This window comes from Ixodes scapularis, unplaced genomic scaffold (assembly GCF_016920785.2).
Source record: "Ixodes scapularis isolate PalLabHiFi unplaced genomic scaffold, ASM1692078v2 PGA_scaffold8__174_contigs__length_109621045, whole genome shotgun sequence".
Taxonomy (NCBI): domain Eukaryota; kingdom Metazoa; phylum Arthropoda; class Arachnida; order Ixodida; family Ixodidae; genus Ixodes; species Ixodes scapularis.
The window spans coordinates 5890713-5962801 of record NW_024609883.1 but is presented as its reverse complement, the minus strand read 5'-3'; the positions used below and the strand labels follow the sequence as shown (position 1 = coordinate 5962801).

Sequence of the window (72089 nt, the reverse complement as noted above, 5' to 3'; positions counted from 1 at the left end):
GTAAAAAAGACTGTGTAAATTTTCTTTTGTGACACCTTGTAGAGAAAACCGGGGTAAGCAGTCTTGCATGCTGGCGCGTAGCCGTGCGCATACGTCTTCTTTTTCTTCGTTTTCATTGCTTCGCGACAAGATTCGAACCTATGTAATCACATTGCCAAGCACTTGACATTCACGAAAACAAATCGCAAAAACGACCATAGACTCCACGGAAACGATCTGAAAGCGTACGCGACGCCATATTCCATGTTACAGTAGCCATGTCCTCCAGACTTCGACAACAGCGCCATTAGCGGAAGTCTACACTTCTGGCTTCACATGGTCGATGGGGCTCCGCCGACGCCTTTTCTCAACTCTACTACGTCACGCCGTGGTGGTGGCGCGTCGGGCGCACCTCCTGTCTGGGGTGGTGGGCAGAAGTCACCGTGCGAGACATGCATTCCTGTGTTCTTTTTGAAAAAGCAGACAACAAACCTACCTTCTCGTCAAAATGCTGTGACGGCGGCTTTACCAAGAGAGTCTGGAAAGCTTTGAAGATCAGTTTTCATGTGTTACTGCACCCTCTGTTCGTCCGAGAACGTGGATAGTAGCCGTAAAAAGGGCAAACCAGACGCTGTCGAACTGCGACTGTTCGTGCGGGCAACACGTTGTGGTCGAAAGATGTATTTGTCTTGTTCCGACATGAACGAGAGAAAACCCCCAAGTTGTCAGGACCACCCACGGGTTCAGTGCGTCTTCAAATTCACACGGCTACCTGATCGTTCGAACTTTCATCTGCTCTTTCAAACTTGTCTGCTTTTTGTCGTTTGCTCGTTCAAACAAAAGGGGCCCGTAGACCAATCTTTGACCCGGTGATTGCAATAAAAAGTAATTGCCGGCCTCAAAAGGCTTAAGTAGGCTCGGTGCAAACAGTAGATACAAGATGTTGATCATTGGTACCAGTGGCCATCACCGACTTGTTACGCTTGGTCTGTTCCCGCTTCCGAATTTCGGTATCGGCGTCGATCATCCTTCTACACCTTTGCAGCACGAGCGACGTCGCGACCGAAAATATCTAGAAGAATCTCATCATGGTTTTGGCGTCCATTTTGTGGCGTTCATGCAAATAAATCGCCGCATGTGAAATTATTTACGCAAAGTTTGGCGGCGTAACGAGCCTCGATAATTTCGCTCAGGCGATTAAAGTGGTAAGACATTGCTATGAGGACGTAAAATCGACAATTCCAACGCGAACAAGAGTATGCAGACTCACACAGATGCCGACAACGTGACGTTCCAGTGGTTTGTTGACGCGGGACGCCGTGCTTCTTGTCCGCACTACATTGCGCATGCGTTCGAAATGTCGTCAGCTCTTTCGAACTTGTTTTTTTTTTTTGTTTTTTTTGTCGGCAGTTTGTTTAAACGACCGCGGCCCGTAAACCAAACGTTGCCGCGGTAATTGCGATAAGAAGTAAGTGCAGGCCTCAAAACACTTTTGAAGATTGGTTGAAGACAAGACCGGTTTTTAAGCCTCTTACGACGTCGTAGAAGGCTTAAAAACCGGTCTTGTTTCTCTCGGTCGTACTCGGTTGCAAAAGTGTGAACGTGCCTTAAACAGTAGATACAAGACAGGGTTGGGTAGAAATACTCAAGAATGTATTTGGAGATACAAATACTGGGATACATTAAAATAGTAGCTAAAATACTGATACTAAGATACATTTGTAAAAATGTATCGCGATACGTATCGGAAATACATTTTAAAAAAGGGGCAAAACGTATTTGGAAATACAAATACAGGAATACATTATAGGGAGGGCAGAAATACAAATACAGAAATACTGATAGTGCAATACATTTTCCAAATGTTTTGAGACGCCAACTGAGATGAAGCTTGAAGTTTGCAGTGAATGTTTTCGATCCCGAAATTACCTTCCTGTAGGCTTGGCACTTTGCCTTGAAGGCAGTGGTTTCGGACGACAAGGAGTCTTCAATGGGCCCAGAAAAACGTTCTATCAAGGGCTGACCGCGGTCCCTTCCATGACGTCCTGTCTGTCTGACGAGGGAATCCTGTCAACATTGATCACGTGATGTCACGGTGGAATGAACTAATATTCTTTATCTGTAGGTGTGGCCTTGAACATAAAACTTTACCACGCTGCTGTATGAAAGGACAATACGTACTTTCGTTGTAGGTTACCTAGCTGAAGATCGTGCAGGCAGTGTCATTTGGAATGTTTGAGAATAGTGGACCACCTGAAGTACTTGGAATACATGTCTCCTTCTGTTACGGTTGAAAAAACGATACGGTAGCATCCCTGTTCTGAAGGTCCTTACTGCCGACCCTCCGCCACCGACGCACGGATTTCAGTCCTTAAGGTTTGCCTAGCATTATCCAAACAGAGACCTCGTGGAGTGGGAGCTGATATTGCCGGCACAGGTGCGAGCTGTCCGAGAAACAGCGGTCTCGAGACGAGTCGCGGGAGTACGTAGTCTGGGATGGCACAGCGAGGCCACTTCTGGCCTCCTTCAGGGTTTCGGATCACCAGAGAAGCGGGTTACGTTCACGTCGGCTGATGACGTACCCTTGAGCCGTGCAATGTTACGGGCGCAGCCGCAGATGCATTCGAATAAGTGTTGAACTTCACAGCGTGAGTCTTCCTACTATTTTAAGTTAACCACCGCCAGGCTTGTGCTGCAACGGAATATGACTCAGATTTGCCGGCTGGGTGTACTCTGTACGCTAAGGCGAGAGAGACGGTTAACAGCGGGCGTTGGATGCCAGCAAACAATGGCTCAAGAAATCCCTACCTAAGGACCTGCGGCAGAAGATGCTCTGACTTCACTCCTGGCACGCCACCTGGTTCGAGTCCCCGACTACGCAACAATTCTCAGAAGAGAGAAGAGGACGCATAGAAAAATAGTTTGCAGAATCAAAAGGAACCTTGGTCAGCATAGTAACAATGCCCCAGCCACTCCTTGACTCTGGTGCCCTCAGAAGTAGAAAAAAATGCGTTCGGACTTGTTTCTTTTTTTTTTTCGGTGGGGGGGGGGGGGGGGGGGAGTATTTCTCAGGAAATGTAACGAAATACATTTCATCCTGATTGTATCGCGATACAAAAAAAAAACATTCCAAATGTATTTCGATACAGGAATACAGATACTAATGAAAAAATGTATCGCGATACAGAAATACAGATACGAAATGTATTTCTGAAATACTATCGCGATACAATTGTATCGCGATACTGCTCAACCCTGATACAAGAAGACGTTGCTACCAGTGGCCACCACCAACTTGTAATGCCCAATTTTACTTGCGGTTTTCAGTATCGACGTCCACCATCTCAGCTACGGTCCACGCTTTTTCCAACCCGAGCGACGTCGCGACTGAAAATGACGAGCAGAATCTCATCGATGGAGTCAGGCTTTAGCGTACATACTCCGGCGTCCACGTGAAATGAATCAGCATAGAGGTTTTTTTGCGCTTGTCCGTGTCTACTCGCTTTTGCGCTTGTCCGTGTCTACTCGCTTTTGCGCTTGTCCGTGTCTACGCGGTTGTAATTGTCCCGTGTCGCGCAAAAAAACCTCTTATAGTGCATAATGAACCAACTAGGCCAACAACAAGTTTTGAGTGAAATGAATCGCCGCACGTCAAATTATTCACGCGAAGTTTTGCGGTGTAACGAGCTCGTTAATTTTGCTGAAGCCGCTTAAGTAGTCAGACACTGTTTGGAGGACGTAGAACCAGTAACTACAATGCAGATAAGAGCATGGGGACTCACGCCGACGCCGACAACAACGCAATTCAATGGTTTGTTTTATAATGGGCAACGGCGAGGCTATTGCCCACCGTCCACCGCGCATGCGCGGTGCCGGTAGTGTCCGCAAGGGGCGCTCCGGTTTGTTTGGTATGGTGGATGCTATGGTGGATGCTATGACCGCAGCACGTGAGGGGGTGTGGGATAACCGGGAGGGAAGGAACCTAGTAATAGTTCATGCGGGGCTTAATGATGTGCTGAAGGGTGGGAGCCAGAACCTTGGAAAGCAGCTAAACGTGGGAATGCGTAAGCTGAGGGACGTGTCTGAGAATGTGCACGTGGTTGTGTGCACCATTCCAGAAGTTTGGGAGCAGTCCGGGGAAACGGAGAGGAGGGTTGTCGAAGCCAACAGAGTAATTAAGGGTATGAGTCGAGAGCTTCGGTACGACGTAATGGAAGTAAACAGGGAAGTGTACGAGGATGGCTCCCGCCCTTTTGCAGATGGCATTCACTACAGTGAGGCCACGGGTTATAGGTTGGGGGATAGGATGGGCCTCACGGTGATTGCTTTTTGGGGGGGACCGAGGGCCCTGGGGGCACTGAAGTAACTGAAAACCCAACAAAGTCAGGAGAGGCACCCAGGGTTAAAAAGAGGAGAAAACGTAAGAACAGGTATAAACAAACAGCACAATCAGACATTGGATATATTAACATGCAGGGTGGTAGAAATAGGTTAAAATGGGAAGAGGTAGAGGAGCAACTAAGAAAGGACGATTTAATGGTGTATGGGTTTGTGGAAACAGATCTCAGAGACATGGAGCAGCCCCCTTGCAACCCTGACTATGTGTGGGAAGAATGCAACAGAATGGAGGGAACGAGGAAGGGAGGTGGAATTGGAGCATTTATTAAGAAGAATATGAACTTTCAAAGGATCAGAAAGGAGTGCGCCGAACATTTGTGGCTGAAAGGAAAAGTCGCTGGGGAATCAACAGTCCTTGGAGTTGTTTACTTATGGACAGGGACAGGTGCTAAAGAGGAAAACAGAAAAATGACTCATTGCATATCAAGATACATTAGTGAACTAGGGGAAGGCTCCGAAATAATTATTATGGGAGACATGAATGCCCATATAGAGGGTCTGGATGGGTATACGGACTCAACTAGAAGCATATTACTAGAACTGGTGGAGAAACATGACTTAGTTTTATGTAATACCAGTCAGAAGTGTGACGGGCACATAACTTGGGAAACTGGCAATCTACATTCAACTATAGATTACGTACTCATGTCACACAAAATATATGGTAAGTAATGAAAATAGATGAAGAAGGTTCCAAAAGTCTTGGGAGTGATCACAAACGTATTAAGCTGAATTTTGCCAGAGAAGTAAATGCTGAAACTAGACAACATAATTCAAAGCTAACTTTCTGCAGCGAAAAAGAGTTGGAAATAGTTGTTGAAAGAATAGAGGCAGCAGTTTCAGGGCAACGGTATACAGATTTGACCTATGAGAGCCTAACTAGACTTTTTGCTCTGGAACTAGACAAAGTTCAGAGTAAACGAAAAGAGAGACAAGGACATAGACCAAAAAGCTGGTGGGACAAAGAAGTGAAGCAAGCGATACAAAAACGTCAGGAAGCCTCTAGAGAGCACAGGTATTCCAAGCGTAGTGGGGAGTCCGAAACGGAAGTAAAAAGAAAATGCGACAATTTCATCACATGTCGCCGAGAGGCATTCAGTTTGATCAATGCGAAAATTCAGAGAAAGGGTGAGGAATGGATGAGTAATGTAAGTAAGAAAGATAAAAACGCTGCCAAGAAGTTTTGGGAGCACTTGAACTCACTCGGTGAAACGACGCAAGCTAGACAGAGGTTCCTACTATCACATCAGGGAGATGCTATTAAAGGTAGATGATGCGATACGATATATAGGAGCAGTGATGGAGGAACAATTTCGGGAACGGGTACATGTGGAAGATAGGGGAACCAAAGGAAGTAGCAGTCCAGTTTGTGACATCGCGGATTTTGGACAAAGAGAATGGGAAAAGGCGGAACGAAGAGTCCCTAGTGGCACGTCGACAGGCACAGATGATATCCCTATCAAGCTGGTGAAGAATTTGGGTCCTAAATCTAAGGCAAAACTAAGGGAGGTAGTGGGTACCATGATAACAAAAGGAAATGTTCCAGATGAATGGAGGCTTAGTAGGATGAGTATTATATATAAGGAAAAGGGAGATAAGTCTGATATTAGGAATTATCGTCCCATAACCGTGACACCGGTTATTTACAGGTTGGTAATGCAGATTATAAAGAACAGACTGGAGGGAATGGGTAGATTGCGAGGGCATACTGGGCGAGTTACAGAACGGGTTTCGGAAACAAAGAAGGTTGGAGGACAATTTATTTTCTCTAACACAGTGTATAGAAATAGCGCAAAAAGAAAACAGACAGCTCTGGCTTGCATTTCTGGATATCAAAGGTGCCTATGACAACGTGAACCAAAGGAACCTTTGGGACATAATGGAGAGCTTAAACCTAGATGAAGGACTAACAGCACTATTAAGGAACATTTGCAAAGATAACAAGGTGATTATAACATGGGAAGGAAAGGCGACAGGGAAAATAGAGATAAGACGAGGCCATAGGCAGGGGCGCCCGTTATCGCCTTTGCTGTTTATGTTGTATCTGAGAGGATTGGAGGATAGACTAGAGAAGAGTGGGCTTGGATTCAACCTTTCTTACAGTAAGCTAGGCCAAAAAATTCAGCAATCCTTACCGGGATTGATGTATGCGGATGATATCGTACTAATGGCTAACAACAGGACAGACTTGCAGGAATTAATGAGCATCTGTGGTAGGGAAGGAGAGGAATTAGGTTTAATATTCAGTAGCGAAAAATCAGCAGTCATGATTTTTAACGAGGATGAAGTTGAGAGGCTGAAGATACAGAATATTGCAGTTGAGAGAGCTAGTAAATACAAGTATCTAGGAATATGGATAGGTGATGGTGCAGAATATCTCAGTGAGCATGAAAAGTATATAATAGGTAAGGGCAACAGAAATGCAGCTGTAATGAAAAATAGAGCACTTTGGAATTACAACAGGTATGAGGTGGTGAAAGAGATTTGGAAAGGGGTCATGGTGCCTGGCTTGACTTTTGGAAACGCAGTGCTATGTATGAAATCTGAAGTGCATGCGAGACTAGAAATAAAACAGCGCGGAGTAGGTAGACTGGCTTTGGGGGCACATTGCAAAACGCCAAACCAGGGAGTACAAGGAGACATAGGATGGGCGTCATTTGAAAGCAGGGAAGCGGTCAGCAAGATACAATTTGAGGATAGGTTGATGCAAATGGATGGGGAGCAATGGGCACGAAAAGTTTTCAGCTATTTATACATGAGGAGTGTATAACACAAAGTGGAGACAGCGCACTAGGAAATTAAGAGTAAAGTTTTCGGGCTATGGCGAGGATACGGAAGAGCAAGTCTCAGTTAAGAAGAAAGTTAAGACCACAGAAAGAGATCGGTTGCTAGAGGAATGCAGGCAAAGACGGCTCTGGAAAGCTATAGATTAAACAAAACAGTTATTGCCAAAGAAAGCATTTATGACAATTCTAGGGGAAGCCTATTGTTGTTTGAGGCGAGGACGGGTGTTCTGCGAACCAGAACATACAGAGTGAAGTACCAGGAAATGGATACAGTTTGCACTGCTTGTGGAAAGGACTACGAGACGGCTGAGCACTTGATACTCTACTGTAAAGGGCTTCACCCTATGCCTACCGAAGACAACATACATTTAATAAAGTCATTGGGTTTTAGAGACAGCGAAGGGAGAGTGGATTTCAAGACTGTAGACATTACCAAGCAAAGATTAAGTGAATGGTGGCAGAAATCGAGAGAAAACTAGGTACTTTCTTATTCACTGATGGCAAGGGGGTTTCATAGCCTCACTTTCTTTGCACTGCGGAGTGAATATAGATTTCACATTTAAATATTCTAAGCTTAAATGGTAAAACAAAATGGCTAGGTGGCGTAAGCTACCGCCCGATCCAAAGGGCTTAGCCGTGTTCATCTATCCATCCATCCAAACATGAGTTTTTGTAGAGAGCTTTCCAGCGCTTATCACAAAGACGAAAAATGCTGAGTCACTGCGCTGTGGGCGCATGCGCGGCGTCCCATATTTCGTGGAAGATAGCTAATGCGCACGCTCAGAACGCGTTTCACTGCCCAGTAGGCAAGGATGGAAGCCCCTAAAAGGTGGTTATTGGAAAAGTCTATATTTTAGTTCATTGTAAAGGCCCGTTCAGACATCTGCGTTCGGAGCGACCACTATGCTTACGAACAAATGCAACCGCTGCGACTTCAACGACAACGGTATGCGACGTGTACACACTCATGCAACCGCATGCGACCACGCGAATCAACAGCCAATGAGAAGCGAGCTTCAGCTCTTGCTCCTAGCCAATAGTAAGCAGCTGAGGCAACCCAGCTACGCTTACAAACATGGCGGACGGTTTTCTGCCCGACGCGAGGTCCACCGTCCTCACCGGAGCAGCCGGAGTTTTCGGCTATGGCGTACAGTACGGTCAAGAAGATCTGCTGTGCGCCTACAACAGCCGTGTAAAGGCTCGTTCAGACATCTGAAACGAACCCGTTCTCTACGACTGCGTCCGTTGTGACTGGAACGACCGCACCGCGCCGCGCGTACACTCCTGCAACAAGCGCAGTGCGTCGGCAGCACGGCAACCGCCTCTCCGCCGCCGTCAGCTGTTTCAGCAGTGCCCTTAAAAAGAAGGTAACGCGCTGCCGTTCACTTGCGTAACAGAAAATAGACAGACCGTCTTCTATGACCACAAACTTTATATTTTATTTTTCAGGATACGCTTGCAGATTAGTGCATTAAAAAAAAGAAAAAAAAAAAAAAAAGATGCAGTACGCCGTCTTGCATGATCACGACTTTAATACACGACTTTGCCAACAGTACAAATCTCGCCATGCGCCTTCTCTACGATTATAAAAGACGATGTAATCTTAGCAGCGATATAGCAAAGTAGAAATTTAATTCCATGTTCAGAAAGACGTTGCGAGCGAGACGTTGCGAGCGTTCAGGATTGCTAACACTAATCGCCTTTCTCGGGTAATGAAAACGCGTGCAAATTCGCATCCTTTATACGGTACGCACCAGTAATACATTGAACTTGAGCAAAAGCATGGAACGCGCCAAAAAAGAAATCCGGGCGATGTTCGAGGACACAAATGCTAGTCGAAGTAAACAAACACGACGGCACGGGCATTTCTGCTGTGTTGAGAGTGCCGCCACGAGATCGCCGCACCGAGAAGGTGGATCTTCCCTTCTAGTACGTGTTTGGTTATCATAACGACACACGACGAAAATTCACAACCAAGGATAGCGCTTTTACGCGGAACGATGAGCTTCCTCCACACCGTCCACATCGACGATCACCACCGACGCCAAGTTTGCAGATAGAAGGAGCGCGGCACGACCGGCATCCAACGCGCGCGACCGAGCTCTCCTCGACCTGTGATTGGTCTGTCGCTGCGGTCGTTCCCGAAGGTAACGAAAACGTTCATCCCGGCTCAACTCCTTGCGTTGCGAACGAACACGAACAAAACGACCGTTTGGCGCTTCGTTGCTATGGTAACTCGTCGTTCCAGCCGGTTGCATTCGTTCGTAAACGTAGTGGTCGCTTCGAACGCAACTGTGTGAACGGGCCTTAACTGAGCTTGATTTCGGACGTCATGTTCTTCCCAGAAGTGCGGCACGTGCCTCGAGCATTTCTACAATAATGAATTGCGCCACTTTTTCCAGAATGAGGCTTTAATTCCGCTCGGGTTTAGACGCCACGTGTCTCAGATTCTTGTCCATCGAACTCCTTGCTGACAGACTAGGCAGAAGATCAGCGAATTGGGGAGCGGTAGGTGCTGATGATTAGATTAACCTTGGCTGCGGGCGCAGTGAGATGGCTTCGTTCAGAGACAATATGCAGAGTATGGTGCAAGCTCGGTGCACCGACGGGTTTCTTCCTCTTCTAATTAAACAAGTTACTCAAACAAAAAGAGTTCACGAAAATCACGAGCAATAGAGAACTGAATAAAAGGTTGAAAAGTGCGAACAAACAGAAACAATAAAGAAACACGGACGACGGGACAGGTGCTTCACTCTGAACTGTTTTTTATTATCACCATCGTCACCTATATACCGGGGTTTTTCTCTTATTCTTTCAGATTTGTTTTAAAAAACCCGTGAAAGCTAGACTTATGCGGTTTGTGGAGGTGGGTTATACGGCCAGATGGACATTATGCGAGTGGCTAATAACTTAAAATGCGTTAACTGACTCTTTAATTAGTGAAAATAGACATATGATTCCTATTAGAGATTCATAGAGCATCATCGAAAACCATTAATCAACTATTCTTAGAAGGATATGACACCGCGGCAACATTTTACGGCGTTCTGTAAAAACGCTACATTTGGACGCGTTTCTAGACGTCGGTTTCTTATCAGAGCGCATCTACTAGGGTGACTAGAGAGCCACCCTAGTAGATGTGCTCTGATACGCTGCACAAAGTCGTAGCGCGATAGGTTAAGAAACTGAATTTTCCGGTCGATTTAAAGAGCCTGGCCTCTCCTTGAATCACCCTGTAGAAAAGCGTCCAAATGGAGCGTTTTTACAGAACGCCGTAAAATGATGCCCCGGCGTTTTATCCTTCTAAGAATAGTTGATTTAGTGGTTTTCGATGGTACTCTACAAGTTTTTAATTTGAACCGCATGTCTATTTTGAATAATTGAAAAGTTAATTAACGAGTTTTAATTAATTAGCCCACTTATCGCAAGACTTCGCCGCCTGCATAATGTCCGCCTCGACTTATAACCCAACTGCACAAACCGCATAAGTGTAGCTTTCACGGCTTTTTTTAAACAAATCTGAAAAAATAAAGTGGTGGTGGTGGTGTCTTGTTTGGTTTTATGTCCCCTAGGTTAGCCTAGCACAGAGCCTTTTATACTGGGAGAGTTCGGCGGTCTATTGATCCAGCCGCCAGTCTGGCAGCACTGATCGAACAGTCTGGCAACTGTGCGCATCGCATTCCGAGTCCCGTCGTCCGCCATGATGTGCCTTGTCGTCTCGAGCCGGCAGCCCTCTGACTAGGGTGGAGCGAGAGACGACAGCGAAAATTATCGTTCTGCGCTCCGCGAGACGTTAGAAGAAAACGTAATGGGGTGCTGTAGTGCCGTTGGGTGCTCGAACAGCGCGAAAAAAGGGTACAGGATGTACCGGTTCCCGCAAGGAAAAGAAAACCGTGCAAGGCGCAAGATCCGGGAGGCCAAAACAAGGAGGGCTAAGTGGAAGCCGACTTCGTGTTCTCGATGGTGCGAGGTAATATTATAATTTATTTATTTTGTAAGTTAAACGCGTTTTATTTTGACTGAAACTGTGCAGCGACTTGACGCGGCAGCGTCAGGTGAGAGTGTCCGTTGATCATGAGGCCGTTTCCTGCCGCGCAAGACTTGATACTTGCAAGCGGCCTAGCTTGCCAAATTTGAACTGAGCATATTGTATGCCGATCGCTGCAAGCGCGTGCACGTCGCGCTGAACGACGCGTGCACTGTACGAGCGCACGCGCTCCGTCGGCACGTTCAAAGCATTCATCTCGCTCTCGTAGCTTTCTTTACGCTCGAGTTTTTAGAAGCGGCTTCGTAGCTCCGCTTCGCCGTCTCGCTAGCGCTTTTGTTTCGCTAGCGATATCTTTTTTTTTTATATATATATATATATACGCGTAGTAAATACTTACTTGTCATGCCTTTTGTTTTAGGTGCACTTCGCAGACAGTGAATTCGAAAGTGGTTGTCGATCCCGAAAAGCTCAGGCACAACGCGATGCCGACGCTGCTTCTTCATAGCAAACCAAACAATGTCAGAAAAAAAAAAAAAAAAAAAAGACCGGCAGGTGAAGAAGCACGACGGAAAATCACGATCGGTCCGCCGTATTCCGCACAATGGTGCACAAACCTTGTGGTGTTGTAAACAGTCGGGAGCGATCCACACAATCGAACTTACCCACTGAAAAATGCGCACAAGACCGATGAGCTGTGTCGGACTTTGGGCGATTTTGAGCGATTCCCAATTTACAAATGAGTGCCGTTCGGAAATGGGTGGTTTGTTTGCTAATTTTTACATGAATAAAGCACCGAATCACAAAATGGTTGTTTTCTGACTTTTTCCTCACGGCAACAAAAGCGCGAACGGAAAAACCTACACGCGTACACATCGCACGTCAATGGGGACCCACTTGCCGGGAGGCACATCATGGCGGGAGCGGAACCTGCTGAATCCGCTAAACCTAGCGAGCCGTGAGCCCCTCCCCATCCGCCGAACTCTCCCAGTATAAAAGGCTCTGGCCTAGCAAGTTGTGCTGGCGTTGGCAGAGGACGAGCCCTAAACAGGGCTATTTGTAGATCATCTCTCTGGAGCTGTTTGTCTCCAGGGTAGCTAAACTCGTCGACACAACTTTGTGTCCGAAAGTTGCGGAACGCGCTAATTGGACTCTCGCGACGCTGACGTCAAGCCGAGCGAAGTGTCAATCATCCAAGCTCTCTCGGTGCTCAAATTCCAGCGAGAAAGTAAAACACAAAGTCGTAGCGAGCTCCATCGAAGCGCGTGCGAGCAACACCGTGGTGCCAGACGATTGAACGGCTGCACTGATGACGTCTCGCCCGAGTGTCCCTACATCCCTACGCCGCGTTAGAGTCAATGATGCGTAGATTGTACCTAGGCGGCCGGTAAATACTCTGAACTTTCTCGTCGCAAGATCGTCGTTTGTGAAAGTTATTGGTGACGACGAAGTGACGTTTCACAACTTTGGGAAGGAGTCATTTGAGGCCAAAATCTTCGCTTCGGAATCGAGGCGAAGATTGAACTTTGTGATGCTGTGGAGCCGTGCGCGGTGTACGCGGGCGGCTTTATAGAGCTCATCTTCCGCCACTGTCGACAACGCCACCGGGGTCACCCACATTCGGTTTGTGTAGAGACGTCGGTAATGTCTGAGAGATGAAAGAAAAAGGGAAATAACAAAAAAAGAAAAGAAAAAAAAAAGCCGAAGGAAGAGAAATAAAAAAAATCAAAGACGTTTACAAATCTTTGTGATGCGAAATTAGAGCTCAACTCTTGAGGAGGAATAAGGGAGGGTACGGAGAGGAGGGTATGCCCCTCCTCCTCTCCTCCCCTCCTCCTCCCATTCAGTTTCTCCGCTAAATTTAGCCGGGAAAAGGACATCACATGACAATCTAGCGGAGAAGTGAATTGGCGTTGAAGTCACGTAGCTGGGAATTGAATTGGTGTTGAGGTCATGTGACGTCAATTTCGCGCTAAATTTAGCGGGCCGGTTACGCCGAGGGTGACGCCCACGCCGGGAAACCCGGAAACGGGCGCCGAAGAGCTGCGCTCTGAAGAAAGAATTAAGGTACGACCAACACACACACACACACACACACACACACACACACACACACACACACACACACACACACACACACACACACACACACACACACACACACACACACACACACGCACACACACACGCACGCACACGCACACACGCACACGCACACACACACATACGCACACGCACGCACACACACACACACACACACGCACACACACACACGCACACACACACACGCACACACACACACACGCACGCACACGCACACACGCACGCACGCACGCACACACACACACACGCACACACGCACACACACACACACACAAACACACACGCACACACACACACACACACACACGCACGCACGCACGCACGCACACACACACACACACAAACAAACAAACAAATAGGAGTCTCAAGGGCCGTAGAAATTGTTCGGGAGAGAGAGAGAGAGAGAGGAGGGGGGGTGGTGGTGAAGAAGGGGGATATACCTTTCCCCTAATATTTTATTATAACTCTCTGAAATGCTATGGTGGTTCGGGGCTGGGGCGATGCCCCCCCCCCTCCTTCTACCCTTATGCCCCTCGCCCCTTTTTTGACGCAACTGGGGGAGGGGGGGGGCTAAATCCCGCCCCCTCCCCATCCTCCTGTTTCGACGTCCCTGCTTAGAGGTATTCCAATGAGCAATGACGAGGAACGGCACAGCCTGCAATTTTCGAAATAACGGTTCAAGAGATTCTGGAATTAAAAAGGCTCGCGTTCCATGAACTCAAGAGTGGCCATGACAGACTTTCAAGCGAAAGACTCGTGCCAGGGCACGTATATAGTGTGCGGGCGCGTTCAGTGACGTCATTTTATAGTTGATACCTTTGACGATGGAGTCATGATTATCAGTTGTGAACGACAAATTTGATGGTGCGTGTTCAACTCGACGATGGCAAGTTTAGTGTCCTTGCGTTCTTGAAGCATCACCGCCAATGTTGACAACCTGACATTACTTTTATTTCCTTATTTCCGTTTATATTCATACTTAATCCCAAACTGACTGATCTTCGAATGTCTACCATAAAATGATTTAATCCCTTGGGACACCTGCCCGGAGGCGAAATTCGCCCGAAAATGGACAACGGTAGTCGGCTGGTTGTGACCTAGCCACGTCGGGCTACACTTTGGCCAGATTCGAAAGGCCGAGATAAATAAAAAAGAACGGCAGGGACGCTTTTTAGTAAATTCTGCTTTATCGGCGGAAATAAGAACGATACCAGACTATCAACTTCGACGGTGTTGATTTTAAAATGCAATTCCCAAGCATCCATCGTGCTTTTTAGAGACAATCAAACATGACGGTCGCAGCTGATAATCTTTGTCGTGACGTCACACGTATGAGCCACGGTCGTCTCCGCGCGCTCTCTAGTGCTGCTCTTTTTCGGTGCCTTGGGAGGCGTAGGGATTTTTCGTCCCCTCAACGAAAAACGTCACGAAGACAGACGGATCTGCGGGTTTGTGAGAAAAGAAAACTTCGCAGCAATCTTTCGGCTCCTCCCCCCACTATGTCACAACACAAAGAATATTTTTGTTGACGAGTTTAGAGACATAGGTCTGTTCATCTTGCTCCTGTCTAGAGTCTAGCCGCGAGTCCCGTACTGCGGAGAAACTGTAGGAGCACCTTAAAAACCTTCCGGCATCCTCTTTTTGCACCTTCTGGAAACGGCAGCTCTTCCGTCGTTCGTTTGCTTCCGATGGCCAGTCTGCCATACATTATTTCGCGGCTTCTGGCATATGCGGGGCACTCTGTTATGACGTGCTGGACTGTTTCCACGACTGGGCAGTTATGGCACTCCGAGCTGCACCGTCCTCCCATCTTCGGCAGGTAGTTGTTTGTGAAGGCCGTTCTCGTACTCAGGCGACGCAGCAGGGTAGTTTCTGTCCGAGTCAGTCCTGTAAGTTGTTACATCGCAGCCTAAGTAACGCCGGGTTAGAGACACAATCCAAAGAACACTTTATGAAAGGAACATAATGGCTTTTTACAGATGGCTGCTCGAGCGAGCACCGCGAGATCCCGCCCGAGTTTGTTGATGATGATTATATGGCCTCGCGGATATATACAGCATTTCTCCCCCCTAAGATCTAAACGCTCAGGAGGTCGTCGTTGTCTGGTCGATCTTCTGAGAATCGGCACCGGTGAAGTGGTCCCTTGGTCATCCACTGCACTCGAACGTGTAGCAGGTGAGGTGGTCCCTTGGTCGTCCACTGCACTCGAACGTGTAGCAGGTGTAAGGCCTGTCGCAGGCTGGCCCGTTGGCGAGGGAACTCGTGTCCGGAGCTGATCAGCATGCCGCCGCTGCTCCCCTTGCGAAGTATCCACTGTTGCCATCCGGGCACCCTCGGACGACCGGATGACTCCAGGAACCCAGCGATGTCCTACGCCAAAATTGCGTGACCACACGGTCCTGCCAGCGAATAAAGGACGGCTGCTGCTTTTGGACGGGCGTGAGTGCGAGTGGTCTGGAAGACAGCAGTCAATCCGGGACCAAATGCGGTAGCCGAGTAACCGCTCGGATGGACACTTCCCATCCTTTGTGGGGGTCCTCCGGTAGCGGAAGAGAAATCTCGCAAGCCTTGTTCTAAGATTGCCAGGCAATACTTTGTGTATGCCCTCGTTAACTGGGCGCACCGCACGCTCGGCTAGTCCGTTTGACTGCGGATGATATGGAGCCGTAGTCAGGTGCTGTACGCGGTTGTCTTGCAAAAACTGTTTGAAAACAGCGCTGGTAAACTATGGTCCATTATCTGACACCAACGTTCTTGGCGGCCCGAACCGCGCAAAAATAACGCGGAGTGCTTCCACTGTGGTCTCGGCCGATGCCGTCTTCATCGGTACCGCTTCTATCCACCTGGTGCTTGAGTCAACTACAATTAGTATCATCTGACCCTCCAGCGGACCAGCATAGTCTACATGAAGGCGTGACCACGGCTGGTTGGTGTCTGGCCAATTGGTGGAAACTTCAGCTGGGGGCATTGGAGAGGCCTGGATGCAAGTTTCGCATCTTCTTACAAGATCTTCGATGTCTCGATCAACTGCAGGGTACCAGAAGACGGTTCGAGCCATATTTTTCATGGCCGACATTCCTGGATGGGTGTCATGGAGGGCCGATAGCATCCTGGAGCATGCGGCTTGGGGCAGAACCACTCGATGTCCCCAGTAGACCAGGTTGTGACTGACAGTCAGTTCATTTCTCTTGCTGAAAAAGGGCTGAAACCTCTTCTCTGTCTCAGCAAGGTGCCCTGGCCACCCCTGCTGAATCCAGATCTTCACTTGACGGAGCGACTGGTCTTGCTCTGTCATGTCTGCTAGCTGCCTAGCCGTTAAGACACCAACATCCAGGCTCTGGGTGTACAACACGTATTCCGCGGGCTCGCCATCGCTGCGACATGGCGTCTCGTCAGAAACTGGCAGCCGACTAAGGACATCGGCATTGGCATTGTCCTTCGCCTGGCGGTACAGCAGATCGTACTGGAAGGATCCGAGGAGCAAGGCCCAGCGCTGGATTCTTGCCGCAGCCATTTGTGGTGTTGCCTTGTCTGGGTGAAACAAACCTGTCTGAGGTTTGTGGTCTGTGACGAGTGTGAACTTCTGTCCATACAAATAATCTCGGAACCGTGACACTCCAAAAACTAAAGCAAGGGCCTTTTTCTCAAGCTGTGAATAGTTCTGTTCGGCCGGCGTTAGTGCCCTCGAGCGAAAACTAATTGGATAATCTGTGCCATTGCTGCAATGTGACAACACTGCCCCTACCCCTTTTGGAGAGGCATCGCACTCCAACTTCAAGGGCTTGTTTGGGTCAAATTGCACTAGGAACCGCGCGGTCTCCAACGCTTTCTTTGTCCCAGTGAACGATTTCTCCTGTTCTCTTCCCCACTGCCATTTTGCACTTTTAGCTAGCAGCTGGTACAGAGACGCCAACTTCGTGGACATGTTAGGCAAAAATTTACTGCAATAATTTATGAGGCCAAGGAATGATCTTAGCTCGGTCACAGAAGTTGGTCCTGGCGCCTGGGACACTGCTGACAAGTTGTCTCCTGTGGGGTGCAGACCCCTGGCGTCAATGCGATGGCCTAAAAATGTCACCTCCTCTTGTCGAAACTTGCACTTCTCTCGGTTGACTTTCAGTCCACTCTCTCGCAATCGCTGAAGCACTCGGCGGAGGGCAGTGTCATCATTTTTCTTTTCTGCGACAATGATATTGTCTAGGTACACTTGTACTCCAGGTAGGTCATTCAACAGGGATTCAATGCGACGCTGAAATATAGCAGGCGCTGACGCAATCCCAAATGGGAGCCTGTTGAAGCGAAACATCCCTTTGTGGGTGTTGAGCACCGTCATCATACGAGATTCTTCGTCCAAGACCAACTGGTTGTAGGCATTCCTAAGGTCGAGGGTGCTGAAAACTTCCCCGCCGTTCAACGCAGCAAAAATATCTTCCACCCTGGGCAGGGGATACTGTTTCGTCTTCGTAGCGGCGTTGACTGTTAGTTTGAAGTCTCCACAGAGCCTGATGTCCCCGTTCTTTTTCATCACCGGCACGACGGGTGTAGCCCAGTCGGAAACTGTCACCGCTGAGTGACAGTACACCCTCCTTGACCAGTCGGTCGACTTCGTTAGACCCTTTCTCACGAAGGGCATAGGGCACTGTACGTGCCTTGAAAAAACGCGGAGTGGCTCCATCTTTTCTGCTCAGGTGAACTGGAGGTCTCTTGCAAGGACCTAGAGTTGGCTCAAACACGTCAGCAAAGTTGTCCAGCAGGATCCTCAATGTGTCCGGTTTGGGCTCAGCAGGCTTGGCTACATGCAAGTTTGCCAGTGTGTTTCCCGAGGAAAGCACCGGCACGCTCAACTGGTTAAATGCTTTGATCGTGTCTCTGCCACAAAGAATAGGCCCCGTGCAATTCACCACCGTTAGCGACCCTGCCACTGCTTGTCCTCCGAACTTCACTGTCATCTCTATCTTTCCCGCGATAGAAATAAGTCCCAGGTAACACGAAAGTCTGAGCTCTGTTTTCTTCAAAGTGGGCCACTCGGACTTGTGCTTCTCGTACACGTCTCGCGGTATAACGCTTACCGGGGATCCAGAGTCAATTAGCATCACGAGTGGTACGTTGTTCCAGGTCATTGTTCTATAAATGGGTCTCACTGTACTGGTGCTTGATGACTTGTGCGCCACCAGCGTAACCAGCGTATCCGGCTCCTCCGATTCGGAAGCGTAATCCTCGTCCAGTGCGTTAGTCTTGTGCATGTAGCGAGGTTCCTTCTTGGCACCCCGGCAGGCCCTGGCGAGATGTCCGCGGTTTCCACACTTGAAGCAAGTAGCCCGCCGGTATGAGCAGTCTTCTGACAGGTGGAACTCATTACCGCACTATCCCCGGTTTTGTTCCCAGGTTTCGGCCTGTTTTTCGGGTAGCGTCCCGACTGAACAAGGTGAGCGCCTTTTTCTACGCTAGCCTCCTGCTTCTTAATGCGCCGTGAGCTTTCTGCAGCCTTCTCGGATGCAATGGCAAAATCTTCAGCCTCTTCAAGGGTGAGTGTCCGTCTGGTGAGCAGATACCCAAGCAGCACCAGAAAGTTAATTTCGATCGGCCGACGGTTGGCCAGTGTCTGGACAGCTTGGCTACTTTAAGTGCTTGGCTACCGGAGACATAAACAAGGCCGGCAAGGGTCCGGCCACAAACTAGCTGTTTTTAGCTTGTCCACCGGAGACATAAACACTGCCGGCAAGCGCCTGGCCACAAGTGCTCATTTTCAGCTTGGACGCCGGAGACATAAACACGGCTTTCAAGTGTTCGGCCAGCAGTGGTGATTTTCAGCTTGGCCGCCGGGGACATAAACACGGTCGGCAAGTGTTTGGCCAGCAGTGGTGATTTTGAGCTTGGCCGCCGGGGACATAAACACGCCCGGCAAGTGTTTGGCCACAAGTGCTGATTTTCAGCTTGGCCGCCGGAGACATAAACACGGCCGGCAAGTGTTTGGCCAGTAGTGCTGATTTTCAGCTTGGCCGACGGAAACATAAACACGGCCGGCGAGTGTTTGGCCAGCAGTGCTAATTTTCAGCTTGGCCGCCGGAGACATAAACACGGCCGGCAAGTGTTTGGCCAGCGGTGCTGATTTCCACCTTGGCCGCCGGAAACATAAACACGGCCGGCGAGTGTTTGGCCAGAAGGGCTGATTCTCAGCTTGGCCGCCGTGGACATAAACATGGCCGACAAGTGTTCTGCCAAAGGTGCTGATTTTCAGTTTCGCCGCAGGGACACCCATAATCTAAACTTTCATCGCGTTGACGAAACTTTGGCATAACGACGGGCAGCGAGAGAAGCATCACGAGCGAGTGGTTGGCAGAATATTAGTGCGTGCATCGCGCGAACACTGTTAGCGCAAGCAAACGATCACCGTTTTATTCAGTTTTTTTTTCGTTAGACTTGAAAGGCTATTGTCTTAACTAGCACTGTCGTGTGATATGTTCATTTGGAACATTATACTAGAAGTGGGAAAATATTGTGCCCGTCGTTGTTCTATGAAAATAAAATACGAAAGCACCGCCGACGTCATCTTCGCGTTAACTATACCGCTCTGTCGCCGCGCGGCACTCTTAGCGCGAATGCCACATCCGCGATTTTTCGGTTACTGTTCCACATATTTACTTCCCAACTGCACTCGAAGAAAAAAAAGTTGTAGTCGGGTGCATCGGGCGCAGATGCTCCCCTTTCCTGGAAGACGCACCCACCGTTACCCAGCCAGTGTACCTGTATACCGACCATAAGCCCCCTTCTCTACCTTAAAAACCTATAGGTGTATCAATGCACTCAGCTTAGTAAACTGCCACGCTAGCCATGCACCCCGATCAGCTTGTGCTTGAATCGGATAAGATTGGATATTTCAGACTTTGTGTGTTGGAAGAGCCTAAACAAGACGTCTCTCATATATTGATTAAACTTAAGCTAATCTCAGTAATGTTTTAATTAGGTGCTAGAACACTGATTTCCTGAGCCAAGGAAAGCTAACAGCTTCGGTTAAAACCGCAACGGAAACGTTCAAAATCGAGCCACACGTAAAAGAAAAGGAAAATGAACATCTCGACCTAGATGTGCAGTACGCTGGTTTTGTTGTTTGCCTTTTTTAAAAAAAGGCAAACAACCTTTTTAACACCCTAAAACTAGGAATACAACCTCATAATTTTACCGAAAAAGGTGCTGTTTCTTGTTACACCCTACATTTACTGAAGAATGTGAGAAGGGTGTAGAAGAGGGTGCTAAATAAATAATGTGAAATGGTTTCGGAAAGCTTATATATGGCCCTGTACATAATGTACAGGTAAGATTTCTGCTTGAAAAGCAACAGTTGTTAGCAATCTAGTTTCTTATATTGTCAGTTGTAATTCATGCAAATAGCTGATAATTAAGTGCCTCTCTTGCATACAATTTTTATGTTTGAAAACACAACTTTATATATGAGTTCATATTTAATTTTCTTACAAATCACTCCATGCTCAAGAAATCGGAAAGTCGGGTGAAATGCTCTATACTAGCATTTTTTACAAATATTGATTGAATGAAGTGTACAGTAAGAAAATCAGTTAGTCTCGAGTTTATATCTGGCAACATGAAATCAAAAGATTGTGAAAATGTTTGACAAATAATCATGACATGCTGCTAGAACCTGTCTCATGACCATGTCAACCCGAGTAAAATATTCATTTGAGAATATAGTGACATGCACAAAAACTCACACACATAAAGAGGCAAATCCCATAATAAACCAGTCCGAGACATCCCATAAAAAATGGCCTATGGTCGTCTATGGGAAATTCAATGGGAGGCTATCACCCCCTGTAGCTTTGCATGGTCGGCCTTAAAAATTTATAGATACAGCTACAACCAGCTATAGAAAAGTTTAGGGCCCTGTGTCTAAAGTCTCAGGGCTATGTTTCAATAACAACAACAATAATAATAATAATAATAATAACAAACAATAAGTTAGTGTTTTAACAGTGTCCAGGGACATCCAATTGTTCTTCTTGCGGGCGCAGTGCAATAGAACGAACAAACAGACGCTTGCGCGCTCGCAGTCGCACACATACACGCGCGCACGCACGTACACACGCATGCACACGCGCAAACCCACGCCCGCGCGCAGGCGCACACGCACGCACAACCAGAAACGCACACGCGCATGCACGCGGACGCATCCACACGCGTGCGCACAAACACACGCACGCGCATGCACACACGCACACGCAAACAATTACGACGAAGGAAACGTTGCTTGAGTTAGTTTCGGATTCGGTTTACACAAAAAAGAAACAACCTAAAGTTTAAATAAAACCTAAGATTTACTCACTTTTTCTAATGTTTTACATTATTATTTTAGTGAAATTCTTATTGTTACTAATACAATTTATTTTGCTTAGTATAGTTCTAAAAAAATAACAATAAATAAAAAGGAAAAGAGACTCTTGAAGACTGCGCAAGACCATCGCTCTCGCAATCAGCTTCCGTTGGGCTCGTTTGAATGGTCGTTCAAGTTCCAGAAGCTTCGGAAATCTCCTTTTTTTACGTTTTAGCCGTTTTAGTGGATATTTTAAATATATACGAATACCGTGTTCAAGAATAACAATCGATGACTGAGAGCTGGGAGACGCTGCGTCTTGGCAACGCCCGTAAGTTCAGAACCGCCCATGCACGACTCGTGCAAACGCCGGTTAGCAACTTTCTTTTGTTTCTGCGAGTTGGGCTGCTGTTTCAAACTTTGTCGTGTACCGTGTGCTTGCTAAGCAATGCTTGATTCTAACTATGCTTCTGCCCTGTGTTATTTCGTTATTTGAAAAGAGAGTATCTTCTTCAAAACCTGTGGCTTGCTCCGCAGTGTGAAAAAGATTCCCGCGTGGCGGAACCTTGGGCATGTTCTTTGCGCCGTTGTGCGGCGCTCGTCCGACGACGCTTGTGCGGAGCGTTCAAGTGCCGTCTGACGGCAGTTCAAGCATTCAGTCGCCGTCCCAAAGTGTTAATCACATGTCATGCTAGTTCTGACATCTTGTCCTAACAGCCGCTCGCCACCGATTTGTTTCATAAAGCGGGAGCGAGAAAAACGTTAGAAGAGCGAGCATGCAGCATGATTTTTTGCATAAGCTAATGCCTGTGCGTAGAGACGCGCGGTCTCTTCGTCATATTTCCGAGGGTAAAAGCGCTAAAACAACGGACAAACAACGCCCTGTGTTTGTTTCCTTTACTTGTCCGTTGTTTTTAGAGGTTTCACCCTCGGAAATTAGGTCTCTTCGCGTTTACCGAACCGGCACACTTTTTAAGTTTACGATTGTGTGATGCAAAAAATAAAAGAAGTTTAGATGTCACGTTTTTTAGTAGTGGTGAAAGCCCCTACAAAAATCAGAGCAGCTAGAAAAAACAAGAACATGAAAAAAGGCGGAAAAAATTAAAGGGGCCCTCTGGAGCTTTCTGCGATCGTGTGTTTATGTTGTTATATTGCATAGTAGGTGCAAGTTAATATGTATACAAAGTTTTAGATTACAAAACCGTTTATTAAGCAGATGGCAGAAGAAATATATCGGGACTATTTTCTCTTGGAAGACGATCCCCCATTCCCTGCCCATCGCTAAAACTTGACCAATGGAAATGCTGCATCTCGCGGTGAATGGGAACGTTATTATTGCAACACTTTTTAAGCTTGTTGTAAATTAGAGTTTGAGAAAAACGTAAACTGATTGTGGTGCGGGAAACATAGTCCGCAATTATCGCTCCAATACCAGCGAACTATGTTTTCTCCCCGCAAGCTTGTTGCTAGTGGGCGATGCGTCGGCGCGTCGGCTCGTCTGCTTCCCGGGGCGTCTGCAGGCGTGCGTTTGCGAAACACATGTTCCTCCTTCCCGTGGATCCCGACTCCGAAGCCAGTTTTGCGATCCTTCCACGCCAACGAGTCAAAATTTTCCTTGCCATCTGTGGAATGCGACTGCGTATTGCAGTAGCAGCGCGACGGTGCGGTGCGACGAACGACGACTGCCGAGCACAAAGTCCGGGTTCCTTGACGACGGTCCGCGCGTGTTCAAGAGATTCCTCCGCGGGTCGGCGGTTGGCCGCTTTGGTGACGCGCAGTGACGCCGGAATCCTTCGCTTGCTATTGGCTGACGCGTAAAGAGATGCCCCTCCCTTTTTCCAGGCTCATCTCAGAAAGGGGGGCGTGCCGGGGACTTTGATAGCAATTTTAGTAGGGAAACCCGCCGCGCATGGCCGGAATTTTATGATTTTTAGGATCCTTAGGGCCTGTAGATTGAGTTACCGCCATAAATAGATCATCGCAGAACGATCCGAAGGGCCCCCTTAACTAATGTCAAACCTGAATTTTTGATGGAGTTCAAAGACTACCACCGTACCAACTCGCCCGGTTATTCTTTCTGTCAAAGAATAATAGCCAATAGTAATAAACAAATAAATGCCAACTATTAATTGGTTACAAAGACGTAATTGGTGCAGTGCAGCCCTACGCTACTCTACTCTTTTAATGATATCAGGTAATGTGTAAATGTATAGGGCAGTTCATAGCAACCATTTATGTCCGACCCATTATATTGAGTTTTTTCTTTATATAAAAGTTATATGAAAAAAAGTGCTCTTCCTAAATTAAGCCGCACCACTGAATGTACAATAGCGTGTAACGTTTATGTATGTTCTCAGCAAAAGAAAAGGATGCATTAAAAAAAGGCCAATTATTTTGTTTCCTCTCTGTTAGAGCTTCTTTCACGTACACGCAAAATGTGGGTGTCTACGTCTAAAAGAGTGGAATTGACATTTCCTGCAGGGCTGGAAGGCGTGACTCAGTTTGGCTAGCAGCTTGAAACCTATGGGAACCTGGGGAACTGAACCACAAGAGTGAGAGTGACACCCGCCTTGCACTTCCTGAACGATGGCACCATGAGGAAGGGGGAGCTGCCCTAAAGTGAATGCAATAGCAGATGGGTCGTTCCAGTTACAGATGATACCAAGCAGAAAATTATTAATAAATGTGTTATTAAAAACGTGGAATGTGAATGGCACGGACAAGAAGGAGGAGATCAACACAGCGCTGTGTTGTGTTCATATCCTCTGTTCCCATATTCTTCATGATTTCTTTTCAATAATTGGCTACTAACTAGTCCAATCATCACCACTAGTCAATAAAAGTATGCTGCTATTTATTAGTATGCACTAACACCGTGCTTGCAGTTGAATCCTACAGTCATTTATTAATGGTCAAAAACAAAAAGGAGGGTGCAAGCTAGCTAAACAGGCTAAACACATAATTTATTAAAGACGGGTTCTCTGAAGGATGACACAAACGCAGAGAAGTATCAAACACATCTGAGTATTAATGGGAAAAAATGAATAGGCGACCCAAAAAAGAAAACGCAGGAGAAGACATGAAGTCAGTCTTTACAATTCCTCTTCTGCTTGCCACCACTTTACAAAGGGAATTCCTTCCTGGGCCTTACAGCGTTTTACTGTTCACAACCCCTGACATACCCAAGGACAGCAAACATAAGAAAGCAACCTACTAACATTTGGGTAAATGTGGTTGAACAAACAACAGAGAATGCCTTGAGCTTTCAACCTAGGAAATAAAAAATATGCACAACATCAAGATTTAAAAAAAAAACAGACGGACGCATCACACCTGTTTCTAACAAATATATAGGCCAAGAAACTTCTTCCACTCAATGGCAAAACACAGGGAACGCACTAATAGATTTTTAGGTTTCATCATTGTTAGTGATTCTTTCAGTACACCCTTGTGGTCACTCTCTTTAGTCAAAATTGTTTCATCATCATCATTCATTAAATCATCATCACAGTTGTGTTCTTTAAAGGGGTACGGAAACAAAAATTGAAATATTCAAGTTTCGTTCGGAAGTGAATCAAGTATGAGGGATAATAACCGTAAATGATAATCGCACGTTTGTATTTTGAACGACTGGCTATATTTTGCGTTCCAAACGGTGCACTCGAGCAAGCGCTCGAAGAGAAGCGAACGGAGAGCGCGATGCGTCAGCGGATATCCGGCGCAAACAAAAGCAGAAAGAAAAGATTCCCCGCGTTCGTGGAGTAGCAAGGGAGGCGTGGTTATCAGCTTTGCCCTTGGTGGCGCTGGCAGCGTTGTGGTGATGTCAATACACGTTTGCAAGTACGGCTTCAGGGCGCTGCCATCTTACTTGGCTGGGGTACGCTTGGACGAGCCCAGAGCCTCTGGACAAGCCATAACCGGATTACGAAGCCTTGCTAAGGCGTCGTAATCGGATTATGGCTGCGCCCAAGAGCGCACCCCACGGAGAAAGATGGCGGCGCCCTGAGACCGGACTTGCAAACGTGTATAGACCCTTTCAGGCAACATTTCATGGGCGCCGCCATCTTGGCGTCACGTGACCCTGCCGCCATAGCCGCCCTTCAGTTTGAAGTTTCGCACCGTTCCTCCGCGTTGTGTGCTGCACCGGACACTACCGAAGCTTTGTTTCGCGTTCTTTTACGTGTGTTTTCTTTTGGTCTTTTCGATATTTCGGGCTTTCATTCAATCATTTGATATCTATAATTCAACATAGTTCTTGTATTTTCTTATTTATGAAATGGAATCGGACAGCGAATGGATCGACGATACAAGATTATGGCTTCAGAGACCATGCAAGTTCATCCCATTCTAACGTTTTTCTCGCTAATAAAGGGCAGTCAACACCATTGCGACTTATGGAAATTTTTACTGACGCAGTGAGGCTATCCAGTCGTGCTTCTCGCTGTATGTGCGCGCTCGTTTCCGTAAAGCCGACCCGCATGTAAGCGATTTAGCGTGCGACGAGACGAGCGATGGCGACGACGACGAGAGTCAGCGACGAAGATTTCTCACTGTCGCCTGTTGCATCGCTCGGTTTTTTGGGGGGTTTCTAGAAAACGTCGCTCATCGTCTTGGTCGCTTGTTCCCGTCGCTTCCGTACGGTTTGCCTCATCGCCCGACTGCCCGAGCGACAGCGAAGCTGGTCACCGTCGCTTGTCTCGTTGCTCGCCGAATCGCTTACACGCGGTTTTTACTTAATATCGAGGCGCCAATGGTTCAATGGTGTTTGCATGGAAATTAATTGAGTATAAACCGCATGGAAGCTATTTGGCGAGCGACCAGATAAGCGACGGCGACCCGCTTCGCTGTCCCTCAGTCAGTAGCGCGACGAGGCAAACCGCATGGAAGCGACGGAGCAAAGCGACCAAGACGGTGAGCGACGTTTTCTAGAAATTTTAAAACCAAGCGATGCGACGGGCGACAGTGAGAAATCTCCGTCGCTTGTCTGTCGCACGCTAAATCGCTTACATGGCGGGTCGGCTTTACGGAAACGAGCGCGCTCATGCAGTGAGAAGTACGACTGTGATAACCTTAATTGCAATTTACATATGTCGCAATAGTGTTGACTGCCCTCTATTAGCAACAAAAACGTAAGAATGGGATGAACTTACATGGTCGTTGAAGCCTCGTAATCTTGTATCGTCGACCCATTCGCTGTCCGATTCCATTCCATAAATAAGAAAATGCAAGAGCTATGTCGAAATATAGATATCAAATGATTAAATAAAAGTCCTAAATATCGAAAAGACCTAAAGAAAATCCAAGATTTTAACGCGCAACGTAAAAGAACACGAAAACGAAGCTCCGGTAGTGGCCTGCAGCACACAACGCGGAGCAACGGCGAGAAACTGAAGGTCGGCTATGGCGGCCCGGAAAGCGCGCGAAGGGCGCGCCGACCGGTGGCAGCTCGAGTAACTGACTCGCTGAAAGCGTCTATAGCGTCAGCGCGTTACAACCGAGCCGTTCGAAGTACCCGCGGCGTGACAAGCGTGTGGCTGGCCCACGTGGGCTGGCCCAAGGAGCACGTAGCTTCCACAACACTGCCAGCTTAGGGCTGAACGGGGTGGGGAAAGCAACTTTTGTTCGAGTTTTGAGCGACGGGCTAATCTTCTAGGGGGAGAATGGGCTGTTTCCGGTTGCACGAACGAGGGTCCGAGAATGAGGGGAGTCCTTCCTTTCCGTCTTCTTGGACCGTTTGGTACAATGCGCGATTTGTGAGTTGAGCCAGATGCGCGTAGGAGACAAGTGATAAGCGAAACGTGGGTTGCCTGAAAGCAATCCCCTGAGACAAACAAAACATGTCACTTGATCTACAAACAGGAAAGCTTTATATGCTTCGTTTGTGGCAGACCACGATGTTCACAATGGTTCAGCCGTGCAGTGCGATGCTTGGGGCCACGGCTTGCTCACTTAGAGTTCGAGAAAGGGGGGTGCCGTAGCACTTCCCGATTGCCCACGGGGTTATGATGTGGCTTGCAAGGAGCTCTTGTGTATTACTTCTTCATGAAGTGAGTTGTGTTTAGTGTGACTCATTGTTTCTTTATCACATGCCTCGTATGTGGTGATGTGGCAATCCCTCTAAGTGAAAGAGTGTAAATGTGTTCAGTAAACATGATAAGCTGTAAAGCATGTAATAATAATATGAGAATATGCAATACCATATATGATTTTTGTACAATTTACAAGTTCTGATATGTGTATTGGACAGATTCCAATGAAATGTTCACTGGGGACTATACTTCATTTCACCCTTGGTCCGAGTGCGGCGGACGCTACCAGCCAATCCAGCGTCGAGAGAGCGTCATGTGACCTTGTACTCCACATAACCAAAACGTCGCATGATACTCTCCCGGCGCCAGATTGGCTGGGGTGGCCCAGCATCCACTGGGCCACCCCAGCAGGTGCCCATTTCATGCCAAGCACCCTTTACCAAGGGTGTTAGCAAGCACCCTTTATGAAGGGTGCTTGCCTGAACGCCATAAGGGTGTTAGCCCAGGGACAAACTGATTTACACCCTGAAGTGTGCAAAAACTTTTACTGTGTACTCAAGGCTTCTCTTTCCCATTAGTGCCAGTAAGCTTGCGTAAACTTAAAAATATTGTAACTGAAGAGTAGAGAGTTTTAATAGATCGCTCCCATGACTCCGATAACGATACCCGATACTCCGCCACCGCCTCCCTTGCGCATGCAAAGTATCGTTATCGGGGCTATCGGAGGTATCGGAACGATCTACTAAAACTCTCTATTGTTGCAGTTACTTCTTTTTATTTATTTATTTACTGCTGCACTACCGGGGGATCTTAATGGTGGGACAACATACCATCCCTGAACCCACGACGACTGGAATGGTGGTCGCAACCAGCGTCGTAAGACTTCGTACTCAAAAAGGTCCAATAAATATTGAGCAGACTTGCAGCAGCTTCGCGTGTTATTACTATGTAAAAGTTTCTGGGGTTGAGTTCTCAAACCTGACCTCCCGAAACTCTTGACACTCTTCTGAGGAACACCCACATTTTCTGGCAGTCTGTGATAAATTATGTATTAAGTGTATAACTACAGCCACTTTCGGCCAGTGACTGGCCGGAAGTCAATGGCTAGCGGCTGGCCAAACGTGAATGGCCAGTGGCTGGCCGAAAGTGACTGGCCAAAGCTGACTGGCCATTCTCTGGCCTAAGGTGAATGGCTAGCCACTGGACAAAGGTGAATCGCCAGTCACTGGCCTATAGTGAATGGCCAGTCACTGGCCTAAAGTGAATGGCCAGCGACTGGCATAAAGTGAATGGCAAGTCACCAGACGAGGACGAAAATACTGCTATTGCCGAGCACTTTGGCCAAGCTTGGGCCATCGAAAATCTGGTTGGCCATAGTACACTTGCCAGCGATGGCCCATTCACAACGTGCTGCTTGGGATGTCTGCGTACGTTGTCATCACGAAGCCCACAAACCAGACGATCTCGTGTCATGCGGTGCAGCATTTCGCCAAAATTGCAGTCTTCGGCCAGTCTACGCGCCTCCGTTACGAATGCTTGTACGGATTCTCCGTCCTCTTGGTTTCGCATGAAAAAATTTTAACTTGCTGCGATCTCGTTTACTTGCGGGGCATAGTACTCTTCCAGATGCTTTACGACGTCTTCGTAGCTTAGCTCATAACCTTCTTGGGGTGACAACGGCCTAGAAGCACCTTCACCACGTTGTCGCTGAGGGCAGCCACCAATAATGCCCGCCGTATCGGTTCCTCGGTGCTGTGGCCTTCGAAGTAGGCCTCCAGTCGTACCTTGTAAGTGTTCCATGAACCCGTTGTCTCGTCAAACTGCGGTGGACGGGCTGTCATGGCTAGAACTGCGACAAATTGCGGGGTTGCTTCACCGTCTCGTCGCCAACTGTTACATCGCAGCCTAAGTAACGCCGGGTTAGAGACACAATCTAAAGAACACTTTATGAAAGGAACATAATGGCTTTTTACAGATGGCTGCTCGAGCGAACACCGCGAGATCCCGCCCGAGTTTGTTGATGATCATTGTGTGGCCTCGAGGATATATGTTTCTGAAGGCCGTTCTCGTACCCAGGCGACGCAGCAGGGTAGTTTCTGTCCGAGTCAGTCCTGTAAATGCCCCTTCTGGTAGCGCCAGTTCCTCTTCCTCTTCCAAAAAGTGCAATCGTATGCACTGTGCTGCCTGTCCCGGATCCGGTGGCGTTGAAATGGTTGGAGCCTCCCCATTAACCGCCGTTGCTAGTTCGTCAGCCTTTTCATTTCCTGATATTCCCACGTGACCTGGAATCCATAGCAACCATGTCTCAGTTCCATGTTTTTCAGGTCCCCAAGGGCTGTCCTTGTTGCTGTGGTGGCTGGTTCTCCTTGTGCTATGTTCATTATCCTCTGCAGCGCCCCTTTAGAGTCTGTGGTGACTACCATTTGCTATGGCGGCAACTTCAAGGCGATACGTAATTCTCTTTCAATTGCAAACATCTCCGTCGTAGTGGACGATGCTGGTGCCGAGAGCCTTCCGTTCCATTCTAGCCTAATATTCGGTATGTCTTGGGTAAAACCAGCTGAACAAAGGAAGGAAAGTGACAAGGAGAAAAGATTGGCGAACCGACCGCTGGACTACCAACTGTTTTTTATTAAATCTTCCTCTTCTTCTATTAATTCATCTCCGATCATCCTTTTTCTTTTTCTTTCTCATTGCTCAGCTTTTACCCTTAGTAATTCGGTATATACACGGCTACTGCACTTGATGTTCCTGCCCTGTTGACGCTGCCGTCTGTGTACACCTACAGCTTATCTGAGTGGTTTTCTTCCAAGTGATTCTCAACCATGTCCCTAACCTGGTGTATCGTCCCGTCTTTTTTCACCTCAAGTACTTGATATTCGTGTCGCAGTCCACTCTGACAATGTCCCGCGGTGCTACGCTTGCATGCCTTGTCACCTGGGGTAGTGGCCACGTTAAATCTGTAAATTCTTCTGTTGTGCTGTTCCACGAGGTCTTCTTTCGATTCTAGATCCGTTCTAGAAACCACCTCCCTGAGGTCGTGGTTGTTAATCTCGCCAGCTGGAGTAGTCGTCTTCTGCAGGCCTGTTTCATAAGAGGCATCGCCGCTAGCTCCCTAAGGACCGCTTCGTTCCCCGCGCTTCCTGGGACTCCCAGTGCCGTCCGCAGTACCCTCCTGTCCATAGCTTCCAGCTTTTGGACGTCCGACTGCGATGGTGTCATGTAGGGCAGCCTATATAGCGCTCTTCATGACACCGCTGTGTTCACCGTGAGGATGGTTTTCTTCGAGCTTCCCCAGGACGTTCAGCCTGCAGATTGCATTTGCTGCGGGCCGACAAGCCTTAAGCCCCCCTTTTGTGGCTTTGGTCACTGCAGCCGGTTCTGAATAATAATTCCCAGGAACCGTTGCTTTGAGACTCGCTTGATGCGCCTGCCCGCCAGCATTACGTCCCCCGGGTGGAATCTCCTTCCATTTCCACGTACTGCCATCGACACTGCTTTTTCCGTGGATGCAGAGAGATCGGACTCCACCAGATAGTCGTCCACCGCGTCGATTGCTTCGTGCATGCTGCGGATGATCTGGCTTGTGTAGATTCCGGCTATCCACAGGCACAGGTTGTCTGCATAAATCGATACCTGCACCGGCAGTGTTGTTCTGGGAATTGCCTCTGGGAGCCGAGCCATTAGAAAGTTGAACAGCACGGGGCTAAGTACACTCTTTTGTGTTAGTCCTTTATGTAGGGTCCTTGGGGTAGACGTGGTGTTGCCAGCCTTTACTTGAATGACTCGGCCCGAGAGAAAGCTGTCCAGGAAACCCTGAATCCTGCTTCTGAGTCCGATTTCTGTAAGCCTCTTCAGAACGACCGATCTCTGGACACATTCGTACAGATTTTCCACGTTTAACAACGTCCCCATCGTGTTCCGCCTCCTGTCATTTTTCTCTTCGAGGTCGCTGGTTAGGTCGAAGAAGGTGTCCTATGCTGTTAGTCTATTCCTGAATCCTGTCATACACGTTGTGAGGACGTGATGGTCCTCCAGATACCAGCTCAGTCTCGCCTGGACCAGTCTTTCAAAGAGCTTGCCTACACATGATGTAAGTGCTACTGGCCGATATGACGTAGTCTTTGTTGGGAGTTTTCCTGCCTTTAGGATCGGTACGATGTTTGCGGTCTTCCAAGTTTCCGGAACCTCCCCCTGTTCCCAGACGCTGTTGAACCAGTTCACCAGTGGTTTCAGTGAGTCCTTTCCTATGTTCATCAGGGCCTGATATGTTATCCCGTCGGGCCCCAAAGCACTCTTTCTACTGCATTTTCTTTGAGCACTTTGCAGCTCCGCCACACTAAAAGCCGCATCCAGGGGTCCCTTGGTCATATTTAGTACTCCCTGTCGTTCGGGAACTCCTGCCGGCGCAAATAGTCTACACAAATCGTCGGCGACTTCTTTCGTTGTCTTTTTTAACGCCAACGCCATTGTGTGGAGAGGGTGTCTCAACCTTGCTTTCCCCGTCATCGAGTTTAATGCCTGCCAGATCTTCGCCAAAGAGATGTGCTCGTTAGAGTTCTGACACATGAAAGACCAATATTGCCTTACGAGCGCCTATGCATGCCTTCTCATCACCGCAGACAACCTGTTAAAGGTGGTCTTATCTTCTGTTTGCCCTGTTCGTCGGTACTTCCGCTGAGCTCTGTTCCTTGCTGCTTCCATTCTTAGCAGCTTCAGGTCTAGCGTCGGGAAGGATTCTGGTAGCGTGTTCCATGTCGTCGCCTCTTCCAAGGCTTGCTTGATCGCCTCCTCTATGTTTTCTTCTGTCAAGCTAAGAGCGTGGCGGAAGTTGTCCCAGTTTGTACATGGCCTCTTGACTTTCTTTGATCTTTGGCAACCCTTGATGGTGATGTTAATCGGAAGGTGGTCGCTTCTTCTGGTGCTGGCGGCCGTTTCCCACCTTAGTGGTAAGGACGGCGTGTGTGCCGTGACATCAATGGCACTGCAGCTGTTTGGGGGCCTTATAAACCTAGGGCCTCCATCGTTAGCTATTGCTAGCTCAATCTCCTCAAAAACTGTCATGAGCGCTTCCCCTCTCCTGTCTGTTTTGGTACCTCCCCATACCGTGCTATGGGAGTTAAAATCTCCGCAGCTGATCAACTCATCTTTATACTCCTCTTCCCAGTCTCGAATTTCATCTGCCGGCATTGGCGTGCCGTTCGCCCGTACATACCCCAGAAGTATGACAAGCGTCTGACCCCCGACCCGTATACTCGCCTCGCCACAAACTTTGCTGAAAGGGTGCACAGTCCGCTCGTTTCTAGCTGCACATGAGGCTAATCTTGGCGTATAAAAAGCGCCGCACTGCCATGTGGGAAGCTTGGGATGGACTGTGTAGTTAGTTTGATGTACCCCGGAAGCGACCGTTTCCCTGGAAGGCCCGCTTCTGTCAACGCCAGTACCGGATATGGATTGCTCCTCAACTGAATGATGACTTCGGCGTGTTTTGCGGACAGTCCCCGACAATTCCATTGCAGCACCGTTGTTCAGGTCCCTCCCGTTGCCAACTCTCTGTTGTTGCCGCTGGCTCTCTACACACCTCTGTTGCGCAGTCATCCTGCTTGCCTATGGCTTTTCTAGCGGCGGTTAAGAAAATGCAAATAGGCGGATCACTTCTTCAGCCTTGTCTATGACGTACACAATCTGTTTGGCCCATTTCTGCAACAGTCGATTTAGAAACTCTCTGACTCCTTTCACTGCCATTAAAATGAGATCCGGTACCGATGGTGCTTGTGAGCTTGGTGCTTCTTGCCGCGACTCCCATCGTCCCTGCGTTGCTTTGCTGTACTCTAAGCCCGGTCCCACTTAGTAAGAGGGACATTTATTCGATTTTTTCCCTTTTAACTTTAAGGGGGGCGACAGACCTCTTAATTTTACATGGGGATGCTCCCTCTTAATTAAGTGAGACACCACCCCTCTTAAAGTAAGCAATGAGGCGTCTCCCTTAAATTCGAGGTCAGTCTCACTTAGTAAGAGGGACATTTTTGAGATAGTTTCCCCCTTAAATTTGGAGGGACGGTGGCCCGCTTAAAATGCAGGGGTATATAGTCTCCTTAACCGCTCATTCACACTGGAAGCGGATCCGCGTTCGCAAAGCGGTTGCGAACGCGGTTGTATAAAGGTCCAGTGCAATTGCACGCGCACTCGATGACATCAAGTTCGCGTCCAATTGTACTGGATCTTTATACAACCGCGTTCGCAACCGCTTTGCGAACGCGGATCCGCTTCCAGTGTGAATGAGCGGTAAGTTGGGGTCGCATTGCTTTTACATCATACAAAATACCCTGCGCATACATGTTCCAAAACGAGTCACCACGACATCCGTGCCTCGTACGCCACGAGGCAACCATTTTTTTTTATTTTTTTTTATTTGCTATTTTGGTTCATCGAGCGACAGAGATGTTAGCTAGGGCTTATTTGCCCCCGCTTGCTACTCTGTTTCTGTTATAGGTGGCGACCTTCTTGAGCGTCCTTCTGCGTCTACAGTGTTTGCAGCAAACCAGTTGATTCTAAGTAATCCATCAGTATTTTAAACGCCCGTGCTTGGTTTCGAGTGTTGGTGCAGGGTCCTAGCACCTTTCGCGTGGTCATTGGTTGGTCATCCAGAAGATTCAGTTCCTTAGTGAGGATCACACGCTCTTTCTCGTATCGTTTGCAGTTAACGAGTACATGTTCGATTGTGTTCTCGGTATGGCAAGTCGCGCAGTTTGGGGAATCTCGCTGCTTGTACTTGCAGCGTTGGCGGCCAGTCCGGGCGACCCCAAGGCGAAGTTTGAAATAAACTGAAAGTTGGTTTCGAGGTGTGCTCCAAGGGATTCTTCTTTGAAGCTTGGGGTCCAAGTTGTACAGGTGATAAGGGTGGCCCTCAGGTTGCTCCCAGATTTTTACCGTTATCTGGTTTGCGACACCAGAGAGAAAGCTCTTCACATCAGCTTTCGCAACGGGAATGGCCTCTGTTCTTTCGTTTTTGTGAGCCCGAGCTGCTGTCATATCGGCTATCTCGTTGCCAGTGACGCCAACATGTCCTGGGACCCATTGATATGTAATGGCATACCCCTTTTTGTGCAGGGCGTCGTTCTTATCGAGTATAGCCTGTTGCAGGCCCGGGTATGCGCACTTTTTGGCTGTGGTTGATAGGGATGCCAACGCCGATTTTGAGTCCGTGCACACCACATAGCTCTTCGGAGAAGTTGCCTCTATGTGGTGTAACGCTTGCAAGATGCCGTGGAGCTCGGATGCCGTGGACGATGTACGGTGGGAGAGTTTGTACCCTTCCGAAATGCTCGCATCCGGCACGTAGATTGCAGAGGACGAGCTCATCGCAGTGCTTGATCCATCTGTGTATATCTGGATGGCGTTCTTGTAGTTCTCTTCAATGTAATATTGAGTGAGGAGCCGCTTCACAAAACCGAAGGCTGTGCCTTTGCCTACGTCCGGTATTGAGAGGTGGACCGTTGGGGTCAGCCAAGGTGCTCGCTGGGGGTGACGATACGGTGCAGCGTTCGCCGGAAAGGCTTTGACGTGGTTTCTTACCACCTCTGCAAAACTCGACGCTGGACGTGAGATGTGCAGGCCCGCCAGATGATGCGCTTCGTGCTGGGTTGAAAAACGACTGTAGTGCCGGAGGGTCTCTTGAACACGGAGCGCCTCTATACGTTGTTCGTGCGCTTCTGCTATAACTCCTGCAGAAGGCGACGCTCGGGGCACTCCCAGCACAACGCGGAGGCTTCTTGCCTGCTGTGCCAAGAGTCCCCGTTGGGTTGTTGAACTGACCCGGTGCAGTAAAGGCAGACTGTAGCGCAGACTTCCTAGTACCATTGATTTGTGTAGCTGCATGAGGGCGGCTGAATTTCCCCATGTCGAGCCAGAAAGGCACCGCATGATGTTCACGTACGAGTTGACCTTGCATCGAAGTCTGTTCATTTCAGGTGCCCAGGTGAGCCGCCTGTCGATAACTATTCCAAGAAAGGTGTGCTTGTTGACGTAGGGGATAATTTGCTCTCCTATGTGTATGGGAAAGCGCTTGCAACTTCGCCTGGTGAAAGCCATAGCGACGCATTTGCTGGGCGACGGGTGTAGGCCTCTGCAGTTCAGGTATCTTTCGATTCTGCTGAGTGCTTTCTGGAGCCTTCCACAGATTACTGCGCGGTTCGGGCCCGAAGACCAGATACACAGATCATCGGCATACATCGACATCTTTACATGCTCTGAAAGTTCCTGCGGCAGGTGGGCCAGGACGTCGTTAAAGAGTGTGGGGCTCAAGACGCCCCCCTGTGGAACGCCGGCAGTTACGGAGAAACAGTCACTTTTTCCTTCTGTCGTGGTTAGGTAAATTGTGCGTCCTTGAAGGTAATCCAAGATCCAGTTGTAGATTCGACCACGTACGCGAAGTTTAATGAGGGACGTGAGTATTGCTGAGTGTTCCACGCTGTCGAAAGCAGCCTTTATGTCCGGAAACACAGCTACCGTAGAGACGACGGCTCCGATGCTGTTCAACATCTGAGACTAAGTCCAGGACGCCGTCAATGGCAGAACGGCGACGACGAAACCCCGAAGTGCACTCGGGGAAGACCCCTGTCTTTTCGAGGTACCAGAGCAGACGGTTTAGGATCATACGCTCCATCAACTTCCCAATGCAGCTGGAGAGCGCAATAGGGCGGTATGACTCAAGCGACAGAGGCGATTTTCCTGCTTTCAGGATGGGAACGAGGCGAGACTTCTTCCATGACTCTGGGAGCTGTCCTGTGTTCCAACTGACGTTGTATTGTTGCAGGAGGGCACCGAGGGCGAGGGGTGCCAGATTTGCTAGTGCCTTGTATGTAACACCATCCGGGCCTGGAGAGGTGTGTTGGGAACACTCCTGTAGAGCACTTTTGAGTTCCCTCATGGTAAAAGCCTCGTCTAGCTCCGGTAGCACGGCGGCTTCTGTGGTTTTCTCGTGTGACAAACCGCTCGCAGGGCGCCGCTGCTGGAGCTGGCAGAACGCATTGGCTGCAGCATGCTCAGTGATTCCTTTTGAAAGTGCCAAGGCTCGGAAGGGAAACTTCTGCCTGGGTGTTTTCTTGAGCCCTCGGGTCACGTTCCATAGTCTCGTTGACGGCTTGTGAGGGTCCATTGAACCGCAGGTACCTCTCCAACGTCGCATAGAGAGTCGAATTAAGTGTCGTCGTACGACCGCCAGGGTTCGTCGTGCTTCCGCCCAGTCCGCGGCTTTACCAGTTCGCCTGGCACGTCGTTCAGCACGACGTCGAACCGCTCGCAACTTCTCATAATCTGCGTCGATCGCAAGGTATTTGGCGGGGAGTTTCACCATTTTCGTGCTGGATGTCAATGATGATGTTATGCGGGCAGTGATGTCTGTATCTCCTGCACCATTTTTATATGCTGACTCTGTTTCGTTTCTGAAACGACTCCAGTCTGTATATGGAATTGTCCGGTTGTGCCTTCTTCCTCCAAAGCCGTCGAGGGAGACGAGTAGAGGCAGGGGATCGCTGCTCCTGGTGTCAAGATCTGTCATCCATCGGACGGGAAGACGGAAGTCCTCAGAAACCGCAGTAATATCAATGGCGCTCCTGAGCTCTCCCCGAAGAAAAGTGTATGTTCCATCATTAAGGACCCCCATGTTCCAATAGCTGAAAATGTCTTCTAGGAGTCTTCCTCTCGCATCAAGTTTATCTCCGCCCCACAGCGGGTTGTGTGCGTTGTCATCGCCACAAAGAAGAAAAGGTCCATCAATTTCCTGCAGCACGGTCTGAATTTCCTCGCCAGAGAAATGCACTCTTGGCGGAATGTAGATCGCGATGATTGTGAAGGATATGTTTTTGTACTGAAGCTTGAGACACACGTAATCGGCTGTAGTGTGAAGGGAGACTTCTTTCCTGGCAACTGAAATGTCTGTGCGCACACACACGGTGATACGACTTTTTTCCCGATCAGGAACGGAATGATGGCACTCGTATCCGGAGATGCTAAGCGTTGAAGATGCATTTGATTCGATAAAGATTGCAATGGGCGTTTCATACTTTCGTACAAAGTCGCGTATATCAGGCAGTTTGTTTCGTAGGCCGCGCACGTTCCACTGGAGCACAGTGCATTCGCGGTATATTTGATGCATAAAAAGTTCTACAGAGTCTAGACGTCGTTCACTAGCGTGCTCTTGAAGTACGATACCTGTGGTGCTCGTTGCGTGTGCTCATTTGTGGAAGTTTGATGCCTAGCAAGCTCCATCGCAGAGTCATTGCTGAACCAGTGTGATTATTTGGAGAATCGCTCGCACCACAGGAGAGTCAAACGGCTTCAGAAGTTCCGTGACCACTGGCATTACAGTTCGTGCAAGGGTTCCCAGTGAGGATATCAGGCTGGGCTGTTCGTTGCCGGTCGCGCTTCGGGAGGTTTTACGGTTGCTGGTTGGCTGTGATTGTGCTTGAGCAGAGGCAGTGCGGAGCGCATGACTGTATGAATTCCGCTGTGCTGTGCGCTGCGATGAATGTTGGGATGTGCCTTGCTCTCTAATGCTATTTGGAGGCTCCACGCGCTGTTCTCTCGATGCACCTTGTTCCCGAGAGACTGATTCAGGGTTTGATGATGTACGCCGTGCAGGGTGCGAACTCCGTGTTTCACTCTGTGATGCGTTGCTCTGCTCGGGGGGGAGGTCCTGCGTCTCATCATAAAGGTCACTGAAACGGTTCTGAAGAACGATCAAGTTGTCGTGTTCGATGTTGCGCTGGCCGCGGCTTCGGACGGCAGCTCGGGCAGTTTTGAAGTCTACTTTGTTAATTGTTTTGTACTTGTTTACGGCTCGTTCTTGTTGCCCGATCACACAGTCTTTCGAGGTTGCCTCATGTGCGCCCTTGCAGTTCACGCACTTGGCCCTTTCGGCTTCGCATCTTTCGCTCGCGTGGGAGCCAGAGCATCTGGTGCACACCTCGGGGCGAGTGCAAACTGCCTTGACGTGTCCAAACTTGCCACACTTCCTGCACTGCGCTGGTCGATCAACGTATAGTTCGACCTTATGTCGTACTCTGCCCAGAAATACGTGTTCCGGTAGGGTCGCAGAAGCGAAAGTGACGCGAACCGTTTCCGTGTCAGGAAAACGACGCATCTGCGTGATTTTCGTCATGTTCGCGCTTAGGTTCCGAAGCAACACTTTCTCCGAGATGCTTGCGTCAACGTCCCGAATAATGCCCACAGCAGTGTTCGGATTCCGAGGCTCGTATGCCCGCACTGCAATGCCGACGAGCTTCCTGATTCGTAGCAAGGACGCTGTGGATTCTTGATTTCGTGTGTCCACCGCGAGTATGTTCAATCTCTTGTTGCAGCGAATTTCACCAACTTCGGTAGGGGCGTGACTATTTAGAGCCTCCGTGAGCTTCAGGCCGTTGAGCTTGTTCAGAAGTATCGTCGGGTCTTGCGGTGCGAAGATGACCGTCAGACCGAGTGAAACGATGGCTTTCTTTCTGCTTTCCTCATCACTGGCGCTCTCAATCTTGCGCTTCCGTTTGCGTCCTGTCTTCACAGAAATGAAGTCCTCGTCATCCTGGTCCTCTGGGCCTGATGTAGTCATGTCAGAGTCAGAAGTGTCGTAGGAAGTTGAGTTGTCATGATTTCCTTTGCTGCCGTCCACGAGCTTGCCACTTGTCCCTGCTTCCGCAGGTTGTTGACCGTTGTCGAGATGACCGGCTGCCGTTGTGTTCGCACTGGTGTCGTTTTCCGCAATCACGATTGGGGGCGTAGCCATGGCGACGGCAGCCCGAAATTGCGACGCCGGTGAGAGCATGAGTATGGGAGGCCGCAGGATACCCTCCGTCCTCCCAGGGGCTGAACGTGGGAGCAGTCGCTGTTCCGTTGGTCGTCTTGTGGTGTCGGCGAGGGATGTCTACTTCCCAGGCTTGTGTTTGCGAGCAGTTGATCTGGGCGCACAACGACGGTCAGGGAGCCACCCGAAAAATTATCAAGAGAGCGGCGGTGCGAAGGCGGGATGCCGTGAAAGGCGATCTCGATCCGAACTAGCGCAAAGCTTGCCGGCGATGTCTTCTTTTTCGTCGTCCTCCTCCCGAGGCAACCAATTCAAGAGGTAGCTTTGTTACATGACATTCGAAGCACGGATGTCGCGGTGACTCATTACGGAACATGTCTGCGCAGGGTATTTTGCATGATGTATAAGCAGTGTGACCCCGGCTTAGGTTATATTTTTTATTTTATAGTAGAATTTCTGCTCCTTCGCGTTTTGACTGTCAGCTGACATGCTGCAGTACAGTGATGCAATTCGCGCACTTTCGCTGATTTTGTTTAGCCCAAGTTATTCTATGCTGCGTAGCCGAATTGAAAATTGATCGGTATATTATGTTCGATAAACGAAATCAATATGAAAAATAAAACAGTAGCAATCTTTAAAAGTAAACACGTGTTTTATTTGGCATAACACAATACAATTGATATAAAAATAGTAATTTTATAACGGTTTTTTAGTAGCTTACACAGATAAAAAAGACGTTAGAACTAAGCCGGAAATTGGCGTTTCTTAGGAGTTATCACACAAACAATTTCGTGCTGCAAAGTGACCCCTCTTGGCTATCATAAGCAGTAACATTGCGGCCGTGCTGAAATTGCCTTTCTTCAGCGGATATCGCCAAAAATAACACTTCACTCTAAAGAAAAGCCCGTGCGTCTACTTTCCCGTACAACACTTGGAAAGCCAATCACATTAACGCACGGAGGCAGTTTAGTGAATGTCAATGCTGAAAAATATGATTATACAAAAAAAATGCAGTCTGAGTTGTGATCCTAAGCAATGCAAGCGTGACTTTTTCTATTGCTTAATGTCAGAACTCGGACTGCGTTTTTGGTCTAATCATATGTTTCGGCAACGTGATTCGCTGAGCTGCCTCCGTGAGTTATGGTGATTGGCTATCCAAGTGTTGTTCGGGAAAGTAGATTCATGGGGTTTTATTAGAGTGTAGTTACATGCTTTATAGCCTTAAAATAAATTACCCGGCGTTTCTTGCAATCAGCAGAAGCTCAGAATTTCTGTTGTTTCTGAACGGCCATAAGCAATTTTCTGAGCTTCTCCGACATAAATTGAGTCGGAAACTCGTCACTTTCAACGAGCAGACACTGGAGGAGCCCAAGGGTTTGTCCATATGCCGCAGGATAGGAGAGTCCCCTTATGTAATACACGCATAGAACATGACTAGTGCCTCCTCCAGAGTCGTGCTAGAGGAGAGTTTCACTGACCGGTTCCCAGAAACGATCTGTTTTTCCGAACCGAAGAAAATCTTGGGTCCTGGAACTCTTTCATCTGGGGTACGCTCGTCCTGCAAGCAGTAATTGTTCAAAACTTGTGTCAGCGTCGAAATTACATTTCTATTTTTGCATCCGCTTTTTCACGTACCGTGGTGATGAGAGAACTTCTGGCCAATCGAGACCGGAGGTGGTCTTCAATGTTCAAAAATGTTGTTGGGTAGACTCCGCAGAAGGCCCTTTGGTTCACCTCCTCCAGTTTTCCCAGCATCGTGACCATTGTGCTTTGGAACCGAAGCTCTGCTTCCACCTTCAGCTGAATGAGAAACCATAGTGTTTTTTTTTAGATACAAAGAGAGGGAATTACAATGAAGGTAATGAAGCGCTTTCACTTGTTTTTAAGCAGGCGGTAGGAAACAAGTGCGAAAATAAAATGCTAACAGTTAAGAGGTTTGAAACCCAATCTGGTAGTGACTCAATAGATCATCTAAAATAGTATAACTATTAAATACTGTAGGTAATAAAGCAAGGATTTATGATTTTACTGAGCTTTATGGCACCAAAAACGTATGTTCGTTTTCACATAATAAAGGTTCTAAATTTAAGTTCTAAAAAAATTAATTAAAGGAGCGATGCAACAATTTTTGTACTTTACGCAAATACCGTTTAAAACGGATCCCTAACGTTAATGACCTATGAAACACGCGTTCGTTTTTCACCCCACGCAATAGAAGTCCCAGAAAAAAATTAAAGAAAATCGAGCAGCGTTCACCCCCTCAACTCGCAGCCAGAACAAGCGGCCACGTGATCTGGAGCCGATTATATGCCGCCAGTGTTGATCATAGCCACGCGCTGGGGTTGGCAGAGCGCAGGACACGCGCTGAGCTCCAGACATTGTTATGGCTCGGCTGTTGTCGTCGTTGTAGCGATTGGACACGGGTCACTACCCGAATGCTTCTCGAACTAGCAATTATCACGAGCCCAAGTCGAGTGCCCACGCGATGCTCGGGCCCAATCTATGAACCGCATTCAAATATCGTCACTTGGGTGTACTGCGATCCCCACGTTACGTCATCAAATTTTGCAAAGGAGAGATTGAAGGAAAATGATCGCTTTTGTCCTTGAAATTACACCGCAACAAAGGAGTTTCTTGGCCAGTGGCGTTGCGTGTGAGTATCCTTGAGTCCCAGGTGTGTCAGTAAGCTCGTGTCAAGTGAAAAACATTCCAATTAAATATCGTTGCACAGCTCCTTTAAGCCCAGGTCAAGATCAAACCTCGTAAAATTGTTTTTCGTGCGAGTACAAACTCGCACAAAAAACAATTTTATGAGGTTTGATCTTGACCAGGGCTTAGTGTAATTTTGTAAAACTTTAATTAAAAAAATATATTATATAAAACAAACATACGTTGTTTTTGCCATAACGTTCGAAGTTTGCAGAGAACGAGGTTTGCTCAAAATTGTAGTCAACCAAACTTAAAGTATCCTACAGCGGACAACAAGGTAGTGAAAAGCCGACCATGCTTCTTTAGAGCCCTTGAAAGTGTTCAAATATTCCCTCGGTCAAACTGGGGCTGGCATTCGAAACATAGGTTCTGGCATTTAAACCACTTGGGGACCACAGAGAAGAAGTCCGAATGAAGGTATGTCGCTCTGTTGTGCGTGGATGTAGATTGTCAGTGAACTCTCAACCTTGCACGCGCGACTTTATCCCTGAAGAGGAGCGCCTGTATGCACTATATAGCGTTGCCTAACTAAAGTGTCCTTCAAACTTACCACTTCCTCTTGACAAAAGTAGTTCGGCAAGGCATCAAGTGCAACGGAATTTCTTCTTTCGATTGTCGCCTTCAACAACACCACCACTCTTGTTATATCGATGGCCCCAAGGTTTTCGCCGAAGGAATTCAGGACCTGTATCAAAATTGTGGTTTACAAACACGAAACACGCGAGAAAATAAACGTACATCAAGCTCAGCAGATGCCTCCTCAGTGGAGATGGTTGCAGTTGCTGGCACTGCTCTTAACATGTTGCTGTCATTTTTCTTTTTTGTCGCTCTCCTTTGTCTCCTTTTTTTGCGAGTCATGCTCAGCCGGTGTGTGAACACTGCCTGAAAAATAAAATAGGTGCGTCACTAGCCTGATATTGCTAAAATTGTAGGTAAACACAAACTGCTGTAGGGAGGAGTTCAACTCTTAGAGCAAATTCGCTAGGCTTACCCAAATGTTCTTCCCCCGCGTCATACTTTGTTTTGTTCCCGGCTTGGAGGTTTCCCACAGGATGTCGGGGAACCTCTCTGACAATGCCTTCCCAAGGTCACAGTACTTCCACCTCAGCACTGTGGAATGCTCATCCACGATCAGCTCTTGACTACTGCGATACCGGTTGCAGGAGGTAAATATAGCTTCAAACCTATTTATTGAACATGGTACCAACTTGCACCAGCTACGTTATGGGAAATCAAGACCCGTGCGCTAATGCAATTTTTAATTTATATATTCTTTCAACGTTTAGTCTATTTTGGGTGAACGAGCATTCTATTTTGACACAGTTTAAACTTACAAAAGAACAAGTTCTGTAAAAATACACCATTTGTTTACCGTATGAGACACGAATGAAAGTAAAACAATAGGCAGCGTCGACCATTTCATATTGCCCATACACAAATGCTTACTCGAGAACTTCAATGATCTCATCCCGAAGCTACTCACTCAGCCTCTTATGTTCCTTTGCCGTCAGACACTCTCCCGTGAGGAGAGGCATTACAACACGTGAGAACTCTGGTAGGTCCGTCCAGGGTTTCAAAGCTGCGCCAGATGGCTGAAAGCAAAAACCAGACAAGGATAGAAGGGAGGTGAGGAAAGAACCATTATTTATTTTTCTCTTGGCAAAGCATGGTAATGTTAAGCAAAACGCACAGATACGCCTCACAGAACCACTTCAGAGGGCAGAAGTCAAGACAACGGGCAATGCAACATAAACCATGGTCAGAAGTATTGTAAGCATAAAATGGCCACGGAAAGCGAAAACTTGCAGATGGGAAAACCTTTCGGTGGCACGTTTCACGAACAACAAAAGCATTTAACTTTTCTGAAAATTGCAAGGTACAAAGCAGTCTACAACAAAAGAAAACATTTCCGCCCCACTGGACAATCTGCAGAACCTTGACAAACACGGGTGATTTCCCACACTCCCCAGTAATTAGGATATCAAACACTCTGATTTTAGTGTTGTTCACCACAGCAAGATTAACAGCATGGGCAATCTCTCCAACACATTCCTCTTCCGAGCCAGCATCAACATACGCTTCAGTAAGTGTTACCTGGCACCCAAGTTCTTCTCCGGCCAAATCATCACTTTAAAGATTTGCAGTTCCATCTCCATTCCAAAGCCCATATGATTGATTAAGCTGGAACATTTCACTTCCAGATAATGGGATGTTTCGGAAGTTGAAGAACTTTTTGGACTTCGGTAGTGCGTTTTTTCCTTCATACCGCATTGTCCAATGATGCCTAGCTGGACCAAACTGGCGAATTTGTTCAACCAGGTGAACAAGCATATGCAGCTTGGGAATGAATGCGCCCTTACCGAAACACTCCACGTACAGCTTCTGGTGCTCAGCTACTAGATATTCCACGTCTGTAAAACTCTCCGCCGTTACGCAAGGAGAAATAACCATCAGTGTTATCTGACACAACAAAGCCAAGCAGCGTAGCTGAGGTACATCACCAGAGGGAACAAGATACCTTAAAATCAACGGCAAGTGGAGAAGGAGAATAAGGGATCCACTCCCCGATGATACAACATTCAGCTGGGCTTCGAACCAACGTGGGTAGTCGCTCTTACTTATTGACTCATGAAAATCAAAACGCGAGATAGCTTTATTTAACTGCTTCCTAGAAAACCATCGTTCTGTGCGAATCGCGCAAAATAGAAACAAGTGAATTTCTTTGGGAATAATGCCCTCCATGAGAATGTGAGATGGATCACACAAAAAATCACGTGTTAGTGAAAAGTGTCTCAATTCTGCTAGCACTGACCGCCCATTGATGCCTGTCATAGTGGACAGAGCACTGCGTTCCGCCGCAGAGCTCGCATTTTCAAGCTTTGTGACCTGAGCTTTTATTTGTTCATCAGAACGTAGTGGGCATTCTCCATGATACAAGCAGCCGGGGAACTCAGCCGAAGTCAAATTACAACTGCGGCAACTGTGGTGAACTGTCGGCGCGAAGCTCTCCTTGAACCCAGCGATATTGTTGCATGCAAGGGCGTCACCAGCATAGGCAAGAATGCAGCCATGAAATACCTCTTCGTTATCGCAAGTGTCAAACCTAATTCCGTCGTCTGCAAGCGTGTTGGTAGTGTCCGTGACGTCACGCAGAATGGCCGCTTTTCCTTCCAGTGTCTTTATGTCTTTAGAAAGGCCCACGCCCAGTAAGAAGATTTTGTGCAAATTAGACCGTTCAGATGGTGGCAAGTTTGTAAACATAATGTAGAAGACAGTGAGTTTCCCCATATTGCAATGTTTCATGCCTAACGGATTTGCAATTTCAATGTCATCACTGTAGATGACCATGGTGAGGACATTTGACGCGTGTTTTTTTTAGAACGGGATGTGATCGTGGCCTGATGCCGTCCTTCATGTCTCTCAAGACACCACCCTGCACCGTGCCAGTTTGAGCTCTTTTGAAATGAGGTAGAAACTCTGGGTGCTTCATGAGGCTTGATATCAGACTATTCAATGGGATGTAATACCCTTTTCTGCCGCTTGGAAAGCTCACAACAACCGGAGGGATGTAGATTCCTTTCTGTGCGATGCACACTTTCCTGGTTTTATCAGAGTGCAAGCTAGATGTGTCTAAAGAAATGTCATTCAACGTGTAGATCTCTGATACCCAAGAGACAACATCGTCAATAGTTTTTTTTTTTTTTGTGCACCTATGTTTTCCCTCGAGCATTCTAAACAGATTCGAGAGCTTCCCCTCGTTCGATATCGGTACATTGTCCTTGCTGGCCTCGGCAGTGGTTGGTCGCTCATCCACGGAAACATACGAGTTCTGGGGGGAAGGACAATTTTGGCTGAGCTCCGGCTGAGGTGCAAATGCGCCTGTGCACACACTCACGTGCGCTTTGTAGCAAGTGAGGTTTGAAAACATAGAATGACATATTCCACATGGTATGCGTTCATTGCAATGATTACGTCGGACATGCTCGGCAAATCTGGCATAAAATTTTGATTCAAACTTGCAAGGTGTGCAACGATGAATTACTTGCGTTGTGGAAGCCGTGGGCATTTCAATCCTTGATGTCCTTTCGGGTGATCTCTGCATTCCCATTTCGGAGGTTCCGACCGCCGGGATACGGCCCATTCGTCACATGTCGATTCGTCATAGGGCAACTGGTAACAGGCACGTTGGCCACAGCGGAACATTCGTCATCGGATGATTCGTCACGCTGGCAGTTCGTCACTCAATGACCCCAGCAGGCACGTAGCCGGGGGGGGGGGGGGGGGGACATGGGGCCCGCCATCCCCCAAATTCCATTTCGCTGGGACCTCGTCTCCCCCCTCCCCCTCATACAGCATTTTGTCATAAACCGCCCCCTCCCCCCCCCCCCCCCCCCCCCGAAACAAAATCCTGGCTAAGTGCCTGGACCCCAGGATCGTTAAACTTTTCTTATATATATATTTTGTTTTCTTAGGAAAGTTTCGGAAGGGGAAAGTTTTTTTTTTCTATTTTGTTTTCTTAAAGAAGTTAGGAAAGGGGTCACCCAACCAAATCCGTACAAGGTCAGTGAGGTTGACTACTGTACGAATGGGAACGAAATGACTCCAAGATAAGGCAACATGCAGCCTTTAGCCTGCATGTTGTCTTATCTGGGTCGCCTTACTAACGAAAGAACTTAGAGTACATTAAATTCACAATAAGAAAAAACCCACCAAAGGCCATTCCTTTTTTTTTTTGTGTACCCCGCTACTGGGCTTACCATGCCGGTTGCTCTTGGATTATAAAAGACGGATCTCTTTTGCTTCCCATCTCATTCTCGATTCCTGAGTGGAGGTTGTTACTACTAGGAGAGGTGGCGATATGCTTCTTCACGAAGGACATTCCTGCACTTGCATTAAGGTTGACGAAACTACGTTGTATTGGGCCTGCCGGCGAAGGGGAGTTTGTAGAACTAAGATAGTTACCGATCACGCCAAGACTCGTGTAATCTCTTATTCCAGTCACCATACGCACGCCGATGACCCCCGAGATAAACGTGCTTCGGGTTCGTCATCAGATGAAGGAAAAGGCTGGTATGTACCAGAATGTGTTCCTGCTCTTATATTCGCAGAACAAGTTCACTAACGTCCTTCTTTATTCCAGTGGAAGGCCGTCTGGCACCGCACCAAAGACTTCTGGATGCGGCTGCCTGTGTCAGTGACGGCACTGCATCGCAGATTCCCGCACCGTCAACACTTCGGCGCACTTCGGAGGAAAGGCAGCAAGTTAATTTCGAGTACAACGCACCATCTTGCAGAGCCGGCATACGAATGCCCCACAGAGTTTAAGGTAAAGTGTATTACAGCGCAAAATCACAGTGCGTGACATATAATAATGACTGTTTTATCTCTATGCACACCACAGCCAAAGGGGATTCCTTTTTCCTCCACGACAGCGGAGAGGGCGACAGCGAAAGAATCCTGATCTTTGCTAGCGAGCGCAACTCGAGCTGTCTGGCTAAGGCGACTACGTGGTTCGCGGACGGGACCTTTAAAGTCACCCCGGCACAGTTTTACCAACTGTACATGGTGCATGCCACAGTCAATGGCGTGGTAGTGCAAATGGTTTACGGCTTGCTGCCCAACAAATCTGAAGCCACCTACAGAAGTTAAGCATTCAAGAGCTCTAATAAACGCATAAAACGAAACGCTGAGTGGCCCTATTATTGGATATGTGTTCAAGTAATTCAAAATATGTTCGCTCTTTTTAAGGTTTTTCGACGTCGAGCTGATTCACATGGGGTCCAACTGCCTTGAGGTGGCTTACACGGACTTCGAGATAGCGGCCATCAACGCGATACAAGTCTTGATTGCCGGCGTTAGGATACAGGGATGCTTTTTTCACTTATCCCAGTCGGTGTACAGGAAAATGTGCTCCAGTGGTCACCAGAGTCGCTACAATTCGGATAAAGAGTTTGCTGTTCTGGTATGCGGAATTCTATTTATATGCCTTATTGTTGTCCTCAGTTAAGCCAGATGGTTACTTGATTTCTTGTGGATGTTCATATGAGAATGCTTCCAGCATTGGCTTCTTGCTAATCGCCGACATTCCCGAGGCCTTCCAGAACCTTCCCGAGGTTTTCCCCACCGATGCCTCACTCGTGGCGGCCTACTTCGAGGACGTGCATATCGGGAGACCCCATCGAAACGGCTTGTCATCGGCCACCTTCCCTCCTCTGGTTTGGTCAGTCAGGGAATCAACACTAGCAGAAATACCAAAAACGAACAACACGGGGACTGCACGTAAGACCTGACCTAATCCTCTGAGAACTTGGAAGTTTTCTGTAGCACATTTTGGCATTTGTGCTGAAATGCTCAAAATTTCAGTACGGTGCCCACCCAAAAAACTTCCTTCACGAGTGTGTGTGTCCTTTTTTTTTTATGCCAGAGCAACGTGGGCTGCAGTTTTCCCAATATTTGCGCTTCCTGGTCTGCATCAAGGAAGAGCAGTCCTTGACAGAGATGAAGCTGGCTCAAGCAGAGGGAGGCGCGACATCTTCGAGGGTGTCGAAGAAGGACGCCGACTGTAGCCGGCGTCTTCAGATCATTGTGAGCCGCTACGATGGTCGCAATCTTGAAACCTCGAGGGCGGCAGCTCGGAATATCGCATTTTAAATTGTTTTTATTTCGCTCAATAAACCTGTTGTTTTCTAAGTACAACGGTGACTTGTTTGGATGTTCCCTCTCTTCAGTAAAATAAAATATAACGTACTAATTTTTATTGCATGCAAAGCCAAGTGAATTAAGTTGGGCAAATTCGAATATCCGGTTCGCACAGTGACAAACTTTCCTAGTGACAAATTCCCCTATGACGAATGTTCCGCTGTGACGAACGGGCCTATTACCAGTTGGCCGATGACGAATCCGCACATGACAAACGGGCCTACACCCCCGACCGCCATGGCCTCTGAAAAAAAAAAGTGAAAAAAAAAGATGATCAAAATAGAAGCAATTTTGGTAACACTGCATACTTCTCCATGCTTTAAGCAGTAATGCCACTTGTCATAACGGCCTTAGAACAATTATTTCATCGTTGCCATATTGCGGAATATCATAGATAAAGAGAGTAAAACAATGATGTGTTATATTCAGGTTCCATTACTCTCGTTATCTTCATCCATTTTTTCGGAAGTAAGGGCGTGTTCTGCACTACCTCCTGGGACGTCAACGTCAACACATGTTACCTCACCAATTGTTTCTAAAAATGTATTGTGAAAGCTTTTAAGAGTTGGATGCGTAATTGTGCATGCTAACGGCTGAGGTAACATGTGAATGCTGCTTGGTAGATTAAACGTTTCAGTGCACAAGCGTTTTAGGCGTTCGGGACTCCTCTTTTGCACTCTCTATTTTGGTGTTGCATTTTTAAGATCAGAATTTGAAATATTGGTCAATCGATGATATGAAGTTTTAAGCAAACCTGAGAACATGTTCGGGTAAAATTATAACAGAGATGAGATAACAGAAAATAATTTTCAATATTAAAAGTAGGTCTGCCTGAAAAGGTCTCTCCTGAACGTTGTCAAGCTTTCCTGGGAAGGAAACTTTAATATTGGAGATTCGGCAGAACGTCCATAAAAAACACTATGCTATTTTCACCGCAGAAATAAACTACGCATTGCTGAACGCTTAATCTCCACATAAACTTTCCGCCAGATGCCAATGTGTCAGAGCTTGCTGTTTTTCGATTGAAAACATAGAGGAGATTTCCGGAAATTTTCGATGGAAAAATGGTGACAGACGGAGCCCCACGTGCAGTGACGTAGCAAGGAATGTTTTTCGAATTGAGGGGGGGGGGGGATTGCTGAAACGCTGGGAACCTCCATGATGCCAAAGTGTGTGTGTCTGCGTGCGTGGGGGGGGGGGGGGGGGGAGGGGTTGGCACTATGCTGCGGCGCAAAACTAAGATCCCCGCCCCCCCCCCCTTTCCTTCCCTTGGCTATGCCGCTGCCCATGAGTAGGTGGGGATGAATGGTGTCAAGTACCACGAAAGGGCCCTAGTTTCCCATTGAAGGTTTCAGACAATCACATGCCTTTGAATATGCCAATATGGTAACAGTTCGTTGTGAAATATTGACCTGTGGTTAGGGCGGTAACCGGACAAAAGCTCACCGGACAAAAGCTCACCGGACAAAAGCTCACCCGTTTTTTCACAGACCCGGACAAGAGCTCACCTGATTTTGTTTCGCTACCCGGGCGAAACACGGGCTGAAATAAAATGCGGACGCGATGGACATTGCACCATTTTTAGGTGAACTTGTACCTCATCTCACGCAAGGGTTTAGCACGGTTGATCGAATGCCATTTCGTCGAAACATTTTTTAGAGAACGGGGACGTTTTATTGAAGCCCGGTTTAGAGAAAGCAGAGCCTCAGTTTAGAGATATGCCGTTTATCGAAAAGGGCACGCTATTTAAAAAAGGTTTTTCTACTTCACGCGTGTATCACTGGTGCGCGTGTTAACCCAAGCCCCCTGCTTACGTGTTAACACAAGCTCCCACCTAGGGAGCCTTCATGAAGCGCGCATGAAGGCAGAGCCTCAGTTTAGAGATATGCCGTTTATCGAAAAGGGCACGCTATTTAAAAAAGGTTTTTCTACTTCACGCGTGTATCACTGGTGCGCGTGTTAACCCAAGCCCCCTGCTTACGTGTTAACCCAAGCTCCCACCTAGGGAGCCTTCATGAAGCGCGCATGAAGGCACTCTACTCCCACCGCTTCGCGGCGACAGTCTGCGGCGGCTCATTACAAAAATGTTTACTCACTGACTTATCCGTACACGCCGCTTCGCGGTGGCCGAATTCGCTAAAAGGAGGCTCATCGCCTTTTTTTCTAAACTTGGTTTCTCTGTAAGACCAACACGAAATTTTCTCTTGGTGAGCTTTTGTCCGGGTCTGTTGAAAAATGGGTGAGGTTTTGTCCGGTGAGCTTTTGTCCGGTGAGCTTCTGCCGGTGAGCTTTTGTCCGGTGAGCTTTTGTCCGGGATTCGGTTAGGGCTGCTTGCGCTACGTTATGCAGAGATAGCGTTGGATATGTTTATAATTTTTTCATTTAAAAAACGCAAAAAAACGTGGTAATTCCTGTGGGAAACAAGCAATATATTTTTAAACAAAATTTTAGCACTGGCCTGAACATATTACGCTTTAGTTTATACGATAAAATAGCGAGTGGCATTAGCTCATGACGTAACTTCTGCGACTGTTGATATTTGACACGAGAATTGACTGCTATTTTAAGTATTTTACGAAAATCGTTTTTGTATTACCAAGACAAAACGAAAACACACTTAGTAGTAGCGGAACATGAGAAGACCCATGTGCCTTGGAAAACATGGATTTTATTTTCGGCTGGAAGCTGCAGAAAAGATCTGGTGCATTTTTTTTTTTAGAAAGCAACAAAATCAATTATGCAATTCATTCGTTTATTATTTTTTTTTCTCAGAAACAACGTTTATGCTAACAGAACGTGAATGGAGCCTACATACATACCAGAATATAAAAAGTTCATACTCACCGAGTTCGTTGTGAGCGGTGGGCGGGTGGCCGCAGTGAATCCCGGAGAAAAGCTCACCGGAGAAAAGCTCACCGGAGAAAAGCTCACCGGAGATAAGCTCACCGGAGAAAAGCTCACCGCAAAACCGGCGGATGCGGAGAAAAGCTCACCGGCCATTGAGCGTATGCGGAGAACATTTGCTCACCGATATTTTTTCTTCTTTTTATATAGAGGCTGTTGGATCGAGCGTAACATATATCAATTTATTATCATTAAAATTTGTCAGCTTTGTAAAAAATAAAATGTCCTCTTTTGTAATATTTGTTAAGCTTATTGGGTATATTGCTCCCAAATTAATAATTGCGGGACAGTGTGTTTTGTGGCTTTTTATGCAATGAAAGGCTAACTAAAATCTCTATAAACTTAAAAACAGAAAAAAGTTAAAAAAAAACGTAATGATGACTGCCTAAAACCTAAAAATCAAAGGTGTAAATGCCGAAAATCCAAAAGTGCATGCGCAACAACGCGGTGCCTGAAATTCTCTTTGAAGCTTTTGTTAACATTTGAAAGCAGGATAAAGCTGTGAATAGGATATCGAGGCTTCTTTTTTTCCACGGACATGCACGCTTTCTAGCCGTTCGTGCTTCCACGGACATGCACGATTTCTAGCCGTTCGTGCTGCATGGTGTTTCCACACGTTCCCTTTGTGTGATAGCGCCTTCTACGGTGAGCCACCCATGACCCTCAGAGCTGCACAATGTCACCGTTGTTACTCGTGAGCTATGTAAGAACTATTTTTTTTGTAAGGTAGGTAGCGAATTGGGAGAGTTGGTAAACGTTATACCTATTGAAAACCGCTCAAACGACGACGACGGAGTGAAGACAACAAACACGACAGGACGAAGTTGTTCTCGCAACTAAAGTATTGTTAGTGAAATTAACAAAAAGAAAACAGCGTAGCCGACACTGATGACATTAACAAACATCTACTTATTTATTAGGCACTACAGAATATTTGGACCTCAAGCGATTCACACACTGCTATTCATATTGGCTCGCAAAAAACAAACCTCTTTATCTGACAGAAGTACCGACGGCGCACCCTCAGCTGTCAATAAATTGTTGCCTTTTTTACCGGTGTACGATATTCTGATTTTATACTTGCGGCTTCAATAATTTACAGAATGGGTGATTACTAATTTCTGATGAAATAGTAAATATGCCCAATGAACCTCAAGAATATTACAAAAACGAGGACATATTTTTAATGAAGTGACGAATGCGAATTGTGTTAAATTGCCAAGTTTGACACAGAATCAAGCTAAGCTAAGAAAATATCGGTGAGCTTTTCTCCGCATCTGCCGGTTTTGCGGTGAGCTTTTCTCCGGTGAGCTTATCTCCGGTGAGCTTTTCTCCGGTGAGCTTTTCTCCGCCGCCCGGCCGCAGTAAGCACACCACTCCGGGTGGTGCGTTCCACAGTGCACAGGGTCCCGGTAGAACTCTTTACATGAGCATTCCGTGCAGAACCCCCGACTTATTCCCCTCATGTCAACGTTCGCAGTCATTGCCCCACTCTGAAAACAAGATTTGTAACGGTCACTTAACGGCCCTTGTCAACCTAGCCCTAAAACGCTTGGAAATACAAAAAAAAAAAAACGCAATCTTTCGTCTATATTTTTTGCTCGTTTGCGACACAGAAAAAAGAAATTCAACCAGCCACAGAAAGCAAAGCCGAAAACAAACAACAGGCATAAAATCTCCAAAACAAAAGCATGGTCGGCGCCGAAAAAAAAAAAAAAAAAAGAGACCGGTAGCTTTGCCGCCGCGACCGTCAAAATATAATGAACAAAAAACAAACATTCCAGGAAAGAAAAAAGGAAACACGCGCTCCCGGGGTTACCGCTGCTCCCTTCCCCTCTTTAAGCAGACAGTCGCGTCGTTCCGGACGAGACTTGTACGGTACTGATTCCAAGTAATCAAATTACTTGTAATTGATTACTTTTTGAAGTAATTCTGTATTCATTTGATTACTTTTGTTTTGTAGTAATCACAAGAGTAATTTGATTACTTTTGAAAGTAATGGAATTACTTGTAATCATTACTTTTTTCCTAACCCCCCCCCCCTTCGGCCAACCTAGTCACGAGACACGAGACATCTCCACTTTATCAGCTTCTAAGCTTTTGGGATCCGAGAGAATAAAGGCATTGTTGTCGAGCTCTACGAAAGGAGGTCATGCTCTTTGTCTGGACAGTTCGCAGAGTGGTTTGTTGGAACTTGGATTTCGACTCGGTCTGTCAGGTTCGGATTCTTGACAAAAGCCTTTCAGTGCGAAGTTCGATGGTTAATGTAGAATGTTTGTCTCCATTAACTCTCTACACTCTTCTGCCTCCAAGATAACCAAAGCCATGTAATGTAAATGCTAAGGTGTGACTATAAATGTGAGCTCTAAGAATTCGTATCCTTTGGCAGAAGTGACAGCCGCTGCCGGATCATTATCTTAGTGGGAAACTCCAGGAAAGAAAAGGCGCCACACGGAAGAAAAGGGGAGAAGCTGCTTCTTTGTACTAACTTAGAGCAATAAGCCACAAAGAGCGCAAACACGCACTTCAAGAAATATTCGAGCTCGCTCTACCACGCCCATGCATTATCACACCCAGAAAGCCTGAATACGGGAATCCGGAAAGGGTGGATCGAGATTATGAGTAGTCCAGCGCTTCTGTTACAACCAAGGAGGGATGAAAGCGTTCCCGGGTGAATAGCTCGGAACTTAGAAATTTTACGGCTATAAAACACGATGTTTCAGTCGTGTTTTATACAGAGATGGCTCATGCTAGGGAGGTCGGTGACGCCGTGTCTCCGTGGCCGCAGCTGGCAAGCTTGTTTGTGCTGAAGGAAAAGCGAGGTGATGGCAACCTCACATTTCAGTGTTTACTTTGTAAGCCTAAAGAAAAGCTCCTGTCTTGTTCCATGGTGACGAACTCGAACCTGCGGAAGCACGTAAAGGTATGTTTTATTAGCCGTGCATGTCCGCAGTATGTGTTTTTTTTTTTAAATTTATGTATTAACCACAATCGTTCTTTTAGAGTCAACACCCCGGGAATCTGGCTGACTTTGGGAACTCTTCGCGGAAACGGAAGCTGTCTGGAGCTGCTTCGACGTCCACGCCGAAACAACTTACCCTCAACTTTGCAAGCGGGCGGGTGCCTCAAAAGCAGCTGGACAGCCTGATTGTGAATTTTGTTGTAGATTCCCTGCAACCTTTCTCTGTCGTCGAGGCTCCCAGTTTCGTTAAACTTGTGGATACCTTGGCCCCTGAAAACACGGTACCAACACGGAGAATGCTGATGGCGAGAATCGACGAGAGATACGAAGAAATGAAGACAAGCCTGCGGAAAGCTTTCGACGAGGTTCCTTGCGTCACTGCGACCGCCGACTGCTGGACATCGTTCCGACGGTAAGCCTCTTTAAGATAACATCGTGTATTCCTTGTACGTTCTTGTCGCATATCCAGAATGTTCGTTTCAAAGCTATATGCGTGGGTTTGTATTTGCTGGTCTCTGTATTTAACTATAAAAGTCTCCTCATTTAAGCTTTTTGTCCGGCGTCCTCGGCACAGTGCGGCTGAAATAAATTCAATTCAATTAAATTATGTTCACTTAAAAAAAAAAAAAAACCAAGAAGGTGAGTTGTCGCGGAAACTTTTTTTTGATTATTATTAAATTCGGTGATATAAAAGCGCTGATACTGCTAAAATACGTAACTAGTTTAAGAGACATAATATGACCTTAATGTTCAGACAATACCAGTATTGTCTACTGGCGATTAAGCTGGCGGGTTCTTGTTTTCGCAGTACAGTTTATACAAAATATTTTTTTTTTTTTCGCAGGTGCTATCTGGCAGCGACAGTTTCTTGGCTCGAGCCGGCTTCCCTGAAGAGGAACTCTGCAGTACTGATCTGCCAAAGAATGACGGGCAGCGTCACGCACGACAAGATTGCAGACCTTCTTCTGGAGGTTTTCAAGGAGTACGGCCTTGAAGGAAAAGTCACCAAGGTCGTGACCGACAATGGATCCAATTTTGTAAAAGCCTTCAGGTAATATTTGCCGCATACAGTAATAGCGGCCTGTTATTTATTGACCAAAATTACTGATAGAATTGCAAAAGCGCTTGCTTAGCACATCAGTACAATTCCACGCATATACCTGATTATGACAACAAGCAGACCCACTTTGTGAATACAATATAGCGTTCAAATTCCACCAGCAAAGTGTATCCGCTTGTTGTCGTGGTTCAAACGTTCAAAAAGTAAACGCAGGTTGTTCTTTTGGGTAACTATTATTTTCTTCATTTATAACACAGGGTCTGACGACCTAGATCCTTCGGAGCAGGACGATGAAGGCCTGGAGTTCGTGGAGGTAGCACCCCTGCTTGAAAACGTGGACAAAGGAGAGGCCCGACTCCCCCCTCACCATAGATGTGCTGCGCACACCCTAAATTCGGTGGCTACGACCGACACCGGAGCAGCGGAGCGTCACGAAATCTTCTCGAGACCTTTTCCCTCCGTTTTGCGGACATGCCGCGCCTTGTGGAATAAGCAGGGACAGTCGGCGGTTGCTGCCGAGACCATCCGACGCTTCTGTGGGAAGGCATTAATAAGGCCCGTAGCAACGCGGTGGAACTCTCTCTACGATGCGCTAGAGTGCGTGCACAAGTTGGATGCTGAGGGCAGAAACTTCGACGGGTTATGCAGGACCTTACAAGTTCCTCCCTTCCAGCGTCCACGTGACCTACTCTTCATAGAAGAGTACTGTAAGGTGAGAGTGCCATATCTGTTATTTCTACGTTTCACAAAAGGAGGTTGAATTTATGACGAGGGATCTGCGTATCAATACAGTAAACAAAACATCCGTACTGTTAACCTTCCCCTCTATTGCATTTTCAGGTCATGAAGCCCCTCGCCTGTGCGATTGACGTGGTTCAAAGAGGAGAACTCATGTTCATGGGGTACCTGCTGCCAACGATCACGGTACTCCAGCAGCGGCTCAGCCATCTTCTCCAGGCGGGCCTAGCTTTCTCCGCGCCGCTTGTGAATGCACTGCTTAATGGAATCCAGAACCGGTAAGTTTCTGAAGAAGCATAATCTGCTTCCACTTTTTGCGGGACGGAACTGTGTTAACCTATCAGATGCGATACTTTCTATTTACAGGCTTGGTCCCCTGATCAACGACCGGGAGCTGTTGCTAGGAGCCATTGCGCTCCCCCGGTTTAAAGTCGGCTGGGTTCTTGGCGAAGCCAAGCGGCAGGAGCTAGCTCAGCTGCTCATGGACGAGCTGAACCGCCCATGCTACGGAGGATCGCCCACCGGCGGACAGGAACCTCCCGCTGACTGCGGAGGTTCCCCTGTTGACGATTTCTTCGCTTTTTCGGCGCCAAGATCGACCCGGGACAGTGGGGAAGTCTCACGCTACCTCAGCTCTCCGGACAGTTCGACGGAAATGCTGAAGGAGTACCCCCGCCTACAAAAAGTGTTCATTAGGTTTAACACTGCCCTGCCATCTAGCGCGCCTGTGGAGAGGGTGTTTAGCGTAGCAGCGGACATCCTGACCCGAAAACGCGGGAAAATGAGCGACTGCAACTTCGAGCGCCAGCTTCTGCTTAAATTAAACAAGACATAAGAAGTGTCTGTTGCATCTAAAATGAAATAAACGTCCCCTGATATACACGTGTCTTTCTCTTCATATGATGTGCCTCAAAGTAGCCGATTTTTATTCCGTTTCTCATTGTTCCGAGTGCTCACGGTGCGAAGCTTCGTGAGCACTAGGAAAAGTAACGAAAAAGTAATCGGAAAAGAAACGATTTCTTTTTCAAGTAATGCCCAATTACTTTTTCTGGAAAGTAATCTAGTAATCTAATTGAATACTTTTAAACCAAGAGTAATTGTAATTGTAATCGATTACTTTTTTCGAGTAACGTGTACAAGACTGTTCCGGACTAAACGCTCATGGCAACGCAAAGCGAACGCGCGAAATAAGTTTTTTTTAAAATTTTATTTGAATTAGACGCTTCCATCCCCCCCGTACACACACACACACACACACTATAGCTTTTTGCTGGCCTCCCACTTGAAGCAAAAGTTGATACCCTCTTCAACGCTAACAATGTCTACCATATACGGTTACGAACACTGACTGCCCGACGAGCGGGTAACTTTATCTCCCCTTCGACTTCGGGAGGTTGATGCCATCCTTTGTAGTACCCGATGCCGACTATGCACACTTACGAATAAAGAGCAAATAAATTGTCGGTTATGAAATGACGGGGTAGCAGTCCCAAAACTTGCAGCACGAGCTGGGAGAAGACCGAACGCGCGTTCGAAATGAAAAAAAAGTAGACAAAAGCGTGGGACACAAAATGGTCCCAGCCTAAGAGAGAAGCATACACATTGGGACACCCTAGCCCAAACAATACCGTTACAAGTGTTTTGTGCAAAAGACAGCCATGCGGCTCACGGCAGGGCCAACGACGGGCGACGCTTTGTCCTAGCTGAACGAGCAGATCCATGCAGGAAGCGACCGCGGACTGCTGCAGTCAAACTGAAAACTCTCACTCTATGTGCAAAGCTCGTAAATTTCACAGCCAGAGTGAAACTATTGATGGCTCGTTATTCTCACCCACAATGTACTCAAAACAAAGCGTCAGTATAACAGGATTACTCACCCGAAGGAAGTCAAACGACCATCATGACGCTTGCGACTCTCCGGCCACGACCGTTTCCAGCTCCGTGAATTGGCGCCAAACCTTAGCGCCGTCTGAACTCTTTGTCCTGGATTAGTGCGCCGGCACCTCTCCTCTTGACCGAACTACATTGGTCCAGTTAAGAAGGACCAGTCCCCTCTTAATATAAAAAGACAAGCATGCATTTTTCTGTCGGTCTTCCCTACTCAGAGGGACAAAGGAAACGGATTCCTTGGTCTCTCTTAATATGTTGGTGACCCACTGGATGTTGCTGTTTTATTTTTCCATTTCCCTCTTAAAAAGAACTTTCCCTCTGAAAGTATCGTAGTTCCCTCTAAAATCAGAGGGACAGTGTTTTTTATGAGAGACCGGTTTTAGAGTGATGTAGTCGCGTTCCCCTCCTGGCCTTCCTTGCGTTCCGCTGCTATTCGCGACTCCAGCAAAACGGACGCCGCCAAGCGGGAAAACCGGGCACCAGTCGGTCCAGGTCGCTCCGCGCATCGCCGCGTCTCTGGTGGCTTTCGCCGACACGTGCTGCCGGCGCGGGGGCGAGCAATGTAATTTGACGAAGGTCCGAAAATTTCTTAAGTTTGCCTGAGTGTTTATTAGTGTGGTGAAGCCTCAGTAGATTGTTTCTTTCCATCACGTGTTTGAAAGCCCGTTTACTCCACAACACACGGTCGCGTGCTTTCATTTTTTTGGATGGGGAGGAATCACGGAAAATCTTTTTGATTTCTTGTCTGTCTCGAATCACATTCAAAGTGGCGACTACTTGGTAACTGATAAGTGGTTTCTTTATAAGGATGTAGAACAGTGGACTGAGGTCGACAGACGAGGTGTTTCACTGGAGGGAACACCAATGTTGCAGTCAAGAAAATGGGAAGGTTCGATAGCTGCTTTTCTTCAGTTTGGTTGTGCTCGATTAGCTTCAAGTTTGAGCCACTAACGCCGGCCGGTGCGTTGGCTATTCATCTTAGCTGCTTTTCGCCGAACAAGACCCCACTGAAGGAGTTGGGCTGATTTCGCACTTACTTGATTCAGAAAGCCTGCTCACTGCATATGATTAATGAGAGAAATTTTCTGCTTTCAAAAGTGGGGGACGCGTCTCGCAAAGTTAAAAGCTGTCACGACATTAGAATCTATCGCGCCTACAATATTTATAATATAACCCCTGTCGAAGCCAGCAGCAATATACGTCTACATTGCTCAGGCTGGCCGGCCACAAAAAATACTCATTTTATCCGTTCAGGATTCGAAGTCAAGTTCATTGCAGAGAAATCTGAGTGAATCTCCGATGACGACTCTCCTCAGTTTGTCCGCATTCGTCTCCGTTCTACCGGCTAGAACCATTTGGCTAAGTTTAAGTAGTATCTCTCTGTCTGTCAGACATACTTTTATTCAGCAGTTCACCTAATAGTTAGTTAACTAAGTTCATATTTCACCCCGAAGAATATACTAATCTCGCTTTAGTGGGACATAGTACGTAATATAATACATAATCCGCATATTCGTCAAAATGACTTCTCGATTGCTACTAAAACCTGATTTTAAATACGAGTATCAGCTGCTTAGTGGGGCGCCAGCGGGTTAACATGCTCCTTGGCTCAAGAAGCGCTTGCTTAATTTTTGTAATTTTCCTGCAACCTGTGTTTTTGACCGAGCACGCGACTGGAGCTGTTTCTTGAAACGCGGACACGCACAAAAGCTCGATTTCGCGGACAGATAAGTCGCATGGTCGAGGCATGCGAGTTAGCTAAAAGTTACTCTCGGTGGAACAATTTTGTAGCCATCGCCGCTTTGCTTAGATGATCGAAACTAATTATAGTCTATTACCGTTTCTCTGGAGCCCATAGTTTCGGTTTTGAACGAAGTCTCCGAAACGAAAGTTTGACAAGAAAAGAACAAAAAACACCGGCAAAACAAAACTATGCTCTGCAAGTTTATGCGCACCGGCTACACTTAACCGTCTCAGTTCAAATACCCATAAAATTGGGCATTAAACAAAAGAAAAATCTGTTAAATTGAATGCGCCACCCATTCAGGCGGCCCGGCAGCCGACGCGACCTGGACCCAGCCGCCATGTTTGTTTGGTGCTGGCGCCCCCTATAGGTCGCTGGAGTCGCGAATTTGGCTCTGGACTCCCGCTGTTCGTATTCCGCTGCTCCGGACGAGTCTCCCTAGCTGTTTCCCTTGCCTCAGGGCTGCCCTGTGGAACCTGCTTCCCCATCGGTTTTTCATTTCCCTTACGATCCCCTCGTTCCTTTTTCCTGTCCTCATGCACCTGTTTGACGGCTTCCTGGAAGGTTAGGATTTGGCTCGCCTTCACGCTGCAGATCTACTTTTCCTATTGAAGTTTTGCGCATATCGTTGCCGTTGCGGCATGCGGTTCCATTGCAGTTAACGCATCTTGGGGATCCATCGCACATCCCTTCTGTTTGTTTTTCCGAGCACTGCCCGCATATGGCTTCATTCATGCATGTTGCCGCAACATGCCCGATCCGGAAGCATTTTCTGCACTGGAGTGGCATCGGTACAAAGGGCCTTACGCTGTACCTCCCTAGTCCAATTTTTACGGGCGCCGGGAGTGTGTCGCCCTCGAAGACAACTTTTACGCTTCTCGACACGCCAAACCGTCTCGCATACACGACATGCATTCCGCAGTCCATCAACTCGACTATCTTCTCCATCGTGACCGTCGTGTCTTCATCTCCGATGACTCCCGCCCTTGTGTGCTTTGCCCGAGGGAGAGAAGCACGCACTGGGGTTCCGCAAATCTTGTTCGTAATTAAAGGGTCCAGCACTGCTGCTTCCGTTCTCGTTTCAATTGCGATTATGTTCTTCTTTAAGTTTACCCGAATTTCCTTTATAAGCTTCGGCGCCATCGTCTCCTGTTCATCTGACAGGAGTTGCCGGTTGAGATTTCTTAGGTTCCTCTCCGCCTGGTTCGAGAAGACCAGTACCGTTCGTGAAGATTCGGAAAGGTGCACTTCACCTTGGTTGTGTTGCGAGCAGCGCTTTGTCTTTTTCTTCCTCCAGTCGACCGTCTCGAAGTCGTCATCGTTGTCTTCCGCGTGTCCCGTGCCTGCGTCCTCGTTGCCAGCCTCGCCCTCAGACAGGTTGCTGTAGCTTCCACTGAGGTGCCGCTTGGCCGGGATGGCCGATGCACCCTCCGTCGCCATTACCTCCGTAGAACCCCCCTGCTCGTGAATTCTGCCCGCCGCCCCCCATGAGGGCGTCATAGCTCGCCCTCGACTCTTCGCGTCGTGACCGTTTCGTGAGAGCCCAACGCAGCACCACCGACACGGCCACCCGCTCACGGGTCCGCCCCTTCACCACCTCCCCCACTGCCTTTGAAACCAAAAACAGTCGTCCGTTACGTCGAGGACAACTTATCACGACCTCTGTCACCGACGCTCCCAAAGCGTCGACCTGAGGCGTCCGCAGTTTCTGCGCAATTTTGATGTCCGAAAAGAAAAAAACAAAAAAAAAAAACGCCCGCTTTATACCTATCGCCCAAACCCCATCGCCCTCAATTGAAAAAAGAAAAAAAAAATCAACGGCAACCGTTTAGAAACATTATTCCACTTTGAAGCAGATACACAGACGGAGCGCTGACGCAATTGTTTTCTTTCTTTTTTACGTAGAATGCCTCTATAAGCTCTCTTTCCGTTTTTTCATTTGCCTTTCTTAAAAGCTTCGTGGAAATCAGGTAAGGTTTACACCCCCATCACCTACAATGGTCAGATAGACGGCCCCCTTGTTGTTCCGCACACAAATATTATGATCTGTCATTCAAGCAGCGCCCATTCTGGCCAATGTAGACTCTGCTTCAACTAAACGGAATCTCGTGCACCACGTTGGTGACACACACAGTATATTGCACCGCGTGTTTCTTAGAACACGGTGCTTTTTTCTGCCTTGTCAACATTGGACAGATTCCAGCAAGTTTACACAGGGCCGAAAAGACCACACCAATGTCGTATCTGCCAGCTACCTTTTTTAGATTATGAGACACGGAATGGGCATTTACTTGTACTTGTTTCCTTTCTTTACTTGCCTCGCTGACTTTCTTCTTTTTAGCTTTTGAAGGAGGCTCTCACAGAAGCTAGAGATTAGGTCTCAACCTTTTATTTGTAGCTCAAAACTAACTTTCATCTGATGATGGCAACTGTTTTCCAGAGCCTCACTTAGACATGTTAAGGCTATCCCCATATTTACCAGTTTAGAGTGAGAGCTTTGAAACAAAACCAGGCTTTTCTTGGTACGCGGACAATATTGCCAGCAGACACGTTCGTCAGAAAAAGGATCAAAATGCCTCAAAACTGAATGCAGTTATTCACATTCAAATCCCAGGTAAAATTATGCCCACCCGACAACTCCTTAAACACTTAGACAACCTTCTCAACCGCTTTGTCCAAACCAGAGTCTGTACCTAAAATTAAAATATAGTCATCGGCATACCTACACATGTTTACCACCTCGAAATCTACAAGCCTATCTGAAGTTTGCCGGCTCAGTGATGCTAAAAAAAATGTTACAGAAAACAGGGGCAACTTTCGACCCAATACGTACACCAGGCCTCTGCACGAAACATCGCTCGTTAAAACTGACGGTACCTGTAGGTAAAACACTCGCAGCTCCAAAAAATGATAGCTGCTAACGCCCGCGGAACTTTGATATCTAACTTCTCCAGACTCGTAAAACACCATTTCACTCTGCTTCAGGATGTTTCTGGATGGTTGCCTTTAATTGTGGCGACTGAGTGCGATATGCTTTGGGCAATGTGCATAGATATAGGTGACGATGTTGATAATACAAACCAGTTGAGAGTGAAGCGCCTGTCCTATCGTCCGTGTTTTTTCACTTTTCCCGTTGGTTCGCGCTTTTTAACCTTTTATTCAGTAATAGACCATGCAACTAGCCCAGACCTTGCGGCCTCTCCTGTAGGAGACACGAGAATACGAGTCGACACTCAGAACGTCAGCTACATATACTGCTGGTCTATTGAGGCGCTGTTACCTAGATACGGCTACCCAAAACTTCGTTTTTTACAGCGGAGGGTCTCGTTTCCCCAGGATCGTGTCCCCCGCAAAGAAATGTAGACACAAAACTCTGGTTGCCGCCGTCGCTCATAGATGGCGGTAGCTGTCCAGTGTGTTGTGTTTGCCGGTTTCTGCTTGCCGCCGTCGCTCATAGATGGCGCAACCTTTCAAGCAGTTCCACTTTCGCTTGCCGACTTGCGGCCGGCCATTACTTCATTCCCACCATAGTACAGCTTCGCTGATCTTCCTTCTTCACCAGAGTGGAAAGGCTAGAATTTTTTCCCCAGTGTTGTATTATCTTCGTCCCTAAAGTTGATAAAAAGAAGTAATCACTCTCTTGGACCAAAATAAACAAAGTAAGATTAAAGGGAACAAAAACGAAAGGCGCGCACAGATCCGCTACACCTGGTTGTGGTGCACTTTGACCGTTCGGAGAGTCCGGTTCTTTGTAATAATAATAATAATAATATTAATAAGAATAATAATAAGGATATCTTTATTTCTATCAATCTTGATGGGGGAGCCCGGGGAAAAAAGCTGCGATATGCAGCTTGATTGGTCCTCGGTCCCCTTACAGCGGTCAACGGCAAGCATCGAGAAACAAAGATGAAAATCACATTCAGTAGCAACTGAAGGTATTGTTAACAGAAAAACAAAACAAATAACGTTTGATTAAAATAATGCATCGCGTGCAAAAATATCTACGCAAGTCTTTGAAAGCCAAGTTTTCAAGGGAAACATTACTACTGCACAAAGTATTTACAAATTTGGAACAGTAAATTGAAGCATCTCAGAGCCATAGTTCGTTCGCTGAGTAACCATCTTCCACCTCTCCGCGTGACGAGTAGAATACACTGGTGAATTTTCCTCCAACAATGCAAGATTTTCTAAGAAACATGCGCCCTTTATTCTTTCACTCTTAAAACTGGTACAAAATCGATATGAATACAATTTGTGAACATCAATTATCTTATAGTTTTTAAATATTTAAGCAGTGTGAAAATCAAAAGGTGCATTACCTATACCTCTGAGTATTTTCTTTTGTAGTATGAACAGCTTTTCAATATTAGTTAACGTTGATGTACCCCAAATGAGGTAGCAGTAGGCTAAGTGCGAGTAAAACAAGGAGTTATAGATCAAGAGTTTTACATTTGTCGGTAATATGTAACGGTAGCAATTCACAATCCCTACCACGCGAGCTAGTTTTGGAATAATATAGTTTATATAACTACCCCAGGACATACTTTCACAGAAAAAAAAAATTTCGAGAGTTTTAAAACAACTGACTATTTCAATTCGAGACAAATTAAAACGGAGAAGCTTGAACACCACCACAGGTTTATTTTTTGGACGAAAAATAACAGCTTTTGTTTTACTACTATGTACTGTCAACGAGTTACTATCACCCCAAGATTTAATTGTAGACAAAGTTAAGTTAGCCATATCGATTAGCTCATCAGCGCTTTCGGAGGAAAAAAATATGCTTGCATCATCAGCATACATTACAAATGTTGCCTCCTTATTGACGTTAATTACTGTAAAACCCTTAATGTTCGCGAGCCCTCAATTTTCGCGAATTTCGCGAATTGAAGAATTCGCGAAATTTAAGGGCGCGCGAAGATTTCGGTCCTTAAGATTTTCAATGCAGGCGTCTGGAATTCGCGAAATTTAGTAGCCGCGATTATGTCATCTGTGACCGATTCGCAAAAAATGGGGGCCGCGAAAATAAAGGTTTTTACAGTATATCATTTATGTACATGTTAAAAACGAATGGCCCTAGTACACTACCCTGTGGAAGCCTGACGTAATAGGCTGAACAGTGGAGGAATTACCATTGATGGATACATATTGCTTTCGATGCTCTGGATAAGATTGCAGAAGTAATAGCGCCTGCCCACGGATACCGTAAACTTCAAACTTTTTAAATAGGACCTTATGACTAATACAATTGAACGCCTTGGTAAAGTCTAAAAACACCCCGAGAACCAAGTTTTCGTTCCCAAGTTTTTTTAATATCAATTCTTTTTGACTAAGTAAGGCTGTTTCAGTTGAGCAATTCTTTCTAAAACCAAAGTGCGAGGAAGTAACAAAGTCATGTTTATTTGAAAAGTCTACCAAACGGCGATGAAGTATTTTTTCTAGCTCTTTAGAAAAAACGGGCAGTATAGAAATGGGCCTGTAGTTTCCCAACTCACTCTTATCACCTTTTTTGTACAGAACGGTTGCTTTCGCTACTTGCATCCTTCTTGGAAATACACCATATGCTAAGGAGAGATTAAAAATAGGATTTAAAACGGGGGCAATTATATCAACAACATACTTAATTGGACGTATCTGCATACCATCAGCGTCGTAGCTACTACTGTTTTTTAAGTGCATAATCACAGTAATTATTTCTGAGGCAGTAGTTGGTTCTAAAAAAATTGAGCTACAGTTTCTATGGCACATGTATCTGCAAGCGTCGGTACCATCGGTATGGACGGCTATATCTACAAAATGGTCGTTATAGACAGATTGGAAAGCTGTTCGCCGGCTAATGTAACTCCGTTATGCACTAGTGTTTCAATGGCAGTTGACGAAGGAGCACCTTTCACCAAAGAACCTACGTGTTTCCACATTACATCAGTGCGTCCATTCGCGGAAGAAAAAAGAGAGGAGTAGTAACCTTTTTTGTATTTCTTAGCTCTTTAGTTAAGCAGTTACGATAGGTTTTGAATCTTTTAAGTGCATCGGGGTCACGTGTTCTAAGGAAGCGTTTATAGAGTATGTCTTTCTTACGAATTTTACGAACTAAATCGAAGGTTACCCACGGTTTACGGATCTTTTTTTATATATTCTTAATTTTATATTGGAAGTGATGCTTATATAGCTTAAGAATTTGCTCAAGAAGTACCTTATAACCACCATCGGCAGTATCTTCGAAAAGAATTGTATCCCAAATGGTACATGCGATGTCCCGTCTAAAGACCTCGAGGCTGTTATATCTATATTTTGGAAAACAATTGGTTGATTCTCTACCGTCTTTCCAGACACATGAACTTTAATGTTTAAAAATATTGGAAGATGGTCACTCAGGTTACAACTAGGTACTCCGCTCCTAATTTGATCTATATGAAAGTTTGTAATAAACAAGTCTAAAACAGTTGTGGAGTGTAAAGTGACCCTTCTGGGGTTTGTAATTGTATTAACAGCCATTCATACTAATAAGACTCCCCATTTCTCTCTGCAATACACTACCCAAAAACATGTCGATATTCAAATCACCACCGCAAATAACGTTATATTGATTTTCATTTACATACTCCAAAAATATTTCAAAACATTCAAAAAAGGCAGAAACAATACCATCTGGTGGGCGGTAGAAAACAGCAAAAATATTCCGATTATTTCGTAAACACAATACCTCGACATCTTTCGTGATAAATGAATAGTCACTCAAAAGATTAGAATCGATACCGTCCTTAACCAGAACAGCCGATCCTCCACCGCGTTTTGAAGCGCGATTTAAAACATACGTGTCATATGACGATAAGCGGGAAACATCTGAATTATCAGTATACCAGGTCTCAGTAAACATGACTATATCAAAGAGAGCACCGAACTGATTGAAGAGTAATTCAAGGTCAGTCGTTTTATTCACTGCTGACTGCGTATTTAAACAGAAGCATTTTAAATGAGAATTGCATTCTAGATCAAGTTTGCGTTTTAGTTCATTCGGAAGTAATGGAGTTGCAGTTTCCGTAAAACAAAACAAACAACAAAAAAACAAGTTTAAAAACAATTGGAAAAGAAAGACGGCACTACTGATTCTAACCTCAACAGATCGTCTTCGCTTCACGTTCGCGATCTTGCTTTCGTACTAGAACGCTTCCGTTTCGATGCCAGACATAACGAAAACCGGTCCTTTTGGCCCACTCTTTCGCCGCCAAAATGAGCGCTCTGTTTTGCTTTGTCATGTTTTCCACGATAAAAACTTTAGGCTCTGTCCCCAACAGTTTTTTTCTGTTATTCAACCACTGCTCCCTCGTGGCTTGCCATGGTGAACCGGACATTGTCGGGCTTTGCGGGTAATCTGTGAAGGGCAACGATATCACTCTTCGATAGCGGTGGAAGTTGCAGTCTGGACGCTACCTGATTTATCTTATCAAGCAAGTTCTCGTTCTCCGCTCTAGCGATGCCGTGAACCTTCAGATTTAACTTCCTGCTTCGGCACTCAAGATTGTTCACTTCTTTCCTCAATCGGTCGATTTCGTTAGCCTCACTCACGTTTTCCACAGCTTCCATACGCTTACTCAGTTCTTTGATTTCTTTATCATGCTGAGCTTGGTTTTCTAGGACGTCATCGTACCTGTCAGAGACTTCTTGAAATTTTTTTTTCAATGCTGTCTACGGTCGCTTTTAGCGGTATTAAGCTGTCTAGTTTGCGGTTGATGTCCGCAAGCAAGCTTGCTACATCAACTTTGAATGGCTGGCTCCCCTTTGTGCTCCACGGTTTGCAAGCAGGGCACCGCCAGTCTTTTTTGTAACTCTCGCCTTTTGACTTGAAGGTCGTTTCAGCTACACCAGAACAGTCGCCCAAGTGAAAAGAATCGCCACATTCCGAGCAAGATAGAACATTTCCATTGTCGCGGAAGGCTATACCATAACCGGAACAACCATCAGCTTTGTCGTCGAACATATTAGTCGCAGGCAACAATTCAAGACAAGCTGGTATTTGGCAGCAGCAGCAGCAGCGGCGGAAATCACCCACAGAAACTAAAAAAAATACAAAACTAACCCGAAAACTGACGAACTTGCAAACAACCAAAACACAAAAACAAAGTCAAGGTTTTAGGTAGGGATGCCGCGAACTTTTTTTGAACCCAAGTTTCGATGATAAAATGAAGCGGTCGAAAGGTTCGAAAGATTTCGAATTTTCGATTTTTCTATATCCTAAAATCGACGGAAGTCAAATTCTCGACCTTGATAAGCTAAGAAGTTCGACACTTTTCGAACCATCGAACTTATTACGCTAAAAAGTTTGATCCTTTTCAAACTTTCGAACTTATCATGCTGCAAAATTCGATGCTTGTCGAGCTTCCGAATCTGACTGACCAAAAAATTCGATGATTTTCGAACTTTCGAACTTCTTGCTTTAAAAAGTTCGAAGCTTTTCGAATTTTCGAATGTCCTATGCTAAGGAATTCGATAATCTTCGACTTTCGAACTTATTTATCAAGATAATTCGAAAAGTTTCGAACTTTTGCATCCTGAAAAGTCAGAACTTTGACAAACTTCGAACTTTTAGGGTAAAAGTTCGACGTTCGTCGAACTTAGAAAGACCGGCGGACGGTTTCATTTGAATTCAAGTAGTGAGCTACATTCGTAATTTTTTTTTCTCGAACTTTTACATGCGGTGCTGCGTTCCTTACGAAAGACAATGCCGTTTATTTCAATGTTCTGGCATGCTTAGTTTTAAAGAAATAAATTCCCGAAGAGGCGAGGAAGGACAACGGGTTTTTGACGATTATCGTTTGTGCCAGATTTGAAGCGCGCTGTAGCCGAAGCTATTTATGGTAGAGATGTTAAACATTTTAGGAATGATCTATGTATAGCCTAGGTAAGTGTCGTCTTAAAATGTGATTTTTGTTATTCAAGGTGAGTTTCGAATACATGTCCAAACATGTATCTACATGCAAATATGCCCTAAACTTGGTATTTATTTTCGTCTAAGTTGTTTGAGGTATCGCATTTAAATTAACACCACAGACAGTACATATCATGGCCATCTGCAGAATACAAAAAAAATGTATTTATTGTTTTTTCACGTTAAGGAATAAATTAACTCATGGGAGAAGATTTCTAATATTGTTCAAGTCATTAAAGTCATTAAAAGAAAACATTTTTTCACCGCTTCACGTTCCTGGGACGTGTTTCTTTTAACATGTACACATTTAGGTAGGAGAAACTTGTTTTTGAAGTTCTGAACCTCTGGATATGCAAGAATACAACACTTCTGGCGAATTTTTGATAGTTTTCTTTTTCTCCAGCTTATTATACCCGCATTCATTTTTTTTAACCATTGGCACAATTATTTAGGTCGAACAGACATAGCTTTGAATTTCCGAATCACTAAGCATGTGACGAGTAGTGCCTTCCGACAAAGAGTTTCTAACAATGACCATCTACGCGATCTTTTATGCAGTGAAGAGCGACAGTAGCTATACATATGCATAAATAATTTCAGATTAAAAAAGCTTGACCACGCCCTCTTTCCCCGTATTGTTTTCTATAACTGTCCGAAATTTCTGGAAGGGGGGCTGAAGACCCCCCCCCCCCCCCCCCCCCCCGTTTTTCCTCTTCCGACGCCACTAGCATGGTAGAACACTCCTCGACAGGGGAGGGAAGGTGCCGCCGCTTCCAGTGCACCCTCCTCAGAATTTACGGCGCTCCGTGGGGGCCGCCATGTTAAAACTTGATACCAGTGTTGCTGCATCTGTAGGTCGCCTTTAAGTTAGAGCTGACGGAGAAAATCTGGCCACGGCGCAACGCCGATGTACGCTGGAACCTAGAGCTGGTTTGCTTTCGTTGTTTTTGTTTGGTCGGAGAAAATCTAGCAACAACGCACGTTCAAGTTTCAACATGGCGCCGGTATTGCTTCGGCGCTTCGGGTTGACCACGTTTGACGCGGTTTGCCAGCACATGTAGCGAAGACGTGACCGGAGAAGTGCCCCTGTGATGGTCCCGGAAGACGGAAAGTATCATTCGTAATCGTCGTGCGTGCTTTGAAAGCGAAGGGAGTCACAGGGTCCACGAGTGCGCAACTACAAACCAAGGTTCACGACAGCGCTCCGTTGACTTCGGCGATCTTGTTCTGTTTGGTGCAACACGGCGATGCGACAAAGAGTTGAAACGTTCGTGGTGTGTGGTGCGGTGCTTGGAGGTAGAAGCCCGTACTAACACGAAGCGCAAATTGGTTATTGTGGCGTTGAAATTCAACGGGTTCAGTTCCGTCGTCGTCAGCTGATCCGGTCCAGCTGGTCCGGGAGGACGCAGCGAGCGCTTTTAAAAGTAAATCTTCCTTTGTTCCGTTTCAAAATGTGGAAGATTCTCGACGCATACCGTGAGTAAAAAGCTGCGGGCGTTTTCAAAAAAATTACGTCGTTTTAATTGAACAATGGACTACGGATTCTTGACCTAGACCTGCCGTTTTTATGCTTCGTGTTGGCGTTTGCACAGCGACGCACACCGCCCGAGTAGATGATTCGGTCCTGCAAACGACCGGTCATACAGAATTTCAGGGAAACATAAGTCACCACTGATATGTTCTTGTAAATCTCGTGTGAATTTGTTACGCTCGTCATGCGGTGTGAATAAATTAGGGTAACGTTTCCTACCTGCCTACGGGTGCATGAACTGAGACCATTTTTTACGTTGTGAACATAGCGTTTTTTCTTAATTTTGGAAAGAGGTGTTGGTGAATTTATTATAATACAATCACTTGAGACTTCAGAAATTAGAGAGAGCGAGCATGCTTTCCCAACTTTGTCACTTTTCTCTCTGGCACTGCCCCTAGTTTCAAGTTGCAGTTTCACTAGACATACCTACTAGCAGGTACAGTCTCCGGCAATATGAAAGACCCACTGGGAGCGCGTGGCCGAGGCGGTGGCTGGCGGGGGCGCTGCGAGCGCTCCGGGCAATTCCATTCTGCTTCGAGGGCAGAACGCTCACTTGGGGCTCAGCACAATCTGATAAGCGCGTTTCGCGTTTGCTGAGCCCGAGTGAGCGTCCTTCCCTCGAAGCAGAATGGAATTGCCCGGAGCGCTCGCAGCGCCCCCGCCAGCCACCGCTTCGGCCACGCGCTCCCAGTGGGTCTTTCATATTGCCGGAGACTGTACAAACTGCTCTAAAGCAGGTAAAAGACTGGTAAGTCAGGGCGGTGCGGACTCCGTGTTTCGCGCTTTTCGCAAGGTTACTGGGTAAGTGCTTTTGCGAGGTATGCGGAATACGCAAACGGTTTTGTTATGCCCGTCGGTTGCGTCTCTCCAGCAAAACGAATATGATAATCTACAAAGGCGCAATCACAAGCCAATATTTACGATAACAGTGCATTTGATTCGGTGGTACAGTGCTAATCAGACTTGTCTATAACGCGCGAGCGTGCGGCTTTCTCCGGGGAGCGCTGGACTGGTGGCATTCTCGGAAACGAAGCTAGTCACGTGGCGCAACATGGAACGGCCCGCTCGAGGGGTGCTCGGCCCACTCTACTAGCTTGATAAGCGATAAAAGTAAAGTGGTTTATAATATATTTTGTTTTTTGATGACGACATCATTGATACACCTTCGTGCTTTAGTTTGTTTATTGTTCGAGCAATGATGTTTGTAAAAAGCGTGCGGGCAGCCTTCCGCGTTCGCCGCCAGCTGATAGAGTGGGCAGGACACCCCTCGAGCGGGTCGTTCCATGTTGCGCCACGTGACTAGCTTAGTTTCCGCGAATGCCACCAGTCTAGCGCTTCCCGGAGAAAGCCGCACGCTCGCGCGTTATATAGCGAGTTCGTTTCACTGCACTCGTGCCCACGCGTGCCCACTCGCAGCGTGGAACGGGTTCGTTTCGGCCGGCATTCCACGAGTGGTTGCACTTTTCGAGTTCGTTTCAGCGCTGACACCCCACGCGTGCATGCACTCGCTGCACCGAGAA

At 46.9% G+C, this 72089-nt stretch overlaps 2 protein-coding genes and 1 long non-coding RNA gene across 3 annotated transcripts; 2 read left to right on the top strand and 1 right to left on the bottom strand.

Annotated features, from left to right (window-relative positions):
• Positions 1-34128: 34128 nt before the first annotated feature.
• LOC120843249 lies at positions 34129-35844 on the bottom strand. The gene has a single exon (XM_040214538.1). The coding sequence runs from the start codon at positions 35842-35844 to the stop codon at positions 34129-34131; it is 1716 nt and encodes a 571-aa protein (XP_040070472.1).
• Positions 35845-46946: 11102 nt separating this feature from the next.
• LOC121833486 lies at positions 46947-47756 on the top strand. Its single transcript, XR_006076731.1, has 3 exons — positions 46947-47182; positions 47253-47438; positions 47514-47756. It is a non-coding gene; the product is annotated as an uncharacterized LOC121833486 (long non-coding RNA).
• Positions 47757-54455: 6699 nt separating this feature from the next.
• Positions 54456-55732, top strand: LOC120843251. Its single transcript, XM_040214539.1, has 3 exons — positions 54456-54473; positions 54719-55089; positions 55522-55732. The coding sequence occupies exons 1-3, from the start codon at positions 54456-54458 to the stop codon at positions 55730-55732; spliced, it is 600 nt and encodes a 199-aa protein (XP_040070473.1).
• Positions 55733-72089: the final 16357 nt, after the last annotated feature.

Excerpts from the sequence above, each read along its gene's own strand:
- LOC120843249 (XM_040214538.1), bottom strand. The coding sequence starts at position 35,844 with ATGTCGATGTATGCCGATGATCTGTGTATCTGGTCTTCGGGCCCGAAC.
- LOC120843251 (XM_040214539.1), top strand. Across the intron at positions 55,090-55,521 it reads TGCTGGACATCGTTCCGACG|GTGCTATCTGGCAGCGACAG; the intron begins GTAAGCCTCTTT and ends TTTTTTTCGCAG.